Source organism: Magnolia sinica, chromosome 13 (genome assembly GCF_029962835.1).
Source record: "Magnolia sinica isolate HGM2019 chromosome 13, MsV1, whole genome shotgun sequence".
NCBI classification, from domain to species: domain Eukaryota; kingdom Viridiplantae; phylum Streptophyta; class Magnoliopsida; order Magnoliales; family Magnoliaceae; genus Magnolia; species Magnolia sinica.
Window position 1 is genome coordinate 24554812 of NC_080585.1, and position 72089 is coordinate 24626900.

General features: G+C 39.5%; 2 protein-coding genes across 7 annotated transcripts; one reads left to right on the forward strand and one right to left on the reverse strand.

The window, feature by feature from the left end:
- The first annotated feature begins 3126 nt into the window (after nucleotides 1–3126).
- Nucleotides 3127–18488, forward strand: LOC131223288 (uncharacterized). 6 transcript variants are annotated; one of them, XM_058218642.1, is made up of 11 exons: nucleotides 3204–3343; nucleotides 4189–4291; nucleotides 4597–4668; nucleotides 4968–5066; nucleotides 5227–5639; nucleotides 14809–14875; nucleotides 14984–15037; nucleotides 16212–16280; nucleotides 16426–16491; nucleotides 16611–16679; nucleotides 18208–18488. In XM_058218642.1, exons 4-11 carry the CDS (start codon nucleotides 5055–5057, stop codon nucleotides 18295–18297), a joined length of 840 nt encoding a protein of 279 aa, XP_058074625.1. In that variant the 5' UTR covers nucleotides 3204–3343; nucleotides 4189–4291; nucleotides 4597–4668; nucleotides 4968–5054; the 3' UTR covers nucleotides 18298–18488. The 6 variants fall into 6 exon arrangements, with proteins under 6 accessions (XP_058074622.1, XP_058074625.1, XP_058074623.1 ...); XM_058218640.1 differs by having other exon boundaries at nucleotides 4607–4668; XM_058218641.1 differs by lacking the exon at nucleotides 4597–4668.
- Nucleotides 18489–27370: 8882 nt separating this feature from the next.
- On the reverse strand, nucleotides 27371–53817 carry LOC131224167 (myb family transcription factor EFM). Its single transcript, XM_058219709.1, has 6 exons — nucleotides 53406–53817; nucleotides 52063–52668; nucleotides 30129–30326; nucleotides 28767–29372; nucleotides 28442–28518; nucleotides 27371–28025 (listed from the first exon to the last, which is right to left on the reverse strand). Exons 1-6 carry the CDS (start codon nucleotides 53593–53595, stop codon nucleotides 27567–27569), a joined length of 2136 nt encoding a protein of 711 aa, XP_058075692.1. The 5' UTR covers nucleotides 53596–53817; the 3' UTR covers nucleotides 27371–27566.
- Between the last annotated feature and the right edge of the window lie 18272 nt (nucleotides 53818–72089).

The following is a 72089-nucleotide window of genomic DNA, read 5'->3' on the forward strand; positions in this document are numbered from 1 at the left end:
TACTCTTGCAATGTGACTCAGGGAATGCATGTTGATAGTATTTCTCACAACCATGATATCAACGAAATAAGAGAGTAACTCAAAACTTTTATTTTATTAAGTACTATTGACGCAGGGATGAACGTGATGAGGATAACTACTCCGAAACCACGGAGCTTCTCTGGACTCCTCACAGAGACTTCTTGAATCAACAAAGAAAGAAAGCAGAAAATAGAAATAAATTCTAAGAAATTCGAAATTGATTAATTGATCCATAAAAACGAGTTCACAACCCTTTAAATAGGGGTACCAAGTAATGGGAAAGAAATTAAAATCAAACTAAAACTCAAACTCCTAGAATCCTCGACTTACTATAAATAGTAAACTTACTATTTATAGACGGTCGTGATGTCTACTAGTGCGCAAGGTTTTCGGCCAAAAATAGTAAGTGTCCTATTTGGCTTCACCAAACCGTTCTCCTAATTATTCTAAGCTCTTTTCACGTTGGGCGCAACTCCTAAAGCCGGACGGATGAAGAGTTATAATCAAACTAAAACTTACTATTTATAGTAAAAACGAAATTAAAATAAGGAAATGACCGTCGATCCAGGGGTTTTTCGCAATTCTGAGTTGCGCAACCCGGCATAGTGGAGTTGGTTGGCTTTAGTAGCTCGTTCTACCCCAAAATCATATATTTTACGTCAGATAACTCATTCCGGATTGCAAGATACGCCCGATTTAAAATTTGATGGTCTAGATCACTTTTGTCGTCGACCGGGCCTTCTCTGATCCATCTTGGCCATGTAACTGTTTATTAAGTACTATTTATACTTATATTTAATACACAAGTTTCAAATATATAAATACATTACAAATCCAAAAATATGAAACATTAAAGTGCATAATATATATATATATATATATATATATATATATATATATATATATATATATATATATATATATATATATATATATATATATATATATATATAATATTGTTGATGGAGTTTCCTATTGCTTATACAGTCCTAAATAAAATGAGAAAAAAATAAAAGGTATGAACTAAAAAACTCAGTGAGTACATCCATCAAATATTAGTTTGAGAACATTAAAGCTATAGCATCACCATATATATGGGCATGGGCTTGGCCTTGAGTTTTTGCCTCATACAACACTTCACAGTAGTTAGAATCTCATCTGCGGTCCAATGGAATTGTGACATTGAATAAGTATTTTCATCCCTTGTAAATAAAACGTGTCAAAAGAAGGGTTGTGATCGATGGGGACCTGGCAGTGGACCATCCGGATTTTAATGGGACCTCCTTTTTTTTACCCGCTATGCAATCAGGTTAGGTCTGAGTCTTGCCTTCTCTGACCTGGTTAAATTCGAGTCTGGGTCAGGTCCAGTAACTTGGAACCAGTTAAAATCAGGGTAGGTCAGGTCGGGTCAGGTCTAGTTAACCCTAATAATAATATTTTTCATAAATATATATTTACCCTTAAGATTGAGAGTTATGTGAGATCCATGCAAGTGATTATTTGAGACCCACCACAAAGATGCTTCAGCCCCACCAAAGTCAACCCACGTAGGGTAGTGGGCCAGGTTTAGTAAATGGCTGAATTTTGACTAGTACAAGGCCTGTGATCCATTACCGACGGCCCGATCGGATGCACTTGAAATTCATTAATGCAAGTCGATGCGCCCATTGATCAACTGGGCCACCTATATGTATTGGATGTAGACCATCCATTTGATTCTCCAAACCATCCATTTTGTCATACATAGGTGGGCCATTAATGATGGACCTGCCTTATCTTAGGCGTAGAATGCTCGGTGGGTCCTACAGGGTGAATGACTTGGATCTCCTGCTCATGGGGAGAGTCATATTGCAGAGCTGAAGAAATTTATGATTGTTGGCCCAAGGACATGGGTTTGACAGTTGGATCTTCATTCCCGTACACGTAGGGCCCATAATTCAGTGATCTACATATTAATGCCTGCCTCTGCGGAAAATCTCTCATATTGGAAGATCTTAGCCACTAATAATATGCATACTTTGCATATTTTGGGGTAAAGGATCATAACTAGAGATGGCGATGGGTTGAGTGGCCCAATTTAAACAAGGTAGTCCAGTGCTGTAGGGATAGGCCCAATTCCGACTGGGCAGCCAAGCCCAGCCCAATTTGCATATACAGTTTGAAAGTAGAATTGTACATGAACGGAGTTAGTTAAGTTTACTTGCTTGACTCGATTTAGAAAAGCTTGACTCAACTTGGCTCAAAACTGGGTTCGAGTCTAGTCAAGCTAATTTTTTGAGCTTGAAAACATTTCGAGTTGAACCTGAGTTAGATCAAACTTGACTCACTTTGAATCGATTCGACTCAGATCGAATTCAATATATATAAATATTTTTATATTATATATTTATAAATAAATTATATATTGTTATTATTAAAAACCTTACAACTTAAACTCAAAGTCAGTTGGTAAGCTCGAACTTGAACTTGGCTCAAAAAATCAAGCTTAAGCTCAGCTCAAACTCGGCTCGACCTAGCTGAGCTCGAGCTGGGTAGCCTACTGGTCGAGCTGGGCTAAGCTCTACTCAGTTTGGGCATTCGGCTCATGTGCAGCTCTATTTAAAAGACACTTGCGAAGTGGTCGTCGCATTCAACGTAAATGTGTAATTCAAAAACACCTATCAAATACGGGATTCTATTTTAATGATCCACGCAATTATTTGACAGGATACGCGGTTGATGTGAATACCCCAAAGCGAATTCTTGGACTGATGTAATTTTAACTTTTGATCATTCAACCTGGCCGGGACCAGCTATATGAGGCCATGGCTTTTTCAGCCTGGACCAGGTGACAGGGCTCGGCCCTAGCTTGTCCCATTACCATCCCTAGAGTTGTCAGTGGGACAAGCTGGCCTCTTGGCACTTTGGGCTTAGATTACTTTAGGCTGGGCTTGGTTTGCAATACTAGACCCGAGGAGGTTCCGGGCATAAGAAATTGAAGCCTGTTTAATAACCGGGCCGGGCTCTGGCTAGTTTTTTAAAAAAGCTTTTTGGGCTTGTTTAGACAGACCACGGTCCGACCCAAGACCAAGCCTGGCCAGTTAACAGCCCTACCGGGATTGCAGATGCATTTGTGCGTTATTGATAGAGAATCCTCGTTCGCTCGCTTTCTTCTTCTCTTCTTTCGTCTCCGTTTCAGTGGTATTGAGGTGTATAAAAGAAGAAGAGGAAAATGACTATAGACGACGACAATTCAATATACGTAGGCGGACTACCATACGATTCCACCGAAGACGACATCCGCAGAGTCTTCGATCTGTATGGCGCTGTCGTCGCCGTTAAGGTCCTTCCTTTTTCCTTCTCCTTCTTCTTATTCTAGGGTTTCTCTTCTACTATTTCAGCTGCCACTTATCAAGCACTCAATCTCCCTACACGTGCCCCTCATCTACGCTATCCGGACCTTCATCTTTCGGACTCTACCATGAATGTTTCGTATGCAAACAATCGTACAGGTCTGATGATCCTAGCCACAGGTTCTTTGCCCTTCGAATTTTGACCCCTTGCTTGGGCTGTCTTCTTCTTCTTCTAATGTTTTCCAATTGTAATCCTCAAATGGTGTCCAATTAAATATTAGGGTAACCTACTGACATGATTTTCAGTGTACGGCCCATCTGCAGTAGGGCTCAACTCATGAATGGTCTGGATCTTGTAATTGCGCACTACATGTTCTGTGATTGAGTGCTTGATTAGCTAGCTTAGATACTTGGATCCTGTGAATTGCATATTATACATACATGCATCAATTACATGTCATGAGAATCACTTCGGTTTTTCATAGAATGAATTGTTGTTTAGGATGTTTACCATGAGATCCTCCCCACCCAATTTGTGGGATTCAAATAAACGGTTGGAAAGAAAATGGTTGGTGGACAATCTTGAATGGGTGAATTTAGATGGTTATGATCATTTGATCAATGGGGTTTTCGGCTATTCTCCAAAATTTCGATGGTCCACACTCTAGAATGACATATATGTATATCACAAAAAAAAAAAAAATAAATAAAAAAATTCAAACATGTACGGCACACACACTGCAAACAGGTTGCTATTGTTTCATAAATGGTAGCAAGCTCACCCACATTGCACCCTTTAGTTCTTATTCAATTCCCCTTACCTCCGAATTTTCAGGAATGGTATTGAACTCCCATAGTGGTGCATCCTCTAACACTGATTCAGTTCCACGACTTCCAAATTACTGGGTTTTACGTTATTTTAGTTCAGGATTTCCCCAGTGAGTGTTTGATTCCCCTATCTTATCTAGATACAATTATGGCCTGTTTGGTAGACCCCTAAAAATGAGTTCATCTCATTTTAGTCAATCATATTTCATAATTATAAATTAAAGATCATGATTGTTGGTTGTCAAGAGTATTTTTAATCCTTGCCAACAAGAAATATGATCTCTACTACATCACTCTGATTACCTAAAATTAGATGGACCTATTTTTAGGCCTCTGCCAAATAGGCACTTAAATGTTATTTATATTGCAAGTCGGAGAGAGATTGCCAAAGTCATCACAACAGTTTGTCTGCAAGGAATTTTCAGGCGACTGTCTTTTTCCCTCGGCTACATTGTCATCCAAGCATACATGGGTATCACACATTCAGGTATATTAGTGGGATGACAAAGAGTTCTGTGAAATAGTTTCCAAGCTTTGATGTCAAGGGTGCTTCAGTAATATACAGTCAGTCAATTCATAGTCAGCCTTTATTCCTATGCATGTCTATGGATGACCGGCCAAAATTGAAGCTACCTCACCTAAGTGAATTACTGCTTGGAATACAATGAATCAAATTGTTTTGGGCACAGAAATTGCAGTATTGGAAAAATCTGGCGGGTTTTATATTTGAAAAGGAAGAACCCATTCAACACTATTTTGATTTTGAACATGTTTTTCTACATGCAGATAATTAATGATCGTGACGTTGGTGGAAAATGCTATGGGTTTGTTACTTTTACAAATCCCAGATCAGCAATCGATGCCATCAATGATATGAATGGAAGGGTATGTCTTTCTTTGTTTCCTTTGATTGGGATAGTCTGTATTGCTTCAGATGGTACTTCTTTGCTGCCGCTGTTTTGATTTATTTATAGTCTGGATGCAAGAGCAGATTTTTTCTTTTATTTCTCTGTTTGGGTTAGTGACATTTGAACTTTTAAATTAGACTATTGGTGGGAGAGTTGTAAGAGTAAATGAAGTGCGGACAAGAGGTGGAAGGATGAACTTCAATCGTGAAAATTTCCATCGGGATATGGATAGGGACATGGACTGGGACAGGGGCAGAGAGAGAGAAAGGGATCATGATCGTGATAGAGACCGCCATCGGGATCGATATAGTGATCGATCTCGAGATCGTGACCGAGAGCGAGAAAGAGAATATGAGAGCGGGCATGATCATGATCGTACAAGGGACCGTATCCTGGATCACGATAGAGAGGACCATGATCAAGAACGTAACCGGAGCCATGACTTAGATTGGGATAGGGACCAGGAGCGAGACAGAGAAATGGATAATGCTAAAGAGCGTGATAGAAGTAGAGATAAGGATAAAGAGCAACAATCAAAGACTCGGATTGGGTAAGTTCTATATTTTTTGCATTGTTGCTTGCCTATTTCTTTGTTTTCGCCTTTCATGTGGTGCTATCTGATATTCATCGATGGTTGATGCAGGATATTGTTTGTGTTCATAGCTATGCATTTAAGACCCTCTAGCAAGTTACTCATATACTAAACTGTTCAGTGGGTTTCTTCTTCCACGAATGCTTGGTATTACAGGCTGACACCCTTAATTTTGTAATATCAGCTATAATCTCACTTGAGGCAGATGTGGTGCCATATACTGCTGCAAACATGATTGCAAGTTTGTCTTATTCTGAACCGCTTCATATTTCTTTTTAAAATGAATATTACAATAAAATGCATGCAACACTATGGTTCCTGATCTGAAAAGCGAACTTGTGTCAACTACAGCGAAGGACATAATGCTGTAAATCATCATAATAATGCCTTGTTTTAAACAAAAAGCTACATGGCCTGCATGAAGAAACTGATGGAGACCCACATAATAAGGATGTTCCCTTCTTCTTCTCTTTTTTTTTTTTTTTTTTTTTTTTTGTGAAAAATTGTGTTATGTCAGCCTGTGCCTGTGCCGTAACTCACCTTGACGTGGCCCCGCCAATGATTAACACAACTAGATATATTTTTTGACAATACAAATTAATTTTGAGGGTTGTTATATTATTTAATTATTTAATGATCTCTTACTTATTAAAAAACATGATATTAGAACATCATCATCATTGTCACGTCACCAGCATAGCCTTGTCCCAGCCAAAGATTAAAGATCAGTTTCAGTGTACTGTATCAGTCACCGCCGAAACAGGTGTGTTAGTCATGTCAGCTGATACGGGTTGATATGCCCATTTTGGCATCCACACAATCCAATTAGATGGTTAGGATTTCTTGATCATTGTGATCTTAGAGATATGCTCCATCTACAATGTGTCCCATAGTTCAAATGGTCTGGATGGTTGTGGGTGCCACATGTGAGGAGGATGAGTCACCGCCACTTTGACAACTTACTGCTGTATCAACCGTCTTAGTTGATAGGCACTGCTCACCTGCTAACAGTACTCGCAGGTGAGTCACCCACTAACAATACTTGCATGTGAGTTATTTGACTCTAGCAGAGGATGATGCTTGATTCACGGTCAATCAGAAATTGTACATGTGGCATACATTAACTCAAATTAACCTGCTAAACTATCTAACCTACCGTCACTAGTTGAACAATCTTAACTTCTGATTTGTGGACACTTTGTTGGAATGGGACCATTGGATATTTTTTTGTTTTAACTGCACAATAAGTGTCCACCAATCCTATAGTCATATAATCAAATGTGTAATTTTTGGTTTGTGATACCTAAAATAGGGTGCATAATTTGGAGAGTTTAATTTAAATCAGTTGTTGCCGCATGCAATTTCTAAGTAGTTTCAAAGTGTCTCCATATCATCCATCATATTGATTGATTATTAAAGTTCTTCTCAAGGCCAAAACATCGTGAAACTGCTGCCCATGTACACACCACCACATGTGCCATCATGGAACATGGGTACAAAATCCAATCTGTCCATCAGGTGGGTCCCACTTTGAAGATGCATTTGCACAAAAATTGGTGTAGTCTACCTGTAAGGTTTGGCATAGTTCATAGGCAGGTAAAAGAAAATATTGCACTGTTTTTCTAACATTTTGGTCCACTAGTAGCCCAAGTTTTGGATATCTTATAGTCACTATTCGTATATCATCTGATCAATGGTCTAGATCACCGGTTAATGTTCTCACATACACCCCCTAACAAAAAAAAGGTGTATTTGGGATGAGTTGTGCAGGGCGACTCCGTATCTATCTGATGCAGGACCGATGCATGAACTGAATAACATGTGAGATCAAATAGCCGAATTAAGATATTTAACAAAAAAACATAAACATCATTATAATTATCACACATATCATGAAAATCAAAAGAACATTATGCATAATCCTAGCCTAAGCTACCAACATCGTAACATAAGATTATTAAATAAAAAGAACCTAGGATCTAATGGATTTAGGGACATCCAATTAGCATAGAATATAGTCTATTTTAAAATAGAAAATCTAATACAACCTAAGGTGAAAATTAAGGTTTTGGTAATTTGGGAAAGTAGGAAAATTAGGAATTTTAGGTCTAGAGTTAGGGTTTTTGGGATGGAAGAAAGGGATTTTCATATAATGAAGACGGGAAATAAAAAATGGGCAAGGTGGGATTCACACGTGTGGCCGAACGGTCACATGTGTGGCGTGGGGTGGATGGGTTTAGGTCGTTAGGGTTTGGATTGTGGATGGGTATGGGAAAGTTGGGTTTGGGAAAAGACGAAAATCTGGGATGGGATAATGAAGAACCTGAAGAAAATACCTGGATGGGGGAGAAAAGAGAAGATGGTGTGGAGATATATGGAGACCTTGCACCTCCGTTGATGAAGATTATCCTCGTACAAATTTTCCTTCTAAATCGCATGAAGATGGAAGAAGATAGCAAGAGCTTTTCTATTTTTTTTCTTTTAATCACAAAATCCAATGGAAGAGAGGTCACATGGCCCCCCTCTTTTCATAGATCCAAGAAGTTTCAAAAATTACAATTATTCTTCTGTCTTGTTAATTTTAACGAAAATAACCCTAGTCTAAATAAAATCAACTAAAATACTCATAATGTGTCCAAATATAAAATAATAAAAAACTAGATTCTAAAATATGATAAAGTCTAAAACGGATGTGGACGATCAATGATCAACGGCCCAATCATGTGATCTATGCGATCCAATGGCCCGATCGTCGCGTCCCTCCAATCCAACGGTCTGGATTACTCTATAAAGCAGCCCATATGCATCTTCTCAATGTGGGGTCTTACAGATGCTCGCACATGCACATGAGGTCTTTAGCACGATCACGGGTACTCGCCTAGCCACAGTTTAATCGTTGCGGCTTGCCTTCTCTGATACGTACGTAAGGGTATATGTGACGTGATGTCCTTATCACTATCTTCCTGATTTGGCCGATACGTGGGTGATATAGGGTGAGTCACACCTAAATGGGGGTGGGTTGGGGTGGTAATGGATCATCCATAATTGAAACGAGTACATATTTGGGGATACATACGGGTTTTGGCCAATACTTTAAACCTTGGTCCTATCTATTTAGGATCGGCTTTTAGGGTATTGTATCCGCAATAATTAACGCTGTACATCAAGCTGAGTTGAGTTGAGGTGGGCCAAGCTCGGCTTGACTTGTCCATGCTATACTCGAGTTCGAGCTCGCCCTCGAGCTCAACATTGAAGCTTGGCTTGTTTGCCAAAGCTTTCGAGTCGAGTTCGAGTCGAGCTAGTGGTTCGAGTCGAGTTGAATTTACCTCGATAGGTTAAGGGGAAGAAAAAGAGGGAATGGGGACGGGTAGGGTCGGGTAGAATTTTTTAGTAAAAACTTTTAAGTTTTAACTTCTTTTTTAAAACTTAAATATATATATATATATATATATATATATATATATTATATTCAATATTAATATAATATATAATATATTATTAAAATATATTACTCAAGCTGAGTTGAGCTCGAGCTCGAGCTTCGAGTCGAGTCGAGTCGAAATTCACCATGGTCAAACTTGGCTTGAACTCAACTCGAGCTTTAGTAAACAAGCTTGACTCACTTTGAGTCGGCCTTTCAAGCCGAGTCAATTTGAGCTGAGTCGAGCTGAGTCGAGCGAGCTTTTCGAGCTAGCTTGACTCGTGTACAGCCCAAGCAATAATTCATATATAAGGCTTTGATATTTATGTTTGGAATTTGCCTTTAAAAAAATAATAATAATTCATATATAAGGCCATATCCTCAATATGTGAGCAAGCCTTCACATCCTGTCTTACTACCTCAATCCAAGTCCTTTTAGGTCTTTCTTTCATTTTCTTTTTAGGCCTCCAATCATGAATCAATGTTCCCTTCACCAGGTTGTCTTGAATCTTCGTTGGACATGACCCAAACATCTTAATCTACTTTTTACATTTTATCTTTTATTGGGACTGTTATTTGGGTGCTACAGACCTCGTTCTTACTTCTATCCTTCCAAGACTCTGCACATTCATCTCAACGTCCTCATCTATGCAATTCTCAATTTCTTTTCATGATGTCTTCTAACTCCAAGTACTTTCTCCCAAATGGAACATCGCTTTTAGGAATCTCCTTACCATAGTTTAGTGATAGACATCCATGGTTGTAACATTGAGGTTTCAGTTTTAAGCTCAAGTTACCTACAAAAAGAAAAAAAGGAATCCCTTGATCGTCTAGTTTAACAAATGGCTCATTTGGTAACCATTAAAGTTGTATTCAGACATACTTGTTTGTCATCTGTGGACAAATCTGTCCTGGATAGCCCTATCTGGACTAGGACATGCTTTTGATTTTATCCTTGTGCAATTTGTCAAACACTCTGCTAGCAGTTGGTTATGGGCCTATGAACCACTTGTTTCATAGTGTTTTTAGTCTTGAGATATGTTGGACAAAGTTTATTGTATGAGGGGTATTTTTGTCATATTTACTTTTATTACTTAAATATAAGAGAAAGGAAGTGGGAGCGTGTTACCCTAACCCATCCTTATTCCCCTCATCTTTTCTTCTCTCTCTCTCTCTCTACTTTTCCATTCTTTTCTTCTCTTTTTCATCTCTCTGATGATCTACACACTCAACAAGCACATGTTGTTCACATTGGCACATGTTGTGCGTGCATTGTTTTAAATATCGACGATATCGACCGATACATCCCACGATATATCTTGTATCCCACTAGTGCGATATGAAACGCACAAGTAGTGCGATATATCCCACATGTTCGATCTGAGCATTTTCGAATTCCAGTCCTTTTATTTTCTGTAAATCATGCTAAATTAGTGTTAAATTGTTACAAATCGATGATTTTTTTTTAAATGTTTTTTTATGAAAAATCATGGATTGAGAGCTTCAATTTTGAGATTTGGAGGAGATGGGCCGAGTTGCGGAAAATTGAAAAAAAATTAAAATTTCCTAATTTCTTGCAAATCGTTTGCAATCTATGTTCAAATATCAAATCAAACATGTATGTAACTCAATCTAGTGATTCTTCTTTTTCTTTTGAGTATATTGCTTGTGTTTCCACACGTCTTCTTACATTTATAAATTATATGAATACACATTGAATATACTTGCATCAATTCAGTTAGACAATGCATAGATTATGACCCCAATACAAAGAAAACCGATTATGTGTATTTGTTTTTTTATAATGTTTTAATCAGTGTTTTTAGTAGCGCTGTAGCCTACGCTACGTAGCGTAGCATAGTGAAAACGCTACGTAGCATACGCAAGTAGTGTAATTCCCAGGTAGCGTAAGCTACAAGGTATGTAGCGTAGATAGTGTAAGCTACCTAAAATCTCATTTTTTTTAAAGTGTTTTTTTCTATGTTAGTTTAACACCTACTTTAAAATGGTGATGACTTATACCTATGACACATGGCACTACATTAAGTTAATCTGGACCATCCAAATTGTGGTTCCTATCATGGATAGAGCACTAGGATCAATTCGGACCATCCAAATTGTGGTCTATATCATGATTTTGTGATGTTTCAATAAATAAAAAAAAAGATGAAGTCACACTTAAAGATGTCTAATGGAGAGAGAGAGAGAGAGAGAGAGAGAGAGAGAGAGAGAGAGAGAGAGATTTTGCATGGAAATAAGTGGTTTATGATCCAGGTTCGTAATCAAGAACTCATAAAAATTATGTATTTTTTAAAAACTTTTATCATATTTTCTATTATTTTAACTAACAAATATGAAGGATTGTGTAGCTTATGGTACACGCTATAGAGGGCCAAATGCCACGCTACACGCTATTTAAAACACTGGTTTTAATTTATAAATGTGTATTGATGTCTTTTTTAACAATCACTGAGGTTTCATTGAAAAATTCGACCAATTTCCCAGTGTTTTCTCATGTTTCCAACAATAGTGATACATTACACAATACAACCGACATATCCCATGCGATAACCGATATGTATCCGTATCCCAAGAATGTGATACGTAATGCGATACCGATATTTCGAACACTGGGTGCGTGCATGTGACTACTGCAAGGCGCTTGAAGATGGACGGAGGTGCATCTGGCACATGTGCATATTGGCACATTTGCATATGCACATGTGCACAAGACGCACACGTAGGGTGATTGAAGATCACTAATGTCACGTGTGAAGTGCATGAGATGAGTTTAATTGAACTTTTCCCTCCTTTGGGGTTCTAGCATGAATCTTTCTCTGGTCGTGATTATTTATTTTGATGTGTAATAACCCAAGTGGAGTTGTTAAAACACACCAGCATACACAATCTCCCAAAAAAAAAAAGAAGGAACAAAAAATGGATTATTTTTTAGAATTTCTTTTTTATAGAATATAGGTGTCACAGAAGTTGCCTGACATTTTCAAAATATCACAAAACAATATCGTGGATTTATATAACATGACCCTCATTGATATATCATGATATAATGGCCAATACCTACAAATTATTGATGATACTCAGAACTCTTTTGTATTCTAGGATAGTTTTGTGCCATGATCTAATGTTGCTGATATATCGGCCGATATATCAACCAATATTCGCAATACATAGAACACATGTATGGACACATTCGTCTTGGACAGGCCTGTAATTTTATCCATATGTTGTTTGTCAAACGCTTTGGAATACATATGGATTAACAGGCACGTCTTACTGATGCATGTTGTCACATGTGGAGCGTGTGTAGATTTATAGGGACACATGTGGCACATGTGGAGCACTGAAAATTAATGGTGGCATTTGTGGGGTCCTTGAAGACGGATGGAGGAGCATGTGGCACATTTGCTTGTTCACACATTTCCACAAGTGGACACTTGGGGCACTTGAATATAGATGGTGGCTCATACGCCACATGTGCAACATGTGGGATATTAATAGATGTGGGGCATATTAACACTGTTGATTGTAATTTTATGGTGCACCCAAATGGGAACGAGGATGGACATAATCTTTTTTCTTTTTTCTATTTCTGTATAGACACTACTGCGATTCCTCATCAAGGAACTATTTGGATGCATGTAAATGCCATTCCTCATCAAGGGACTATTTGGATGCATGTAAATTTGTCCTGCACGTGTTGTCTTGTGTATGATATGCAAATCATGCAATGTTGGACTACTTGCATCATGCCTTGTTAGTCAAGCACCTGAGATAAGGAGTGGTGGATCCATGTGGGGAGCTTAAGATGGTTGGTTATGCATGTAGCGTTATGTTGCATGTGCTCATTGAATGACACATTTGGCAATGTGATGTGCTTGAAGATTGATGAGGGCACATGTGGCACATATGGGCAAGGTATTCAAAAAAGGTCACGGTGCCGTAATGGCCACCGCTGTTACTGTTACGATATGGGTGGTTATAGAGTTATTATTTTATTTTTTTGGAAAAAATGTCGGCCTTGTAATGGCCGTTACAGGCCATTTTTCCGTAACGGCCGTTATGACCCTGAAAGACATAATGGTTCTCACCATTTTTCCATCTCAACATCCTCGCTTCAACTACGCTCATCATGTGAACACGTTGTTCCTTGACTTCCCAACATTTTGTCCCATTAAGCATGGCTGGTCTTTTAGCTATCCTATAAAATTTCCCCTCCAGTTTCTTTGGTATGCGGCAATCTCATAAAACTCTAGAGGCACATCTCCACATCATCCACCCAGCTCTACTTCTATGGGCAACAGCCTTATCAATATCTCGTACAAAACTCCCACATGCATAATTAAGGGTTAAGATATTATATATTTCTATTTTAATATTTTATGGACCTGTTGGTCAAGTGGCTTTTAAAGCCACTATCTGACATTTTGTACCCTGTCTTGTGCATGTGTTTGTGCCCAAGGTACAAATATGCAGACAGAAGTGGCCTAATTTGTGTACACTAGTACTTTATGTCTAATCTTTCTGATTAGACTTCTAAAGGCTTGGCACGGTGTCAGATTAGGCAAGCACATGACATCATTATGGAGAATGGCTCTTCTGGCCGTTTGGTGGTCTGTTTGGGAAGAAAGAAATGGGAGATGCTACAGGGATGTCTCCAACTCGGTGGAATTCGTAGTGCGTAGAGTTAAGCAGTTAATAATAGAGTGTGCCTCAAACATAGATAATCTAAAGGGCTGTAATTTTCTTTTTCTTGGGGCGTAGGTGGTTCGCTTCCTCAGCGGCCCCACTCCTCCTGTTGTTTCTTTTTTCTATTAATATAAATCTTGTGACTTTTCAAAAAAATAAAAATGTCTAATCTTTGGATTCCAGTGCCAACTTGAATTCATGTGTATTGAATATTGATGTACACATCTTATTAGGCATATGGAGTGTAATCATGTGCCACTAAACATGAACATTCTATGTATGCATATCCCATGTGTATATATGCATGCAAACTCGTGCTCTTGCACTATAGCGCATGCAGCGTGAAGGGAAGCAGCAACAGATTCAGGTGTGGGAATGGGGAAGTGTCTGTTTTTCAAAATGTTTGATAGTAGAAAGGTGGGAGCGGGAGTGTGAAGGAAACACTATCCGAAGCGGAAGTGGCACCTACTTTGGAAGGTTCATGCAGCTAAGTCTTGTGCATGTGGAGGTATATGTACACAGGCACGTTAGGATGATTTAACTGAAGTGTAACATATGGTGTCAATGCTATCTGCAACTATTACATTTGAAGCACCAGTGGATGAATTCCAAATTCATGTGAGGCTGGTAATTTTCCACTAGACTGTCTTAAATATGTTGCGGGCGTTTGCTCATGCCACCCACAGGCCCAAAGGACATCTTAATAGAATATGTGGATTTCATGCTTTCATAAATGGTGAGTTGGGAATATGTTCTATCAGGCATCACGGCATACTTTTTTGTGCTATAGTACTTGCAGTTCAATTGAATGCTGTATTGAGGTTATCTTGCTGCAGAAATTGTGTGGCTAAAGGTTAACTTTATTTATTTATTTATTCTTTCTATTAGTTGAATTCCATCCAAATTGGTATGATTTTGTTAAGATTTTCCTAGAAACATCTCTTCAGGGAATCATATCAGTTTTATAGTTTCTTGATTTTGCTTCTTTCTCCTTCTAAGCAGTCAATTTGGTGATCGGCGAAGTAGAGAGTTATCATCAAATTCCAGCGATGAGTATCATGACCAGGTAATAGGTTTGATTATTCAGTTTGGTTTATAGAGAACTAATCGGTGCCCATTTGATGTTGACCATGGAAGGTGTTTGTTTCCACTTATAAATTTTCATGTGGATCAGGTAAAAGAGCAACTAGAGATATCCACTAAAAGGCATGACGAGCTCCAAAATGAGGTATTTCTACTTATGTTGAATGGATCCGTGGATAATTTTCCAATCTTTTATTTTAAGAACTCATGGTGTTGTTGTTCCTGTATAAACAAATAGTGAATAAACCATTTCTGATGTTTTTTTTATTTATGCCAAGGCATATTGACTTGACTCTATTTAGAATGCCACTAAAACATTTCACCTTAAAGTTCTGGACTTTTTGGGAAAATTAACTAAAACAATACGTTCTTCATCCTTTTATATTCCTTCAACTAGGAATCAAGAACCTACTCACTCCATTTTTGACTTTTTGTAGACCACTTTTCTATCATTCTTTCTTTTGGATAATGTGCCATGCCGTACGTGGTTGTGCTCAGTCTTGAAACTCCCCAACCAGTATTATCCTTTGGTAGAGCTCTCATAACACTCAGAATAGTGATGGGTGAATGCTCAAAGTAACCAATGATCCTTCTATTGCTTCCTCATAGAAGAACCAGTCAGAAATGTGATACACAATATGGAGTTAGGTTTGGTGCTTTCCTCGGAACATTGGTTAGTCTAAATGGTTCCTTGGAATCAGATTTCGGTGTTTATGAATGGCTGACCCATGCTTGTGGGAAGTCGTGGTATCAGATTATGCTGCAAAATAGTTCTAGAGTGTACCATGTCACCTGGTACTGGATTCAGTAATTATGGATCAACTCAGGCTCTACAAATACTCAAATGGGCTGATATTCCCAGGTCCATTTGTTATGTCTTGATATGGCCTGCTGATATTTTGAACCGAGCTTGGAAGTCTTCTACATGCTAGTGCCAACCTTCTAGTAATTTTCCACTTCCACTTTCCTATGTTGCCATTTTCCGACCCATTGGGCCATAGCTTCTTTTCTACTGCTGGTCCCACTTCCTGCTGCTTCGTGATGCTATATATGACCTCTAAAAATAGACCTCATCGAGGTGTTCTCAGTGTTTTCTTAGCTTAAAGTCACATGTAGTAAATGAATCCAAGTAGGAAATTGTGCTGCCACTTCGTTGATATTGCACCCACGCAGGGACTACAGCTATTTACTGATAATTGAGTAGTAATGCCTTGCACGTTGCTTTCAAGTTTCCATGGCCATAGAAACCATGTTTCAATCCTTGCTTCATTGAATATGTCCAATGAATAACAGAACATGAATGTCTTATGCATCATCAGATTGCTCAGATTGAAGAGAAGTATGAAGAGAAAGAAAAGCTTGTTTCAGAGTTACAAAAGAAAGCTCAGGTAAGTTTTCAAATTCCATATCATCTGTGTCAGGTTCCTTCCTTTCCTGTCATTCATAGGGAGCCAAAGCTAATATGGACTAAGCTTACTGTCTCACCTGATTTCCTTCATTTTACTCATTCGAGTGGTTTGATCACAATCATAGAAATTGGAGGATGCCTTGGTGGCTGCAAAGAAGCTCACTTCTCAACGGCAGACACAAATGACCAAGGTAATTGTATGTTTACCAGGTTACCTTTATCTATTTATTTATTTATTTTAGTTTGAAAACTCAGCTGTTGATTGACTATAATTGTAGACTGATAAAACCTCTCTACTTGCATCGTGCAGTTGCAGAGAGGTCTTCTGCAAGTAAAAGAATATAGTGAAAGGCTCAAAAGCTCTGAACAGGAACTTCAGGTTAATATCTTTCCACTTTCACTTTCCGGACATTCTGGGCACCTTTGGTGATTGTACTGATCATACGTTGGGCTTTTGAGTTTTTGAGACATGCTGTGATCTCTGGCCCATCATTTGGACGATCCGGAATCTGGATTGACTTGAAAAGACTTACACGTGTGCCCCAAGTACCATGGATGTGTCACCTTCATTTAAGAAATGGTAGCCAGTGCACATAGTAGTAGGGGCTGTTAACTGGTTGGTACTGGGGTTTATTTTGGCCTGGATTTCTAACTGATTGGGCTCGGTATTTAAAAATTTGATATTGGTTGGCCCAGACCCAGCCCATTTACAGCCCTATATGTTTGTCACCATCCATTTTATAGGCTATCAATTGGATGGTTAGAAGTATCCAATGGTTTGGTTGTTGCAGGGTGGCTCATGAAGAGTGGGCTGGACCTATTGGCGCAGTCTGGATCATTTGATAGGACTGTCCATGTGTCCCTGTGCCCCTGTGCAACAAAGAGGCGATAGACTAAAGTGTTCAGAGCACTGGACATATTTGCTTATTAAATAAATCATTTTTTTCTTGGTTGAAAGTTAAATTTGGGTATTAACTCCCATGTATCTTAGTGACGTGATGCCACATCATCAAGGTTGTTTTTGGGCAAATATTGGATCGGGTTAAATCCTGTTTTAACATTTGGCTATCTATCTTGACTACAAACATTTTCTATCACAGAAACATGGCAGCATTTTGTTGATTCCACCACATTATGAGCTGAATGAAACACTCCCAAAAACCATGGTGCTCATATGGGTTTAAGTTTGTGGTTGTTATTGTAGATAGGGTTGAGAACACGTACATGTATCTCCATACCATCTAAAAAGAAACATGTTTGTGCTTCTCCATGCTGTCTACAGTAGTTTTATCATAAGTTTGTCCCTCAAAAATCTCTGGTTGGTATAAATTCTTTGTGAGCTTCAAATTTAATTTCTAATTTGAGTAGTGTGTGCTTCATAGTTTGTTTCCTTCTTTTTTCTTGCCCAACTGTGTTAGAAATGCAAAGGCCAATCCTGCTCTTACCATGTGCAAGCAACATCTGGGCCTTCCATTAGTTGTTTCCCACCTTGTATGAGTTGTAGCCCGAAATTCAAGATGTTTTGGTTCTCAGACCATTCATGTGTGAAAAATATGGACACATGAAAAAAATTGACAAATGGTCCACGTTTGGCGAACCCATGTATCTCACCTGATGACTGGAGCAGCCTGTTTTTCTTGCTGTTGCATGTATGATGGGGTCCACCTGGTGAACAGCCTGGATCTTGCACACACTGGGAGAGTATGATTAACAATTCTGCCCTCACCAGTATCCTTAGTTGGGCTCTTTTTTCTTTTTCTTTCTTTCATTCCCCCTCCCCCCCCCCCCCCCGCCCGGTCAGCGCAGTTGTTGTTCGTCTGCAAATATGATGTTGAACTCACAAGTTGCCACATCTTACATGTATGCATGCCATTCACTCATGGTTGTTTACATCTTGATCCTTGCAGTCACTTGTGGATGTGACAATGGTTGAAGCTGATGAAGGTGAGGAAATTGGAGCAAGGGATGGCACCCTGCATGCAAATGGCAAAGTTTGAGTCCCATATGGGTGGGTCAGTCTGTATCGCTTTTGATGGCCGCTAATGAAGCATCCTGGTGTCAGGTTCATGTTTTACTTCATCGTGATGATGTTTTAAATGAACAAAATGGTTAGTTTCAGTAATCAGCTGTCCCTAAAATGATGCATCTGGACTTCCTCATTTTTCTGAGTTTTAGATTTTTAGATTAACGCGCTGTGCTCTTAAGCTTGTGTAAGCTAGTTTGGGTCCATGATCTCAACTTCGCATTTGTGGGGTTAAAATCACAAGGCAAAAGCTCAAGCCCATTATCTTGTACCCTAAACCCTAAACACTAGGATCTCTGCTTTAATTTCTAAACACTAACGACAGCGTATTGTAACTTGCAAGTGAAGATTATTTGGGCAAAACTTCATATTATAACATGGTTATGGATGGGTGATGGGGACATCACGCACACACGCACACGCACGCTGCTCTCCGCACGTACGTACGCAAGGAAAAGGAGGGCCCCACCGTTGATATGGCTCAATGACGACGTCCAAAGAGGGCCTCCTAACTAAAAGATAAGTTTTGGTTTAAAAAAAATGGGCCCGATAATCAAGAAAAGCTCATCATGGGATCTCATGATCGTGGCCCATTCGTCGGATGGATTTCATATTTTAAGTTTTACTTATTGTTATTATTTAGAACATCGTGAACACTTTAGATTTCTTTGTTTGGTATTTATTCTAGTTTACTTCTTCGCTAAGTAATAGGTAGCGCACATGGTGCGAGTTTTTGGGGTATAGGGTTTTCCCTATAAATAGGCACCCCTTGTAGTTCTTTTTATTCATTCAAGTTTAATAAAAATTTCTGCTTTATTTTTCTACTCTCTTCGTGAGTCGTGGAAGAATTCAAAAGTGGGTGCGAAGTTCTCCCTTTTTCGAATGGCTAATTACCGTGGTGCGAAACCACATCTATCCTCATCCGCCTCTGCCCTCTTCCATCCATTTCTCTCATCTTCTATCATCATTATTACTTTGAATTTTTTAGCTTTTGCATCTATTCATCCCCCTACAGCTAGTTTCCAAAATCTGAACCTATAGGAGGGCTGAAACTTCAGCGGAGCACTACGCCTCGACCTTACATCGGATCGTCGTCAAACTGAAGGGATTAGAGGTCTCCTCTGGCCAACCAAGGCCTAAGTATCACTTTGGGGAGGCGGACTTCCATCACAAGTGTGGTCAGCCCACCCGCGCACGTGCGTCAGCCCCGGGTCACCATCTGCATGCAGGAGCTTTCTCCGAGTCAGGTTTTCCTATTGGAGTTCTCCCCTGGCCGACCAAGGCTTAGGTGTCACTTTGAGGAGGCGGGTTTCTATCACACGTGCATCAGCCCCGGGTCACCATCTGTATGCAGGAGCTTTCTCCGAGTTAGGTTTTCCTCCGGTTTTTCTCTTTTCATTTATATTTTCTAAACCATTGCCTTAGTTTGCATTAGCTTGAATTTATTTGCCTTTTTTAAAAAAAAAAAAAAAAAAAACCGTAGGGTTCCTTAAATTGAAATTGGGGAATCCCTTGGATTAGGGACTGACTTTTATGCATGTGTGGTTGATTTCTATTTCCCTTTAATATCGTTTAGTTTATAATTTTTATTGGTCCAGTCTTAGCATATGTCAGCCTGGACCCATATAGATTCCTCTTTTTAATTGAATGATTTGAATTGTCATGTGGGATGTGGAATTTGTGTAACTGTTTCTGAATTGTATGATCTAAGCCTGAATTCTTGCATCTCATACTTAAATTTCATGCCCTGCATCAAATTTGGTATCAAAGTTTAGGGTTCTTATAAAGGAATACATTACATGTTTAGGGTTAGTTTGTTTGAGTCCATCATGCATTTAGTTCATCATATGTAGCTTTTGGGAGTCCATAGTCCTTGATATTAGTTGCTGAAATTTCTGTCAGCAGGAAGTTAGCAATTTACATTGCTGTAACTTTTTGTTATTCCTTTATTTTGACAACTATATTATTGGATTTTAGTAGCACTACGTAGTTTCCCTCATATCGAGTCTCATAGGATCATTAAGTCTCATATAGTCATCGCAGGAAGTCCTTAGGTGGAATTGCAAGTTGTACGCCCACACGTACGAGTCATGGTTTTGGCTAGCACCCTACACTAAACATGGAATAACTGTTAGAGTCACTAAACAAGCTGTCCCAGCAGATCGAGTCTTGGAGTAAGTGCTTGGAACAAGACATAGATCAACGCCTTGACCAAATAAAAGCCTCCCTCAGGACAAACTCCACCATTAGGGAAGATGGCCAATCTCAGGTAGGTGGCCAGGAGGATAGACTAATAAATGGAAGTGGCCAAGGAATCAGTCATGGGCGTGCATTCGTACCCCCACCCCATGAGGGACATCAAGATCATTATTTTGAGGGGTACAACGTGTGCGGTCTCGTGGCTAGAGAGAGTGCACCAGAGGCTAATGTAGAGTTACCTACTAAGGCCATTTCGGTAGTGGATGAGTTTCATGATGTCTTTTCTGATGATCTACCAGATGAGTCTCCCCCTAGGAGGGATATAGAGCACACTAGAACATGGGATACCGTTATACCTACAGCCGAGTTTGCGTTTAATAGTTCTGTCAATAGGTCCATAGGTCTCCAGTCCGTATGAAGCCGTTACTGGTTATAAACCTGAAAAATCTATTGATCTTGTCCCTATGTCACCGTCCCATAGGCCGTCAGAGCCTGCAGAGTCTTTTGCACATCACATTCATTCATAGCATCAAGAAATCAGGCAGAAGATCACTACTAATAATGAACATTACAAATTTTCTGCAGATCAGCATGAACGTTTCAAAGAATTCAATATTGGAGATTCTGTGATGGTTCGCATCAGGCCCGAGCGGTATCCTCTGGAGGCCGTTCGTAAGTTACACGCGCGTAACGCTGGACTCTTCAAAATTATAAAACGAAACGGTCTCAATGTGTATGAGTTAGATCTTCCACTTTTCATGGGAATTAATTTCACATTCAATGTGGAGGATCTAGTTACTTTTCAAGAGACCATTGATACTTTGTCCGGCCCTTCGCCCACTTATCCTGATTCTCCAGATTTATTCCTTGATCCATGCCCCCTCCCATACCTACCATTCCCGACCCATTTTTCCAGCCTCTACGTCCCATACCTACCCATCCCGGCCCATTTTTCCAACCTCTACCTCCCATACCTACCATTCTCGACTCATTTTTTCAGCCTCTACGTCCTATACCTACCCGTCCCAGCCCATTTTCTCAGCCTCTACCTCTCATACCTACCATTCCCGATTCATTTTTCCAGCCTCTACCTCCTATACTTACTCTTCCCGACCTTTCTTCCCAGCCTCTACCTCCCATACCTAGCGTTCATACACCCAAAGAGAAAATATAGGATATCCTGGACCATCAGATAGTTTCAATGTCGGATGGCGAGTTTCAGAAGTACCTGATTATATGGAAGTCACTCTCAGCTTCAGACATCACGTGGTTCACTAAGGAGGAGCTTCGGAGACTTGATCCTAATATCTTGGAGTGGTTCAGGAGTTTTATTTCGCTAGTGGCAGAATCTTCGCAGACGGGGAGAATTGATGGGGACATCACGCACACACGCGCACGCACGCCGCTCCCCCTACGCACGTACGCAAGGAAAAAGAGGACCCCACTGTTGATCTAGCTTGATGACGATGTCCAGGGAAGGCCTCCTAACTAGAAGATAAGTTTTGGTTTAAAAAAAGTGGACCCGATAGTCAAAAAAGCCTATCATGGGGATCTCATGATCGTGGCTCACTCGTCAGATGGATTTCATATTTTAGGTTTTGTTTTAAGTTATTATTTAGAACATCGTGAACGCTTTAAATTTTTTTGTTTGGTTTTTATTTTAGTTTACTTTATCGCCAAGTAATAGGTTGTGCACATAGTGCGAGTTTTTGGGGTATAGAGTTTTCCTTATAAATAGGCACCCATTGTAGCTCTTTTCATTTATTTAAGTTTAATAAAAATTCTTGCTTTATTTTTCTGTTCTTTTCATGGGTTGTGGAAGAATTCAAAAGTGGGTGTGAAGCCCTCCCTTCTTCGAAGAGCTAACTACCGTAGTAGGAAGCCACATCTATTCTTATCTGACCCTGCCATCTTCCACCCATATCTCTCATCTTCTATCATCATTATTGCTTTGAATTTCTCAGCTTTTGCAGCTATTCATTCCACTATATCCAGTTTCTAAAATCTGGACTTGTAGGAGGGCTAAAACTTCGGCGGAGCACTACGCCTCGACTTTACTTCGGATCGTCATCAAACTTGGAGGGATTGGAGGTCTCCACTGGCCGATCAAGGCTTAGGTGTCACTTTGGGGAGGCGGACTTCCATCACACGTGCGGTCAGCCCACCCGCGCACGTGCGTCAGCCCCGGGTCACCATCTGCATGCAAGATCTTTCTCCTAGTCAGGTTTTCCTATTGGAGGTCTTTTCTGGCCGATCAAGGCCTAGGTGTCACTTTGGGGAAGCAGGCTTCCATCACACGTGCGTCAGCCTCGGGTCACCATCTGCATGCAGGAGTTTTCCCGAGTCAGGTTTTCCTCAGGTTTTTCTCTTTTTATTCATGTTTCCTAAACCATAACCTTAGTTTGCATTAGGCCTAATTTATTTGTCCTTTTTTTATTTTTTATTTTTTTACCTTAGGGTTCATTGAATTGAAATTGGAGAATCCCCTTGGATTAGGGGCTGATTTTTATGCATGTGTGGTTGATTTCTGTTTCCCTTTGACATCGTTTAGTTTATAATTTTTATTGGTCCAGTTCTAGCCTGTGTCAGCCTGGACGTGCATAGATTTTCCATTTTAATCGAATGATTTGGATTGTCATGTGAGATGTGGAATTTGTGTAACTGTTTCTGAATTGGTATGATCTAAGCTTAAATTCTTACATCTCATACTTAAATTTCATATCCTGCATCAATGGGCAAATCTCATTACAAAATATTCACACCAACGACAATATGGTGGATATCTTGACAAAGCTTATTTTAATGGAGAAGTTTATTTGGTGCATGACTTTCTTGGGGCTTGTTATTAATTACTGATGTTTGGGTAGCTGTTGTTGGTATTGTTTTTCGTATTATTAGAGAAGCTTGTCTTCAAGTGGGTGAATGTTGAGCTGATGGCTTATTCGTGTGTAAAATGCATGTGTTTGCTATTTCTTAGGTTTGTTGCACATATGAAGTTTAATTTCTTAGGCTTTTAACTACTTCTCTTTCTTGAGCCTTTTATCAATAAAAAAAGAATGTGTAGAGAGAGGGTTTCACAATGAGAGATTCCTTGCATGTGGGAAGAGTGAGAGCAGGTAAGCCTTCTGTTCTCTTGATTTTTATTATTTTAACGGAGAAAAAAAGTTCTGTAGGGGCATATGGCCGAACCATGCAAAGATATGTGCCTTATTATTATTATTATTATTATTTAATTGTGGTTTTACATCGCCTACATCAGTTGCATGCGGGCGTTTTCCCCATCAAATTATTGAGTTTTTGTAGATCCACAGTAGTACCCCAAAGGCGAACAGTTCTCATGAACGAACGTCTCTCCATCTTTACAAGTGTCTTCATGAAGTATAAGGTGGCCCCATCAACGTTTATGACCACATGGACAGTTAATAATTGACGGTTTAGATTCAACTTTTTTGTGGACTGCCTGATAAGTAGACTGTTGTTACTCTTAGAATGAATTTCGGGCAATGGACGATCCAAGGATTGTCTTACTTGTGGATGGTTCAGATCAATGATCTGATCATCCACAAGTTCAATATGTAATATGATGCAAGTTGCCCTGTGCATTCGTCATTAAATATTTAGGCCATCTGTGGAATGTCCCTACCTGTGAAGGTGCCAATGAGCCCAGTAGCCATTCCGGCTGGACGAACCTAACCCGGCATTGGGTTGGCTTGGACCTACAAGCTAGGCCTTGCATGCATGGTCCAATCAAATCAGTCCCAAAATAGTCATCAGGTGGTGCACAATATTGAAATGAATTGACGGCCCTATGATTCAACGTACGGTCCACCTCACTCAATGAGTAGGCCCCAGCTGACGAGAACTACTACCCTAATTCTTATGCTTGGGTTTGCTTTCGGTGGGACCCACTTGACTAAAGGATCAGATGTTGCACACGTGTGGCCGCATCACGTGTATTGTAAGCTCTTAGATCTCTTTCACCACAAACCACCTTAAAAATTTCTCTTAACTTCGTTGGGTAATCAGGTGTGCTCACAATACCTTGTGAAAAACGATGGTTTAATATTGGCTAAAACAAAAGGAAAATCCAACCATTGATATGGACAATTCATCAGATGGGCCCCACGTATCTCTCTAGCCAAGCGGTGGGAGTAGACGAACGGGAAGAAGGGTGGAGTGGCCATGAAAAGTGTGCTTGATCAAATGGACGGTGCATAATGATGATAAAACCGTACATAAGTTTGACACACTTAAGATGCACCATATCATGGTCCAAATCAGTTGCACTATGGGATTATTACTGCACTAATTCAAGGGGGACGATGGGCCAGGATGGGCCTAGTCTGACACTCCCAGGCCTGTGCCAAGTCCAAACCCATATGGGCCTTTCCCAGAAGGCCCAAGCCTACCCAGAAAACAATTGCTTGGGTAGGGCCCGTCCGAACTGGCCCAGCTTAAAAAGTGGTTATTATTATTATTATTATTATTATTTTAAAATTTCCCACGTGAATATTTGTAATCCATCTATTTATCAAGTGGACCATACATGCAGAGAAAATAGACATGCTGGAGGAATGATCCGAGCCATTTGATTTATCTCGTTGATTTAGAGCCCTACAAATTTATCTTTTACTATCCATTTGATAGGCACTAAGGGCCCGTGTGGCCAATGGTATTAAGTTGTATTAAATGAGATTGCATTGCTAATCCCACCTCGAGATTAGGAATGGCATATTTGGAAGGAGTGTGGGATGGGATTAAAATTAATTTTATAGGCTTTGAAAAATGAGCCTTGTGTTGAAAGTGTGAGATGGGATTTCCAAATCCCATGGAGGATGAATTTTTCCTTTACCTAAGTGTAATTTGAAAGGAAATTTCGAGATTTACTTTTAATTGTATACATTCCAAATATGGTATTGAAAAATATGAGTTACACCCAATCCAGGGACAATAACTTACCCATACATTTATTGTTACTTTTACAATTCAATCCACCTTAATCCCACCTAATGCAGTTGGCAAAACGAGCCCTAAGTGGATGGTTAGGATCATTCCATCAGTGTGACTCTTAGCATATGCTCCATCACAAGGCACCGTCTACCTCGGAGATCAACTTTTTGGAATGAACTTTGAACCATCGGCCATTCGTGGTGGGCTTCGCAAGGTGTAGGGTCCCAATCCACTGTTGACGGTGGTGGCTCTATCCTATCATTTCCGTACTTTCTGTACCGTCCGTAAGAGGCGTAAAAGACAAGAAAACCCTCCATTTTCAAAGACCGATTTCGTCCCTATCGCGCTAAAAGCGAGTCCGAGACGATGGTAGACCCTCGTCCGGACTGGAATCTTGTGGAGCACTTCTATGCGGAGTCTACAATACCTGAGCTGTACGGGCCCGTCGTTTTCTTTTTGTTTAATCTACTCCGTCCATCAAGTGTCCCCATCATGTTCACCACACATTTCAAACATAATTCCGAAACAAAACTCAGGTGGGACACACCACGGGGAACAATATAAAATCACACCTAAAACTGCTCTAAGTCAACTATGCACGTCGATCAGGCTGATTTTTGGATACTCCTCTCCATTGTTCCTAGTGGTGTGGCCATCCTAAGTTGTGGATATGTTTAATTTCTTACACTGTCACCAAACATCGAGAGAGGCATCTGATGAACGGTGTAGATTTGATACAAACAACGTAATGGATCCACAGAGCTTGGGTGTTGTACCGGCTGCATACAACAGGCATTATAGTAACGAAAACTCTTACTTGACTTCGGTAGGTACGCGGGGAGCGTGCCTACCACTTCTAGGAGTGGTCACACGTGCGTGAGATCCACCCCGTCCATCATGTACAACACCCCTGATTGGGCTTGATCCCAAACATGATGCTGATTCAACACAGGTGGGCCATCCTACAGACAATTTGCAGGAGCGAATTAGCTGTTACCCGGGTAACACCCCTTAACCGTATGTGGCTCACCTTGATTTATTTTTTGTATATCCACACCGTCCATCTATTTTTTCATCTCATTTTAGGACACGAACCCAAGTATCATGAAGATATAGCTCTCAGATGGACCGTACTAATAGAAACAGTGATAAATAACTATTAACAACTTTTTATGAGCCACAAAAGTTTTGGATCAATCTGATATTTCTAATTTAGCTTCATCCATATCTTCTTGACATTATAAACAGTTTGGATTGCATTACCAAAATCTTGCCATGGGCTCTTTGGAAATTTTACTGGTGAAGCACTCAATTACCACTGTTTCCTATGTTGTAGTCCACCTGAAATTTGTATCTGCTTAGTTTTTGGTAACACATCCTAAAATTTTCTGTAGAAAGGGATGGACGGCGTGGATATACAATAAATCATTAAGGTGGGCCCCACAGTAGGTGTAACACCCACTAAGCTGTTAGACGGGTAACGCCTAATCCACTCTCCAATTATACCTAAACCGTATAAATTCACGTCTTATGGTCCACCTCAGTTTTAGCATGGGCGTATTTTTGGGGAATGCTTTTATCCTATCAGTCAAATTACAAGAATGGATTGGACGAAAAATGTCATCACGGTGGGCCCTACACAAAATTACTTGTGGGCAGTCCATCCCAACTCTTTCCTATGGAGTGGCCAAACTGAGTCTTGTATCGTCATCATTACAAAACCCCACGACAAAAGAGAGGCAACGTATCTGATGAACGGTTTGGATCTCATGGAAATTCCCCCCATGTGGCCATAGGTCCACTCCTTTTGTACCTACCTGGTTAAAGTCCAAAAAGATAGGGGCAAATCCGTCTTCCATGAAAAAAAAAAACACAAAAACCACAAACGCCAAAAACCATATAAATCCAAACTTCAATTTTTCTCAAGCGGAGTCAGTATAAAAAGAGCAAACAAAAAGGAAAAAAAGAAAAAGAAAAAAAAAGAACAAAGAAAAGAAAACTACCAAACACTCACTTTCTCTTTTTCTTGCTTTCCCTTTTTACCCTTTCAATCCAACACAAAATAGAGAAAAAGACTAAAAAATCCCTAAAACCTTAGAATTTGAGAGTGATGTCACTGCCATTGCTATCTTCATCACCTCCTTCATCTCTCAGAGATAGCAATCCTTTCTCACTCTCTCCACCACCTACTCCCTTCCAGCTGCTGCTCTCCGACTTCCCCTCCTCTTCTATGCTCTCTGACCGTTCTCCAGCGCCCCTGCCGTCAGTTTCCGGCGAGCTGTGAGTCTGTGAGGAGCCTCTGTTGTAGGCTGTGTAGTGGTGGTGCATTGCATGGTGGGGCGGTGCAGGGTAGAATTCCTGCGGCACGGGTGGCGTGCAGTAATGGGTGGAAGCATGGGTTGCTGGGTGCGCACCGTAGATGGCGGGAGGTGCGCCATGCGCTGCAGCGTATTCAGGTTGGACCCAAATGCCGCCGAGTACCACAAGCTGTGGTGTGGGTGGGGCGGGAGCTGATGGAGTGGGACCCGGCCTTCGGGTGTGGAGTCGATATTTCTGTAGATAAAAAAGAGTCTGAATTCAGTAATTTCTAAAGGGGTGGCTCCTCCGTTTAAAACGTGAGCGGGAACTGAATCTTCATGCATTGGATACAATGGCAGAGTATGACAATCCATGCACATGCTCTAAGCCATTGCATGGGTAGCATACATGGATATATCCAAGCCACCTAAATGGTGGGGCCCACAGTTGATCTGTAGATTGGTTGGACTATAACAATCCTAGCCGCGTTTATGATTTGGATGGTTTAGATTGACACACATGTATGCCATGCGTACCAAGCATGGTTATGTTCCTTCTCAGATTAATTGCACAAACTACTACTGCTATTCAAAACCCTATTCTTCTATGAATGAATTTATGCATGAGAGAGAGAGAGAGAGAGAGAGAGAGAGAGAGAGAGAGAGAGTCACCTGCAAATGGCTCTTCACTTCATCATTGGTTAGTCCATCAACCTTCATCAACTCCCTTATTTGTTTTGGAGTGGCCACTGTTTCCAAATGTTTGGAACCGTAAATCGCTAGTAAGAATAAACATATAGGAATGATATGGTCAGATGATTATGATAAGATAATCTGATCAATCGACGGTTATGATTGGCGTCCTACATGAAACTAAAACATGTTCCTGCAATACGATGCCAATCACTCTATTTTGTTTTCCAGCTTAGGAGCATCTGACCATAATTTTCCTTATGGAAACAAGACTAGTAGATATAGTAAGACCTGCATCTATTACCTTGAGAGCCTCCCAACATCTGAAGAGCATTAACAAATCTACGGTGCAGATCTGGTGACCAACACCTCCTTGCTTTCCTTTGAGTCTGTGATGTGGCTGCCTGACCCTCGGCGGTATTCGTCGTTCCCCTTCCATGCTCTATCGTCGCACCGCCAGCAGCCTTGTTGCAGTTTTCTCTCCTTGGGCATGACATTCCATTCCCAGATTCTAAGCATTTCTTCTCTTCATTATCTTTGTCGATAGAAGCGAGTGCTAAATCGGGAAGAGCTGGTATGGTGGAACTAGCACACATGTTCCTTTCTTTTGAGAATGGAAGAAAAGCTCCTCCATTTCTTTGTTTGCTGTCCAAAGCAAGCTTTGGACCATCACTGAAACCATGCTCCATCCCTTTCGGTGATGTGCTCATTGCAGGTTGGTGCTTGCTCCCATCGTTTGCTTGGCTCCAAAGCTGCATAGATGTCAGCCAGTTCGCCTTCTCAGACATGTTCGACGCCTTGTCCAACTCTTCAGAGCTTGGATGTTTAAGAGGCATGAATTCTTCAAGGACGGGTCTCGATCCTTGGTTTGTTTGGTAACTCTCTAGTTGCTGTCTATATGCCTCCATGGCTGCAAAAAATAAAAATTCAGAAAAAATAATTAAAATTATAAACCTACACACCCACACACACAAACTGCTGCCTATACATGATCTGGTGCAAACGTTCTCAGTATAATTTTACAGTAAACTAGTGCGGGCCCCACCGTGATGTGTTCATAAACAAGTGTTGCGAAAAATATCTGTGGTTCCTCACCATGACGTGTTTATGACATCCATTTCGATCATCATGCTATCTCTCCCATGTTTGGCCATGGGCTGAAAAATTACACTAATCTATGACTTAGGTGTTTTGCTAACATCGTTAGGCGTTTTAAATGGCACGAGGGGAGACCTACTATCAATTTAAACTATTCATTCATATATATATATATATATATATATATATATAAAACTAGGAGCAAGCCATGGTGAATCACGCCGATGGGATGATCCGAAACCTTTGAATGGGGCCGATTTGTTACAATTGTCCATTGCTTACCAGCCAGCAATAAAATGATTGGACCTATTTTGTTTCTCTGATCAATCTTGACTGTCCATTTTCATGCTATTGATTGGAAGCTTAAGATCACATGGTTAGTATGATTTTTGTACTTTGTGTTGCTCTAGTTGTATGAATGAATTAACACTTCAGACAGAAAATAGGTCACCCATGTGCCATTTAAACTGTATGGGGATGTTAGGAAAACCTGTTTGTATGCATGCATGGATGTATTCATAAGGCCTTGAATTCAGAATGATATGTTAGAAACATAAGAGTGAGTTACCATCATTGAGGAGTTTCATGCAAAGCGGTAGCTCGCGTTTGAACGCGTCGATCTTGTGCCGTTCTGCTTCGAGGCAGGCCAGGACGTCTTCCATCTTCTGGGTCTGGTCCGGTTGATCCCCGAACGACTTTAGAAGCAAGGAGAAGCTGTTTGGCTTGAAATCTAGGCTTAGTTCGGATGGCGAACCCATGTCGGATACTACGGTTTATGTCCAACTTGTTCAGTTGGTGATATTCATGGAGAGAGAGAGAGAGAGAGAGAGAGAGAGAGAGAGAGAGAGAGAGAGAGAGAGAGAGAGAGAGGTTGTGAACACAAAGAGGATCGGGTGGGGGATCGTCTTCCTTTTAGAGGTGAATTCGAGGGAAGGAGAGAATAAAGTAGGGTTTTGAGAGAGATAAAGGAAAAGCAAGAGATAAAGCAAAGGGATGGTAACTTCTTGCAAAGAAGCTAAGGTAGAAAAAAAGCTATTTAAGGGTTTCAGAGAAGGAATCAAGGTGGCCTTTGGTGTCATGTGCTTAATGTCTGTTTTTCACACCCTTCGGTGTCTTTGTACGAATTTCAAATCGCAAATTGAAAAAGATTCTTCTCCTCTGGGGAGTGGGGACACACCATCTTGTGTTCCAAAAGTTCCTCCAACCCTCCATCCGTTGCCTTGTCTGTACACGATTGTACTGATGCACATGTGTAGGGGCATTTTTCTCTCTTCTTATTCTTTATACTCACATATAAACATATGTCCTAATGAAGATTTACTCCTTTTTCCAACTAATAGATGTGCTACATTATCAATAGGCTTGGCAATGGGCTGAGTCAGTCCAAGACTCAACTAGCCGGCCTGCTTATGATGCAAGGCCGGGCTCAGGCTCCCATTTAAGTAAATGGGTTGGGTTCATCTTCAACCCTACCTGACCCAAACCGCCTATACCAGTTATCAATGTGACCCGACCCAACCCAACCCAAAAACCCTAGACAAGTATAGACACAAAGGTATGTATGTATGTATGTTCTCCACTAATTAGGGCAGGTAAGATGTAGCTTTAGCCCCATATATCATTTTAAAACCTGAGTGGCTATTACAACAGAGTTGTAACAGATCACGTCGATCGAATTCGTCCCTATCATAATTAAATGAATTAGGTCCGGGCGGGTTAGATCAGGCTTTGGGGTTGATGAATTTTACATGGCTAGTTTCAGCCAAATAAGTGGGTCACAGGTTGGGTTTTGGGCTTGATTCTACTTAGTAAATGAGATGGGCTGGGGCTGAACCGGTGCCTAGTTGACTCGTTGTTGGCGGGAAACACAATGCACATCCGAAATGTGATTCCTACCCACTTTGGAGATATTCCCATTTTGAATGTGCGCCGAGATTCCAAGCCACTAACAATGGACGGTAGTTGTTTTTTTTTTTTATTTTTTTTAAACACAATTTATTGTATTCCCATCATGCATACAAACTAAAAAAGAAAAAGGTGTGTGAGTTATCCTCACTGTCCATTGATGTACATGCGAATCAATGTCTAATCCACAACCGCCCACTTGCGCCAGCTATAAACTAAAATACTCACTGATCGGATGTTTCTAACCGTTTGATGAGAATCTTGCTTTTGAGTAATCAGAAGAGCTATAGATGACATGATTGGATGGTTAAGATTTGCAGTATCGGTATGATTTTGAGGCTATTTCCCATCTGTAAGCAAGCCTATGAAATATATGGTCTATATCATACGCAATTTAAATTATTGGATGGTAAAAATGGTTTATGCCATGATTGTAAATGAGTCACACCACGTCCAATTGAATAAAAACCGGTGGCTCTAAAACTGCTATTTAAAACCATGATTTATAAAATCAACATATAATCTCTATGCATGATCAACGGTCTAGATTACACCAACTTTCTTAGTTGATAAAAACTCCACCGTTATACCGCTATAAAAACAAATGAACCAATCAACATTTAAATTCTAATCAAAATTTTATTATTGTGGGTATGATTCTACCACAATTAATTAATGAAAGAAATGAAAAGCTTCAAAGGGCATATACCCCATGTTTTATCAATGAAAAGAAGAAGAAGAAGAAGAGAAAAACCATAGAAACCCTTTTTTATAGAGAAAGGTGTACATATACCACATCTACATGAAGAATATCTAAGCAAGAAAATAGAATATTTTAAATAAATAAAGGTCTCAAAGGGAGGAATATCTAAGTCCAAATTCTACGGCTATTAGTCTATGAACAGCACACAACACAAAGCTTAAAGAGAAAACCAACCCAAAAGAATGCAAAAGGAGAGGAGTTGGAATCTTCTTCTGCTTCTCACTTTAGTGAAGTGGCTGGGAAGGTAAGAAGATTCTCTTAAATACATCTTCACTGTTGTGTGAGTCCTGTTCCTTTTCTTTAAATGGTGGTGACTTTGTTATGAGAGGCCCTCCTTATGCTGGTATACAAGGCAGCTTATGTGAATATTGCCATATGTGACAGCATGACACTTAGCGAAGAGATCCAGTCCATTCATCAAGGGTGGGTACGTGTGTTATAAAGATGTTGTAGCTTGAGAATTAGGTGGGCCGTAGTTAATAAAAACAAATGTACGATTGTAGAAATTGGCCTGTTTTATGGTCGAGGCTTACATGATGAGTGTGTAAATCCAAATTTTAAGAGAGAACCTATTTAGGGTGGGACCCGCGTGATGGGTGACTTGGATATTGCACCTAGTTTCCACATTGGTACTTATGGTGGTGGCTGCATGCTACATTCATTTGGATTAGCAAGAAGTAAATCAAGACTGTTTAAATCATGGTTGATGGAGCCCTTATTAGCGACTGCACTATCTTAACCATCTAGTATCCACTTTTGGATTTGGACTATAACCATCATTTTGATAGCCACACATCAATCTAGATGGTTCAAATCATGATTTATGTTGATGGTATATATTTAAAATAAGTTTAATTTTATGATTTTTTATTTTTATGATTTGGTTTGTCCAATATTTACTGTATAATAATTTACTGATAATAAAATATAGAAATATAACATATTTAGCTTGTCCAAGTGACCTACCATCTTAACTATCTAATATCTACCATTAAATTTGGACTACAATGTACCTTTGATGGGCATAGGACAATCAAGACGGCTCAAATCATGGTTTATTTAAAATAAATTTAGCTTTGTGATTATTTTCTCTTTTTATGGTTTGTCCAACTATATTATATGAGTATTTATTTTTTAATAACAATTCATTTATTATAAAGCCAAAAAATATTATATATTTGTTGTCACGGGCCGAAGTTTATTCAAATTTTCCATTTGATGCCACCAATGAGTTGGTCAAGATAATCCGATTGGTGGTGAATAGGGTCAGTGATTTGGATGGTTAGGATGAGTTACCACCGTATAAGAAAAAGCATGGAATGCAAATGCAAATGCAAATGAGGATGGAATGGAATCGGGTGTGCAATAATGAAGAGGTTGGTCCCTTTCCTTCAATTCATCGAGTCGCTTCACTTACAAGACTCCAACCCTCGCCTTTTGTGCGGATTCTCTGTCCATCCAACAGAGGATTCTCCTCGTGACACGTGTATGATATTCCCCATATCTGTCCTTCTGAATATCCCTGTTGTCTGTCAATCCAGGGAATATTCCTACTTCCGAATATAAGCGTTTAAAATCGAAGCCGAGTAATTTCTCCTCCCTCTTTTTCTGCCTCTCTGTTTGCACCCGCACGTCTCCCACGCGCCCTACTCCAGGGCCCCACACGTGTGAAAGATCCGGACCCTTCAAAAGACGCAACAGTAATTCGTTGGCCCAAAAGAAGCGAAAAAAAAAAGAAAAAAGAATAACCATTCTTCTAGATTTAGCATGCATGTGGGGCCACCTGATGAGTACTGTGGCACGAATCTCAGCACGTGGCAGGATGATGTGTTAATCGGGACTGCCCATCAAACTGGTCTTATTATTGATGGCCTATATTCATAAATTAAAACTCATTGGATGATCATAACCATCAATTTTTTATTTTCTCTCTGAGAATTAATGTAGGCCGTTTAAGACAGTTGATAATGGGGCTTTCTAAATGGACCGTCTTAATCGTCATGTCGCTTTACCACGTGTGTTGTAGAAAATGGTTTGACGAGCTTCTGATTCTTCCTGTTCATCAATGGTCCAATTAATGAACGTTAATCAATTGTGCCACGTCAGAACTTTTATGGCGCTTGGGTTTTGGGCGAATGTCATGGGTGACTGCGAATAGCGACCTACTTTTTTGGTGCTTTGATATGGAATAAAATAGTGTGGGAGATCAGATTGCTGAGTGGAGTCGCACATGCAATTGTGAAGAAGCATCCCAAGCGCACGATGATTGGCCCATTCAAGAACCGGGTCATTTTGTACGATCGTACTGAGAGTCGTTCTCACTAAGTTTCCATGAAACTACCATATGCTTCACATGTGCCAGTGTGGATGATAAATTAGGACCGTTCATCAAATGAGCCTTCTTGTGGAAGTTTGAAATTGTAATGATGAGGAGATCCTTCCCATCCAAATCAGTGGCTTTGTTCATCTATTACATCCTATCGTGGGAGTTTGAAATTGCAATGATGAAAAGATCCTCCTCATCCAAATCATTGGAATTATTAGACTTTGCATATTGAATTTTTATTGGTTGATATATAATTTTATTCATTGTATCATATTGAGATTTTTCATCAATTAAATTTATATGCATGGAAGTAATCATTTCATGATGATGTATAAGCATATATATTCATATTAGCTGTCACGATGAGATGTAATCAATATTCGCCGATTAAAGGCTCAGGCAGCTTCTCGCACCATGTAAACTACTATGGGGGTATATATGCACAATAACTATGATGCATATTGAGATGCATGCATATATAAAATGTATATTCGTCCTGATTTATGAGATGTCGGAAAGTGATTCTTTCACAATAATACATGAGCTTGTATATTCATGTTGGCTATCAGGATGAGATGTGGTCAATATTTGATTAAATGCTTCATCAACTTTTCATATGGTATGGATTATTGAGTAGGTATGGACAATAAAAATGATGTATATTGAGATGTATATACATATATAAGATGTACCCTCATCTAGATTTATAAGATCATTAGGATAAAATTTCACAAAGATCGGCATGATTGATTCCATACTTGGTTAGATCATGTAATTAAGCTTATATATTGTTGTAGAGATTAATTACTAATTGATTAGATGAATCTTGCGAGTTGATTGTATAGATGTCGAATGCTTGATCATTCCCGATGTGTGAATTGAGCCACATATATTGCGAGACCAATTACCTATAAAAAATAGATTGATTCCAACTCTTTCATTATTCGAGTATACCAGTCTTGTAGGTGACTCTTATGTCTTATTCCTCTATACTACATGGCAAATTCATGAAGAGATGACATTACTTGGCATGCATTCTCAAAGCCATGCATACAGATTCGATTGGATAAAAAGCACACTAGGAAAGCAACCAAATCAAAAACTAGTAATGAAGATGGATGATATGATGATTATAGATGCTCTAGCGGAGACTTATCTAAGGCGTTAAATCGAATGGAGTTTTGATCAATTAAGCTTGCAAAGATGAAATCTGCTAGATCTTAAAAATTGATAAGTATATGTCATAATCAAAACATTAAATTTATGCGTATGCATAAATGGAATCAAATGTGCTCAATTAAGTGTAATCAAATCAATAATTAAAGATAAATGGTTAGAAATTAGGATAAATCAATTTTTATTCACTATGAAATTGGTGCAATGTCATCTTCTAGATAAGATTATAATCTCAGAGGTCTCATACTAATCCTGCTTGATTGGAAGCGTGAAGATTGAATTTTCTTATTAGGAGGGAGCGTGATAATTTAGTATACCTCACTACCACTATAATATAAGAGATATAAGAGTTAGAGGTTGTTCAACATCTATACTAATAAGAGTTAATTTACTTATTTCTAAAAAATAAACTCTTATTTTGAAAATAAGTTGCTTTGGTAAAGCTCTAATTTTTTATCTTAACTTTTTAAAAACTAGCAAATAAGCTCTTAAATAATAAGTAATGATATATTACTTTTTCTTCGAGAGCTTAATTAGCTTAAGCAAGGAGAGGTTTAGGCTTTTAATATTTTAAAAATTCTAAATTTCTCTCTCTCTCTCTCTCTCTCTCTCTCTCTGGTTCTCTTCTCTCCCCCTCTCTCCCAAGTGGTGCACGTGATGAGTGACCCATATTGAAGGTGGGGCCTCACATGATGAATGGTCCACATCAAGGTGGGCCCCGCATGATGGATGACCCACATTAAAGTGTGGCCCCGCATGATGGAGACCCACATCAAGGCGGGACCCACATAATGGACAATTCACATAAAAGGTTGGTGCTAATGATGAATACCCCACATCCAAGGCAGGCCTCGTATGATGGATGATCCACTTCAAAGACGGGGCCCACACAATGGACACATCAAATGTGGGCTCTACTTGATGATCAATGGACATTAAAGGGCCCTACATGAAGGATAATTAACATTGATGGTGGGCCCCACATGATGGATGATCTGCATCAAGGTGGGTCCCCACATAATGTACTGTGCACATTAAAGGTCAGCCACTAATGATGAATGGTTTACATCCAAAGTGAGCCTTACATGATGGATGGTCCACATCAAAGGTGGGCTCCACATGGTGGACAATTAACATCCACTGTTGAACATGGTGGATGACCAACGTCTAAGGTGAGAGGCATGAAGGTTTATTTGTTCCTGATAGAGTTGTTGCAATTTTTAAAAATAACAACTACCTTAGAAAAAACTCTTGCTTAATATTTTACCAAATGCTTATTTCAAATAAGAAAACTTTCTTGTTCCGAGAAATTTATTTTATCAAACGAGCTTATTGTAGAATAAGTGCCAGAATCAAAAGTCTTAATTTTCTGGCTTTTATCAAAGTAGCTCTTATTAGATTAGATAAGAGATGTTAAATAGGCCTTAAGTAGCTTTGATCACCTCTCTCTCTCTCTCTCTCTCTCTCTCTCTCTCTCTCTCTCTCTCTCTCTCTCAACCCTAGGTTGAATAAATCTCCTCTCCTAATCCTAAGTTGAACAAATTTCCTCTCCTAAAAACTTTAATTTATCAAATCTAGAGATCTCATTATGTGCACAATACTTTCTTCCTTTGTGGTTAAGAATTAACATCCCTAGTGGGCTTTTTTTCATCTTCATGTGTATTTCGATGCAATGAAGAAGATGACCATAATTACATATTCGAGATAGCTTATTCTAGGACTATATTTTCCAGCCCACCATGATGTAAGGACCTCATCCATTTGGGTAAGGTGTGCCCTTTAATTGCATTAGTTTTTCATAAATCAAATTGATCCAAAACAAAAGTGGATCAAACCAAATAGAACAATTGGGACAGGGGCCAGAAGCATACCATTAGAACTTCCTAGAGTGTCGTGGCCAAACCGTATTTTGTATATTCCATCCAATCCACTCATAAGATACACCAATCATGATGAATGGACACAAAAAATCAGGTTATTTTAAAATTCATATTAGGCACACCACTTGATTCTAGTGGATTTAGGCATGATTTTATATGGTGTGTCCCACCTGAGTTTCGTGTGGGCCTGGTTTTTGGCTTTAAAGGAGAGCATGAGGGAGCTAGCACGATGAATGGAGTGGATTCATACACACACCATAATAGGCCCACAAATTAGTGGCAAAATAAGCTTATTTTACAAACGGAACATAAAATTGGCCTTATTGTCTATGGGCAGAAGCATATAAAGTGATGGCTTTGGTCATCCAATCAGTAAAATTTTTAATCACGAGCGTCCACGATAGGATCCCAATATACCACATGTATAATTGAAGTAAATTGCACGGGAGCTCAACAGAGAGGCCCCACTATGTTATTCCCAAAATGTTTAACTGAAAGATGCAAATTAGATGTTGATGAGCTCATAATCCACCTGGACATGGTGAGATTTGATTGGTAGGGCCATACACGGCAAGAGTTGGGTCAAGTACGTACTTAGCCCAAAAACCTTAAAAAAGACCCAGGCCACTTGGTTGGGACCCTAGAACCAGCGATGTGGGGTACCCTAATATAGAGTGGGGCAACAGACTAATTCTTAACACAGATGGACCGAAAGAAGCCCAAACGAAAGCAGGCATAGTCCATTAGATCGGGCCCAATCCTACACGGGGCATGATGTAACTGGCCCCTAGCGCATTCGTATCGAAGAAATTCATTCCGGATCAAGAGAAATTATCCTTCGAAGTATGAACCGTAAATCGACCATAAATTTATTCCGGGTATCGTCATAGGATGCATGACCTATGAATTTTGATTAGAATAGGCCACACGGGGCCAACTGACCTCTGTAAGCGGGTTGTGTCACTTCATTTTAAGAGAAAACAATTCACTCCTATTCAAAATCATAGTTTTATGAAAAACTTACTATTTTTAGTAAGTTTTAGGTTGGAAGTATCTCTTTCAACTTAGAGTTTTAGTATGCAATATGTTCTTAAGATTTTCTTCTTATCATGTCAAGAATCATCTGAAAAAATTAAATTAGAACTTTCTATTTTCAATATTTTTTACTATTTTGGGTAAGTTTTTATTTAGTCAAATTAGGACTCTTAATTAGGTTCGTGTTTTATTATTTAAAGTATTGTAATTTTTTTAAAAAAACATCAATAAAATTATTTCAAAATTTGCTTTATTTTTTGTGGATTCAAGATTTATTACACTCTCTGTGAATTCAAGGCTTGCACACTTGAGATAGATGGTGATCTTTCTCATTATCCCTTCACGCTCTTCCCCCACATCAAACCTTGACTATAGGGCCCACCTCAATGTGTTATTGAATAGCAACACCGTCCGTCTATTTTTAGACCTTATTTAGCATTCAGTCTAAAAAATGGAGCAAATACAAATTTCATAATGCTCACCATTAAAAACTTCCAATGTCCACCATAATTAATATTTATTGAACATATTCCAACCTGTTAACAAGGTCACACAGACCTAGATGAAAGGAAAAAAAACAAATATCAGCTTGATTTAAAACTTATTTGGTCTATAATATATTTTTTTTAATGGTCAATAACCATTGTTTCCCATAGAGTGGTCCACTTGAAATTTGAATCTAGTTTAGTTTTGGAACAACGGGCTAAAATAAGCTATAAAAACATATAAATGGCATGGATATACAATGTATACATCGAAGTGGGCCGCTATGGTTAGGGTCTCACCTACATCGCTGGTTTCGGGTCATGGCCAAGTTGTGCTCAGCCCATCCCTAACAGTGTACAGCCCCACCAATCAAATCTCACCACCTCATCTTACCACTGAGGTGGGTCAATCTAAGTCCTCAAACTGCCGGCGCGCCTTAGGTGAACAGATATAGTGCCAACATCTGTTAATTTTCCCGGCAGTGCAATGGAGCTTGAAATTTGTCGATCAATGCAGCAAATGTAATGGTTCCCACCGTTATCCCATATAATATAACGCGTAACTGTTTTTACTATCTCAAGTCTGTGTGGTTGCTGTAGGATTTTTTTTTTTTTTTGTTTTGCTTGGGTCACATGGGTTTGTTGGTCCAACCGACTATTTGAATGGGAATTGTTAGCTTTTATATTTTCTGAATTTTAAGTAATTTTGATTAATTTCATTATATCATCATGGTTCTGCCATCTGAGTTTTAAAACATTTTGATGTGTATATATACATGCATTTAAAACGTTGAAAGGAAAATTTTCAACAGCATTCAAATCAAAAAATCAAAGGTAAACATAACGCGAATACTGGACCGTCGTAAATATACGGTGGTCTTGAGATTTCCAAATGTCCAAATCAGTTGACCATGTGAGCATGTGGGGCCCATTAAGGTGAGTAGATCTTAGAAACCAATTGGGGTACGACAGAACAGAATAAAAACAGTATAAGGTGAGATAAGGTTTAGATACTTGGTTTAAAGTGGAACACGAGATAGGATTATATTCTATATTATCCAATATAATTACCAAAACAATCCTCACTGATAAACAAAATTGGCTAGAATTTCATTCAAGTCTCAAAAGAAATTTTCAAAATGAGCCTCATTTAAAGTAAATTTAAATAGAAAAAGCCTTGTTGTAGCTCTTCCTTTGCATGGTTGGAAGATTCTTAACCTTTATGGAAAGCTACTGATTTTATATTTCCAGTATGGGTTGGATGTCATCTTCCAAAGCGAGAATCATGAGTTTCAGTAGGAATCGATTGTTTTTAAAGTTGTAATTTATGCATGTACGATTTCGAACCTGTGGTGGAGCTTCGGTGAGCCCACATACACGTCTCTAGACATGAATCTCTTGTCTGCGAGTCATGCTTAAGAGGCACACCAGGACCTAGCTAGAGCCGGACGGTCATGTCTGGGGTTCTGTGGTGCCACTGTGATCTATATGTTTTATCCAGGCCGTCTATTTATTTTGACTGATCATTTTAGGTGCAAATCCAAGGCTCAAGTGGACTACACCATATGAAACAGTGGGGATTGAAATCTTACCGATGAAAACTTCCTAGGGCCCATCTTGATGTTTATTTGCCATCCAACCTGTTCATAAGGTCACAAAGAATACATAAATATCAGTTTGATCCAAGACTTCTGTGGCCCTGAGAAGTTTTCAACGGTAGGCCTTAAATCCCCACTGCTTCATGTGGTGTGGTCCACTTAAGACTTCTATCTGCCTCCTTTTTAGGTTCATGCTCTAAAATGATCTTTCAAAATAGATGGACGACATGGATAAAACATATAGATCACAGTGGGCCACACATCCTCTAAAAAGACCGTCCGTCGCTAGTCAGGTCCTGGTAGGGTAGTACTCAATCGGCACCCTGCATTAAGTGGGTCTTACTATCTAGACCCAAATCAGGCTGATTGGCTCATCACGTTGGCTACAAATGATCCAAAAGAATGGTTGGTTAAAAAGAGTAGCCAACGGCCCATATTAGATGTACACATGTGGCCCATCTGATGAGTGAATCAGATTTATTCTCCGGAGAACTCATCAACAGGGTGAGCCCACCTGAAGGGCTGACTAGGTGTCGTACAAGTGTCAGGCTCGCACGCGCTATCCTAAGTGCATGTGGGCTTACCAAGCTCAACGTGTGTGGAGAGATTAAATTATTATTATTATTATTATTATTTCTTTCTTTTCACATGCATCCACGTAGCAATCGTACAAGAGGCACATATGCACCTCAAATCAAACCACTCAAATACTGGGACCCACAATAGATGGAGGTAACACCCAAAATTGGATTGACTAAAGGATATATACTCATCTCTGACAAAACGACATTCTTTTGTAAAATTCAGATTGTTAATTGTTTTCCTTTACGACCGTCCATTATTACAAGTTCACCAATCATACGTTCAGTAAATTTTTGAGGGTAGAGCTACATCCTACATGCATGCCGCTGATACGAGTTCTGGGACGCATGTGTATAGAGCATCACACTAATCCCGAGTATCAATTACTTTTTCTCTCTAGAAGCATTCCTGATGCAGACACTTAATGCACTGATTTTGCTAAAATAAGTAGTGATTCAATAGTGACCCCTCATGTGAAGGTGTGGGACACGTGTCAGATATTGAAGGGGATGGGACATTTGTCAGAGATCCAGGCTATTCATCACCCAAGGAAATTTGTGAACGTAACATGGACCAAAAATAATGTGAAAACATGTATAAAAGAAGCAGTTAAAAAAATTTCCGCCACTGTATGCAATTTCCCTACCCAATGAATGGCCCGGATCTTTGACACATTTGATGTATGCCCGGATCTCTAACACGTGTTCTTTCCCCTCAGATGAGTGGGCCCTCATTGAATATCGACCCAGGCAAGATTATCAAATATAAATCTATACTAATATCAGGATTAAGGTGGATTACGATGAATGACATGATAATTACTTGCATTTGAAGGGAATTTTATCATTTTGTAAGATCAAGGGCGGAAGAAGTGTCTTTTCTTTGAATAAACATTGATACTCTGGCAGCCAGGGATGGTTGATGTGCTTGCAATATGAAACTGCATGTTTGCATCCAGGGAACTTAAAATAAACCGTCCAAATTGTGGGTCCCACTTTAGATGGTTTGTAAAATGGAAATTACACATTTAATGGACGGTCAAAATGAAAAGATAATCAACAGAGCGAGCTCAACAAAAAATTAACCGTTGATTAAAGATCAGGATGGCTCAATCAATCTGAATCTTAGTTGACGACCTACCTAAAGTAGAACCAGCAATTTGCGCTGACCAATTGGAGTTAGTGTACACCACATGTACAATTTTTAAGCACCTGGGTATCAACCATCACAATCAGCCAGAGTATCAAAATACTTTTTTTTCCCTTTTGCTAAGGTGGTTTGACCGTTTGACCATCACTGATTGGAGCATCTCAAAGACGCAAGCCAGCCATCTTAGAGTGGAGAAAGGAATGGAATCCGTTTGGTGGGCCTTCAAAAGGGAGATTATTACATAAAGATGCATATACATAGAGTGTTGCACAAGAAATGAACATAAATGACTATGGTTAATTGAGGTTTTCCAATTTTCCATGCGTGTGGAGATATGATGCACGTGTGTGTGTCATCTAAGGAGTCCATTATATGGGCCATGACATGAACATCCCTGGTCCTATATATAATCAATCTGGTCTGTCATCATGTGGGGGATAAGTGTGTGTTGAGTATTTGACCGTTGGCTAATTGTTTTGAACCTCTGTTTGTTTCTTTTTTTCTTTATGGCCCACCTGATCAGTGATGCAGATTGCTTCTCGAGACTGGCAAATAGATGGCTTGGATCTAGTAGTATAACAGGACTCGAATAGACTCGCTAAGCAAATTAAATAGAAAGATAAATCGCAATGGTGAGATCTGATCTAGCAACCTCATTCAAGCATGGGGGAATGATTTAACATGTGTGAAATACACACCGTCCATCAGCTAAACTATTCCTTATTTGGCCTAGATCTAGGCAGATTCAACACTTGTATGGGTCATCCGGTTTAAAATTATATATATTCTGAATGAATGCTCATCTGCGCAGATCACCAAACGTGACGTGGTTCCAAAGTCTGAACATTCCAGGTGATGCAGCACCTCATGAAAGTAAAACTTTCACTTTGATCCAAAACTTTAGTGAGCCATGGAAAAAGCAAATAGTTTCCTCTCTCTCTCTATATATATAGCCACCTGAGTTTTCGAACAGTGGGATTTTTGGCTAATCCTTTCATCCTAATGAAGCACATCAGATGAATGGATTGGATGGCATATAAGCACCACAGGGACCGTACAAAAATCTAATGATGGACGTCCCATCTCAACTGTTTCCTCCAGTGTGGCTTACTTGAGTTTTGGATAATCAGGTAGGGATCCCAACGCTTGATTGGCTTTTAGGTTGTAATCCACCACTAACAGTCGTTGATCATTGATTGGCGATAGAACGGCCGTAAAAGTGTCCTGCATTATAATCAATTTTAGATCATTTAGTTGAGGCCCACCAAACTTTTTGTTAGGTCATTGTCCCCACGCTTGACTGTCTATGAAAGTGTCTTGCGGTACAACTCACAGCATATCCAAATCTCAAGTGGACCACACTATAGTAGACATTGTGAGTTAAACACTCCTATTTTTGAAATCTTATTAATGGCTATTAAGGTTTCAGTTCAAGCTGATATTTTTGTTTTCCTTGCATCCATGTCTTTGTGACCTTATTAATAAGTTAGATGATAAATAGAAATCACCATAGCCCTAAGAAGGTTTTGAAGGCGGACGTCGTTATTGTGTGGTCACTTCAGATTTGGATATGCTTCAATTTTGGGCTCAACCTCTAAAATAAGCTGAAAATATAGATGGATGGTTGAACAGTTTACTTAGTATGGTCAAGTATACTGAGTTTCTCAATGGGTAATCTGCTTCTGCAATTCGGGTGGGGCCCGATCGACCTTGAACTGACTTAGGTCGGACTGGTTAGGGCAACCCAGCCTAACCTGAATCCAAGCCTACATGAGTGCACAAGTACAAGAACACATGGTAATGTACCATCTTTCCCGCCAAGGTGCCACTTTTGTAAAACAACCGTACAGAAAAAAGCGGTTGCACCATTAGGAAGATAACCTCTCACAAAAGGTATACCAGTTTGGCCATAAGTAGGCAATCTACATACTTTGTGTGGCTTGGATTAACCTGATTTTCCATAAAGGCGATCTTATTACAGGGCCTAGGGTTGTCACGCTACAAACAAGAATAGTCCTGGCAGGAAAGATGGTAGATAATTTTCTTTCATTATTCTTTTATTTTATCTATATATCATTATTTAAAATATTTATAAATTGTATTAATTTAATTATTAAATATTTATCTTTAATTAACCTGACGGGGCCGGCCTAAGTTGCACCCCTGGGTATTGCGTGCTTCCTAGTGGTTTAACGGACAACACCTTTTCTCCACCAGGCCGTAATATGGCTAGAAAATCTGAGCCGTGCAAAAGGTTGGGCCCATCTTGAAGATCACCCGGAGTGATGATCAGACTGATTTAGTCATTAGTTGGGCTAAACATAAAATCAAATTGTTGTCATCCATTGATCTTGATGGTGCGGCTGTTCCAACGAACTGGATCAGCTGATTTTGATACCAAGTGATCTTGATGGTGTGGACCATCTAAAATCTGATCCTTTTCACACTGGGATCTTTATTTTTCTGGTGAATATGCTCCACGGGCCTAAAAATTAGGCCTGGGTCTGGGCCCGTTTCACCACATTCTCTATTCAGGCCCGCCCAAGCTAATCCAGGTTCGTTTGTGGCTGTCATTCACTGGTCTTTGGTCTAATTCTCAGGGCCACGTGATGGTAGTGGGCCGTATGATCAGACCAAGAAATAAATCACAGTAGTTAGATGGCCTGGGTCATTCACTACGCTACCTAAGGCCTTAAAGACTCGGCACACGTGCCAATCTAGCAGGCACGTAGGACGCTTTAGTGAATGAGAGGTGGGCCTCAGAATGGTGTGCCGGATGATTGGACGCATCTGATTTCGTGCCAGGTAATCTTAAGGTAAGGCCCACCTCATGCATATGTCAGATATCCTACACAGGTTCCAAGTTGGCGCTAGGTATGCTTGTAAAGTGCCTCCAGTTTGTTTATGCTACGTGAATGAGAGGCCCATGGTCTGGAGATCCAGACCGTTGGTCTGATGTCCACCATGGATGGAGATGTCCCCAAAGTCTGGGGCGCGGATTAGGTGTTAGCCTAACCGTAGGGCCCACCTTGATCATATGCTGTATATCTACTCTGTCCATCAGTTTTTACAGTCCATGCTAAGACACGGCACCAAAAATTAACCATATGAAAATCTCAGGTGGACCACACCACAAGAAACTTTGATGATTGATTGCTTACAATTAAAAACTCCCTAAGGCCCACTGTAAGCAGATTTGTAATGTTTATTTTCCATCCAATTCATTGATAAGGTCAACCAAAACTGAATGAAGGGAAAATACAAAGATTCAAAACTTTTATAGCATTTGAAAATCTTTTATTAACCACTTTTTTCAATGGCGTGGTCCAAAAGAGGATTGGATCTGCTTAAATTTTGACATTACATCATTAAATGAGATGAAAAAACGGATGGATGGCGAGGATATGAAACATACTCATTGAGTTGGGCCCCACACAGTAAAGGTAACATCTACTAAGTTATTACCCGGGTAACAGATAACTCCCCCAAGCATGACGGTGGGAGACAGGAAGCGGACTGCTTACTGAGTAACTCAGTACCCTTAGCGTACAGAGTAAACTCTGTGGGGTCCACCCTTATTTATTTATTTTATCCACTCATTTAATTCATTTTAACAGATAATTTTAGGGATTGAAACCAAAATAGAAGCACACCTAAAACTCAAGTGGACCACACCACAGGAAACACTGTGATTGAACCTCTGCCATTGATAATTTCCTGGAGGCCATAAAAGTTTTGGATCAAGCTGATGTTTGTGTTTTCTTGTCATTCATGTCTTTATGATCTTATGAATGGTATGAATGGTAAATAAACATCTCTGTGGACCCAGGGAATGTTTCAACCATGGAAATCATTATTCCACACTGTATCCTGTTGGTATGGTCCACTTAAGCTTTGGATATGCTTCCATTTTGGCCTTAATCCCTAAAATTAGTGGTTAAAATATAAGAACAGCGCGTATAAAACACATACATTCACAGTGGGCCCAACTGAGTTTACTCAGTACCATAAAAGTGTACTGAGTAACTCAGTACGCAGTCCAATTTCTGGGAGACAAACTATCCAGTTTCGTAACCAAATCAGCTGAGCTGCGTATTGAGTTACTCAATTCGCTTTTATCGTACTTAGTAAATTCAGTTGGGCACACTATAAATGTACGTAGTTTATTTACACTGTTCATATATTTTCCAAGCTTATTTTAGGCGTTGAAACAAAAATTTAAGCTTATCCAAAGGTCAAGTGGACCATACCACAGAAACAGTGGAAATAATGATTTCCACAGTTGAAACCTTGTTAGGACCCACAGTGATGTTTATTTGTCATCTAAACTTTTCATATGGTCAAATAAACATGGATGAAGGGAAAAAATATATATATAATCTTGATCCAAAACTTCTGTGGCCCCTGAGAATTTTTAAAAGGTAGAAATTCAATTCTCACTGTTTCCTGTAGTGTGGTCGATTTTAACCTTGTATATGCTTCGTTTTTTAGCTAAGGCCATAAAATTATCTGGTAAAGTGGATGGACGGACTGGATAATATAAAAAAATCACAATGGATCCCACAGAGTTTACTCAATACACTTAGGGCCTGTTTGGCCGGCTGGATTAGATGGTCTTAGGTGGGATGGAATTGCATTCGGTCCTGTGCCAATTCCACTCCATGTTTGGGAAGAGTGGAAAAGCTTGGAAGTTGGCTAGATGGAATCGTATCGGTCCCGTGCTATTATCACTCAATGTTAGCAAGTTGTGTAGGTCTCACCATGATGTGTGGGCTATATCCACACTCGTTCACCCATTTTTTGGGATCATTTTAGAGCATGAGCCAAAAATCCAGGTAGATCTAAAGCTCAAGTGGATCCCATCATAGAAAGCAATGGGGATTGAATACTTACCGTCGAAAACTTTTTTAGGGCCACATAAGTTTTGGATCTACCTCATTTTTAGGCCCATGCTATAAAATGAGGTTACAAAACAAATGAATGGTTTAGATATAACATATGTATGTTATTGTCAATAGTTTCAAACGATGGTGGGTATATCCTTCCAATATACCACCATGTTACAAACTAAAAAGGGCATTAAGCTTATCCCACGGTATCAGGGAACAGTCCCTGCCATGGTTAATAATGATATTTTTTGAATCCCATCCCACCTAATACCGTGGGATCGGTCCGGCCAAACAGGGAACTGAGTTATTCAGTACACAATCCGCTTCCTTTCGTAACTAGTAAACCCCATGGGAAATCGGATTGCGTACGCTCTCATCGTACCGAGTAAACTCAGTTAGGACCACCTTGAATGTAAGTGGTATAACCATGTTGTCCCCGTTTTTTATACCAAAATTGAAGCACATCCAAAGATCTAGATCATACACAGGGAAACAGTGGCGGAAACATTTCTAGCCCTACAGTGATGTTTATTTGTCATCAAACCTGTTCATGAGATCATGAGGACATTTTATGAGCAACCCAAAATTGAAGCAAATCTGTGGACCATATCATAGGATAATGACGTCCACCGTTGAAATCTTCTAAGGTCCCATAGTAATGTTTATTTGCCATCCTAACTATTCATAAGATTACAAAGACATGGATAAATGGAAACCGAACTTCTTTGGGCCCCAAGAAGTTTTCGATAGTCGGCATTAAATATCCACTGTTTCTGGCAGTGTGGTACACTTGAGCTTTGGATATGTGTCAATTTTGTCATGGTAACTTAAAATGAGCTAGAAAAATTGATGGACGGCGTGGATAAGATACATACATCATGGTGGGCCCCACATATTTTATTCAGTATGCTGCATACTGACTTACTACTTTCCGTACAAATGAGGCCGGCTCACGATGGGAATCTCGCTCTTGCACACATGCGCCACCTTGGCACGTGTTCATGTGTGCAGGTGCGTAGTATTTTGCATTTCTCGTTGTTTACAGGAGGAAATATATTTCCGATGGCTACTTCCTGACTTGATTGCAACATCCGAGTCGTTCATATGATGGCCCAACCATGTAAATGTGATGGCACAAAAATCAGTTTGGTTATCGGCACCGGGCCCCACATTTACGAAGATTGGCCAACGGTCCACATCCTCCACTCTCTTGTGATCTAGTGGATGGACGGATCCCATGATTCTCCAACTGTAGAACATGGTCAAATGCACTGTCGACCAACCTGATGAAAAGCGGGAATCTTGCACCCACGTGTTATGTCTGGGAGGCCCTATTCTACTGGATAGGCGGCGTAGGCTCAAGGAGACCCGAGGACCGCGAACAAGATTCGCGCACTTGACATTTAAAAGGTTCTTCTCGGTACACGTGATAACAAAGAATATGTGTGAGATCTGGGCTATTCCTGGTGTTGAACACACCTTGCAAATGAATGGCCCAAAATCACGCCCGTCGGTCCAACAGGTAACACGTTAAAATTGAACATGGACCCTCAGATGGATCCTCAGTCTAGTTAACTCATACTTCAGGGAGCGGATTGCCTAGGCTCAGACAGATCTCTGGGTTGTGTGGGGTCCACAGATGTCCGTGACAAATCCACTCTGTCCATCTGTTTTGAAAGACCACAATAGGAAAGAATTATAAAAATCAGGCAGATCCAAAACTATGGTGGGCCACATCAATAAAACAATGGGAACAGCAATCTCCACCGTTGAAACCTTGACCGTAATGTTTATATGACATCCAAACTTCTCGTAGAAGTATTACCACTCAGATAAACTGTAGGAATAAATATCATTCTGATACAAAACTACGGTGACCGCCGGGCCTTCAATCCCCACTGTTTCGTGTGGCTTGCACAACATGAGTTTTGTATCCGCCTGATTTTTAGAATCCTGTGCTGTTATGGTCTTCCAAAACAGATAGACGGAGTGGATTTGTTCTGGACATCTCTATGGGCCCCAAACAGCCTCGGCACAAAGATATCTCTGTGCTCGAGGTCACCCGTAGGGTTACAGACTCTCTGCATGGGCCCTGGGAAGCTTCTAGGCAAGCTTTTTCGAAGCTTGGAGGAGATTGGGCCGGTGGTTTCAAACTTAGAAGAGTCTCGGGCATTTTCTCTCGGCGCCATAAGAAATGGAGAAGAGGTGCTTTACAATATGACATTTAGAGTTTCTCTCAACCTCCTTCTGATTCGGACGAGTATGATTGTATTGTATAAATGATCCAGATCGAGTTTGCTCATAGCAGATTCAAAACCGTCAAAAATAGAAAGATTCCTCCCATAACAGTTTCTTCTTGCAAGAAAACTTGTGATCCGAGTGAGATAGAATTGAGGGCTAGGATTTTCTCATTGAAGGGTTGTAATGGCATGGAGAATTCCCACACAAATTGCCAGCTTGGCAACCAGAAACAAATTTCTGTTTTCAGAAAAACACCAAGCACAACTTGATTTTGAATTGAGTTTGTGTGCACATGTGAGGATACTCATTCAAAATTAGTTAAGGTTTTAGTTGGAACCACCGTCTCAATATGATGGATGGTTCAGATCGTCGAGAAGATCAACGATCGTGGGCCATAGATCAATAAAACACGGAGGTATCTATTTAAAATGCCCGCTCAACAGGAAGACAGAAGAAAGAGAGAGAAAACTCTCAAATCGTCGGGTCAAAGGTGGTTTGATCCTATTCTTAGTTCGGTGCAACACAGTTGCACCCATGTTGTGTACACACACCGCCGATGGTGGGTCCACAGTGATGCATGGTGTAATCTACACTGCTCATGTGATTCTACTTGTCCTATTAGGACAAATGTTCATTGGTCAAGCAATTCCATGCTTAGGTGGGCCATGCAAGTGAATAATGTCCTAATTGTGGATTTAAATCAATCTAGCGGTCAGATTGATCCCAATCCAATCATTAACTGTTAGTAACACCCCCATGATAAAAATATAGGGTGTTACAGGTTAAGTAAGGAAATGGTAAAAAAGGAATGGATGGGTAGGGTGATGAAGGAAATGGTAAGCAAGGGACGGACAGGTAGAGTTTAAGTTTTAACTTTTTTTTTTAATCTTATATATATATATATATATATATATATATATATAGAATGGACGGGTAGGGTGATGAAGGAAATGGTAAGAAAGGAACAGACAGGTTAGGTTTAAGTTTTAACTTTTTTTAATCTTATATATATATATATATATATATATATATATATATATATATATATATATATATATATATATATATATATATATATATATATTCGAGTTGAGCCGAGCTTGAGTTTTGATCCGAGTCGAGTCAAGATCCACTATGATTGAACTCAGCTTATTTTCAAAACAAGCTAGGTCACGTAAAGCTTAGCTCGCCTCAGGTCGTAATTCAAGCCGAGTCAAGTTGAGTTAGATTGAGCCAAGCCGAGTGAGTTTTTCGAGGTAGCTTTGCTCAGCCCTACTTGCAGTTCGCTCATCTCATCGTATTTCAGGTAGGGGTGTACATCGAGCCGAATCGAGTCGAGTCAACCTCAGCTCGGCTCGGCTCTGTCACCATGCACACCTAGCTCGAACTCGGCTCGACTCGGTGACCGAGCCATCATCTCCAGCTCGGCTCGACTCGGTCAACAATCGGACCAGTTCGAGCTGAGTTCGAGCCAGTTTCGAGCTTTCAAGCCGAGTTCGAGTTTGAGCTTTCGACCTGTGTTCGAGTTCATTTTTCGAGCCGAGTTCAAGCCGAGTTTCGAGCCGTTTAGTTTTCGAATTTTCGAGTTTAGTTTTCGCGATTATACAATATCGAAACTTGGAACTAGGAAGTCGAAAATATCGAGTTAAAATTATAATTTTACTACATCTACATACATTTAATGACACAACAGAGCATAAAATAAAATATCAAATACAAACTAAAAACACTATTGTAGAGGAGATTCGTCTACTGAGCTTGAGCTGCTATCCAAATCTTCAAATACGTACTCGTTCACTTCTCTCTAATCAGAAGGTGGAGATAGCTTTTTATCGCCCTCTTATACAGTTTGAATTAGATTTTTCAAACTTTCTTTGTCAGAAGATTTATACGTAGTTCCCAACATCCTGTAAAATACACCAAGACTGAAGAGAAACTTAGATGAATTCTTACTCTTCTTCTTTTTAGTTGTGTAGCTTGAACTTACTTCGACATCATGTTATCTTGGAGGACATCACTGATGTATAGAGGCCTCTTTCATACTGCGCTTTAAGGCGAGTTAGATTTGTTCTTTTTTGAATGCTAATAATTTAGTTTCCTCTTCTGCCTTAGAAAGTTTGGATGTGGGAATGAAAGCTTTTTTTTTTTAATTAATAAGTGCTTGGAAAGGAACTTGGACTTGCTTTGGGGCTTTAGGACACGGATTTGTATCTTCACCCCGACAGGATAAGTATAATTTGAGTCGATTAATTTTGTTAACAAACTTGGCTCCATACAAATTACACAAAATCTTCAACTTTCCAGACTTTGGAGAATATGGTTCACTTGAAGACATATCTACATATTATGTTGGAAAAGTGTATTAGCAATAATAAAATACCAACATAAAACAAAAGCAACTTATGGAGCATTTGACCATAATTTTCCTTATAGAAACAAGACTAGTAGATATGGTAAGACCTGCATTTATTACCTTGAGAGCCTCCTAACATCTGAAGAGCAATAACAAATCTACGGTGCAGATCTGGTGACCAACACCTCCTTGCTTTCCTTTGAGTCTGTGATGTGGCTGCCTGACCGTCGGCGGTATTCGTAGTTCCCCTTCCATGCTCTATCGTCGCACCGCCGGCACCCTTGTTGCAGTTTTCTCTCCTTGGGCATGACATTCCATTCCCAGATTCTAAGCATTTCTTCTCTTCATTATCTTTGCCGATAGAAGCGAGTGCTAAATCGGGAAGAGCTGGTATGGTGGAACTAGCACACATGTTCCTTTCTTTTGAGAATGGAAGAAAAGCTCCTCCATTTCTTTGTTTGCTGTCCAAAGCAAGCTTTGGACCATCACTGAAACCATGCTCCATCCCTTTCGGTGATGTGCTCATTGCAGGTTGGTGCTTGCTCCCATCCTTTGCTTGGCTCCAAAGCTGCATAGATGTCAGCCAGTTCGCCTTCTCAGACATGTTCGACGCCTTGTCCGACTCTTCAGAGCTTGGATGTTTAAGAGGCATGAATTCTTCAAGGACGGGTCTCGATCCTTGGTTTGTTTGGTAACTCTCTAGTTGCTGTCTATATGCCTCCATGGCTGCAAAAAATAAAAATTCAGAAAAAATAATAAAAATTATAAACCTACACACCCACACACACAAACTGCTGCCTATACATGATCTGGTGCAAACGTTCTCAGTATAATTTTACAGTAAACTAGTGCGGGCCCCACCGTGATGTGTTCATAAACAAGTGGTGCGAAAAATATCTGTGGTTCCTCACCATGACGTGTTTATGACATCCATTTCGATCATCATGCTATCTCTCCCATGTTTGGCCATGGGCTGAAAAATTACACTAATCTATGACTTAGGTGTTTTGCTAATATCGTTAGGCGTTTTAATGGCACGAGGGGAGACCTACTATCGATTTAAACTATTCATTCATATATATATATATATATAGGAGCAAGCCATGGTGAATCACGCCGATGGGATGATCCGAAACCTTTGAATGGGGCCGATTTGTTACAATTGTCCATTGCTTACCAGCCAGCAATAAAATGATTGGACCTATTTTGTTTCTCTGATCAATCTTGACTGTCCATTTTCATGCTATTGATTGGAAGCTTAAGATCACATGGTTAGTATGATTTTTGTACTTTGTGTTGCTCTAGTTGTATGAATGAATTAACACTTCAGACAGAAAATAGGTCACCCATGTGCCATTTAAACTGTATGGGGATGTTAGGAAAACCTGTTTGTATGCATGCATGGATGTATTCATAAGGCCTTGAATTCAGAATGATATGTTAGAAACATAAGAGTGAGTTACCATCATTGAGGAGTTTCATGCAAAGCGGTAGCTCGCGTTTGAACGCGTCGATCTTGTGCCGTTCTGCTTCGAGGCAGGCCAGGACCTCTTCCATCTTCTGGGTCTGGTCCGGTTGATCCCCGAACGACTTTAGAAGCAAGGAGAAGCTGTTTGGCTTGAAATCTAGGCTTAGTTCGGATGGCGAACCCATGTCGGATACTACGGTTTATGTCCAACTTGTTCAGTTGGTGATATTCATGAAGAGAGAGAGAGAGAGAGAGAGAGAGAGAGAGAGAGAGAGAGAGAGAGAGAGAGAGGTTGTGAACACAAAGAGGATCGGGTGGGGGATCGTCTTCCTTTTAGAGGTGAATTCGAGGGAAGGAGAGAATAAAGTAGGGTTTTGAGAGAGATAAAGGAAAAGCAAGAGATAAAGCAAAGGGATGGTAACTTCTTGCAAAGAAGCTAAGGTCGAAAAAAGGCTATTTAAGGGTTTCAGAGAAGGAATCAAGGTGGCCTTTGGTGTCATGTGCTTAATGTCTGTTTTTCACCCCCTTCGGTGTCTTTGTACGAATTTCAAATCGCAAATTGAAAAAGATTCTTCTCCTCTGGGGAGTGGGGACACACCATCTTGTGTTCCAAAAGTTCCTCCAACCCTCCATCCGTTGCCTTGTCTGTACACGATTGTACTGATGCACATGTGTAGGGGCATTTTTCTCTCTTCTTATTCTTTATACTCACATATAAACATACGTCCTAATGAAGATTTACTCCTTTTTCCAACTAATAGATGTGCTACATTATCAATAGGCTTGGCAATGGGCTGAGTCAGTCCAAGACTCAACTAGCCGGCCTGCTTATGATGCAAGGTCGGGCTCAGGCTCCCATTTAAGTAAATGGGTTGGGTTCATCTTCAACCCTACCTGACCCAAACCGCCTATACCAGTTATCAATGTGACCCGACCCAACCCAACCCAACCCAACCCAAAAACCCTAGACAAGTATAGACACAAAGGTATGTATGTATGTATGTTCTCCACTAATTAGGGCAGGTAAGATGTAGCTTTAGCCCCATATATCATTTTAAAACCTGAGTGGCTATTACAACAGAGTTGTAACAGATCACGTCGATCGAATTCGTCCCTATCATAATTAAATGAATTAGGTCCGGGCGGGTTAGATCAGGCTTTGGGGTTGATGAATTTTACATGGCTAGTTTCAGCCAAATAAGTGGGTCACAGGTTGGGTTTTGGGCTTGATTCTACTTAGTAAATGAGATGGGCTGGGGCTGAACCAGTGCCGAGTTGACTCGTTGTTGGCGGGAAACACAATGCACATCCGAAATGTGATTCCTACCCACTTTGGAGATATTCCCATTTTGAATGTGCGCCGAGATTCCAAGCCACTAACAATGGACGGTAGTTGTTTTTTTTTATTTTTTTAAAACACAATTTATTGTATTCCCATCATGCATACAAACTAAAAAAGAAAAAGGTGTGTGAGTTATCCTCACTGTCCATTGATGTACATGCGAATCAATGTCTAATCCACAACCGCCCACTTGCGCCAGCTATAAACTAAAATACTCACTGAACGGATGTTTCTAACCGTTTGATGAGAATCTTGCTTTTGAGTAATCAGAAGAGCTATAGATGACATGATTGGATGGTTAAGATTTGCAGTATCGGTATGATTTTGAGGCTATTTCCCATCTGTAAGCAAGCCTATGAAATATATGGTCTATATCATACGCAATTTAAATTATTGGATGGTAAAACTGGTTTATGCCATGATTGTAAATGAGTCACACCACGTCCAATTGAATAAAAACCGGTGGCTCTAAAACCGCTATTTAAAACCATGATTTATAAAATCAACACATAATCTCTATGCATGATCAACGGTCTAGATTACACCAACTTTCTTAGTTGATAAAAACTCCACCGTTATACCGCTATAAAAACAAATGAACCAATCAACATTTAAATTCTAATCAAAATTTTATTATTGTGGGTATGATTCTACCACAATTAATTAATGAAAGAAATGAAAAGCTTCAAAGGGCATATACCCCATGTTTTATCAATGAAAAGAAGAAGAAGAAGAAGAGAAAAACCATAGAAACCCTTTTTTATAGAGAAAGGTGTACATATACCACATCTAGATGAAGAATATCTAAGCAAGAAAATAGAATATTTTAAATAAATAAAGGTCTCAAAGGGAGGAATATCTAAGTCCAAATTCTACGGCTATTAGTCTATGAACAGCACACAACACAAAGCTTAAAGAGAAAACCAACACAAAAGAATGCAAAAGGAGAGGAGTTGGAATCTTCTTCTGCTTCTCACTTTAGTGAAGTGGCTGGGAAGGTAAGAAGATTCTCTTAAATACATCTTCACTGTTGTGTGAGTCCTGTTCCTTTTCTTTAAATGGTGGTGACTTTGTTATGAGAGGCCCTCCTTATGCTGGTGTACAAGGCAGCTTATGTGAATATTGCCATATGTGACAGCATGACACTTAGCGAAGAGATCCAGTCCATTCATCAAGGGTGGGTACGTGTGTTATAAAGATGTTGTAGCTTGAGAATTAGGTGGGCCATAGTTAATAAAACAAATGTACGGTTGTAGAAATTGGCATGTTTTATGGTCGAGGCTTACATGATGAGTGTGTAAATCCAAATTTTAAGAGAGAACCTATTTAGAGTGGGACCCGCGTGATGGGTGACTTGGATATTGCACCTAGTTTCCACATTGGCACTTATGGTGGTGGCTGCATGCTACATTCATTTGGATTAGCTAGAAGAAAATCAAGACTGTTTAAATCATGGTTGATGGAGCCCTTATTAGCGACTGCACTCTCTTAACCATCTAGCATCCACTTTTGGATTTGGACTATAACCATCATTTTGATAGCGATACATCAATCTAGATGGTTCAAATCATGATTTATGTTGATGGTATATATTTAAAATAAGTTTAATTTTGTGATTTTTTATTTTTGTGATTTGGTGTCTCCTATATTTATTGTATAATAATTTATTGATAATAAAATATAGAAATATAACATATTTAGCTTGTCCAAGTGACCTACCATCTTAACTATCTAATATCTACCATTAAATTTGGACTACAACCGTACCATTGATGGGCATAGGACAATCAAGACGGCTCAAATCATGGTTTATTTAAAATAAATTTAGCTTTGTGATTATTTTTTCTTTTTATGGTTTGACTTGTGTACATGTATATTATGTGAGTTTTTAAATTTTTTTTTTTTTAATAACAATTCATTTATTATAAAACCAACAAATATTATATATTTGTTGTCACGGGCCAAAATTTATTCAAATTTTCCATTTGATGCCACCAATGAGTTGGTCAAGATAATCCAACTGGTAGTGAATAGGGTCAGTGATTTGGATGGTTAGGATGAGTTACCACCGTATAAGAAAAAGCATGGAATGCAAATGCAAATGCAAATGAGGATGGAATGGAATCGGGTGTGCAATAATGAAGAAGTTGGTCCCTTTCCTTCGATTCATCGAGTCGCTTCACTTACAAGACTCCAATCCTCGCTTTTGTGCGGATTCTCTGTCCATCCAACAGAGGATTCTCCTCGTAACACGTGTATGATATTCCCCATATCTGTTCTTCTGAATATCCCTGTTGTCTGTCAATCCAGGGAATATTCCTACTTCCGAATATAAGCGTTTAGAATCGAAGCCGAGTAATTTCTCCTCCCTCTTTTTCTGCCTCTCTGTTTGCACCCGCACGTCTCCCACGCGCCGTAGTCCAGGGCCCCACACGTGTGAAAGATCCGGACCCTTCAAAAGATGCGACAGTAATTCGTTGGCCCAAAAGAAGCGAAAAAAAGAAAAAAGAAAAAAGAATAACCATTCTTCAAGATTTAGCATGCATGCATGTGGGGCCACCTGATGAGTACTGTGGCACGAATCTCAGCACGTGGCAGGATGATGTGTTAATCGGGACCGTCCATCAAACTGGTCTTATCATTGATGCCCTGTGTTCATAAATTAAAACTCATTGGATGATCATAACCATCAATTTTTTATTTTCTCTCTGAGAATTAATGTAGGCCGTTTAAGACAGTTGATAATGGGGCTTTCTAAATGGACCGTCTTAATCGTCATGTCGCTTTACCACGTGTGTTGTAGAAAGATGGTTTGACGAGCTTCTGATTCTTCCTGTTCATCAATGGTCCAATTAATGAACGTTAATCAATTGTGCCACGTCAGAACTTTTATGGCGCTTGGTTTTGGGCGAATGTCACGGGTGACTGCGAATAGCGACTTACTTTTTTGGTGCTTTGATATGGAATAAAGTAGTGTGGGAGATCAGATTGCTGAGTGGAGTCGCACATGCAATTGTGAAGAAGCATCCCAAGCGCACGATGATTGGCCCATTCAAGAACCGGGCCATTTTGTACGATCGTACTGAGAGTCGTTCTCACTAAGCTTCCATGAAACTACCATATGCTTCACATGTGCCATTGTGGATGATAAATTAGGACCGTTCATCAAATGAGCCTTCTTGTGGAAGTTTGAAATTGTAATGATGAGGAGATCCTTCCCATCCAAATCAGTGGCTTCGTTCATCCATTACATCCTATCGTGGGAGTTTGAAATTGCAATGATGAAAAGATCCTCCTCATCCAAATCATTGGAATTATTAGACTTTGCATATTGAATTGTTATTGGTTGATATATAATTTTATTCATTGTATCATATTGAGATTTTTGATCAATTAAATTTATATGCATGGAAGTAATCGTTTCATGATGATGTATGAGCATATATATTCATATTAGCCGTCACGATGAGATGTTATCAATATTCGCCGATTAAAGGCTAGGCAGCTTCTCGCACCGTGTAAACTACTACGGGGGTATATATGCACAATAACTATGATGCATATTGAGATGCATGCATATATAAAATGTATATTCGTCCTGATTTATGAGATGTCGGAAAGTGATTCTTTCACAATAATACATGAGCTTGTATATTCATGTTGGCTATCATGATGAGATGTGGTCAATATTTGATTAAATGCTTCATCAACTTTTCATATGGTATGGATTATTGAGTAGGTATGGACAATAAAAATGATGTATATTGAGATGTATATACATATATAAGATGTACCCTCATCTAGATTTATAAGATCATTAGGATAAAATTTCACAAAGATCGGCATGATTGATTCCATACTTGGTTAGATCATGTAATTAAGCTTATATATTGTTGTAGAGATTAATTACTAATTGATTAGATGAATCTTGCGAGACCAATTACCTATAAAAAATAGATTGATTCCAACTCTTTCATTATTCGAGTATACCAGTCTTGTAGGTGACTCTTATGTCTTATTCTTCTATACTACACCGCAAATTCATGAAGAGATGACATTACTTGGCATGCATTCTCAAAGCCATGCATACAGATTCGATCGGATAAAAAGCACACTAGGAAAGCAACCAAATCAAAAACTAGTAATGAAGATGGATGATATGATGATTATAGATGCTCTAGCGGAGACCTATCTAAGGCGTTAAATCGAATGGAGTTTTGATCAATTAAGCTTGCAAAGATGAAATCTGCTAGATCTTAAAAATTAATAAGTATATGTCATAATCAAAACATTAAATTTATGCGTATGCATAAATGGAATCAAATGTGCTCAATTAAGTGTAATCAAATCAACAATTTAAGATAAATGGTTAGAAATTAGGATAAATCAATTTTTATTCACTATGAAATTGGTGCAATGTCATCTTCTAGATAAGATTATAGTCTCAGAGGTCTCATACTAATCCTGCTTGATTGGAAGGGTGAAGATTGAATTTTCTTATTAGGAGGGAGCGTGGTAATTTAGTATACCTCACTACCACTATAATATAAGAGATATAAGAGTTAGAGGTTGTTCAACATCTATACTAATAAGAGTTAATTTACTTATTTCTAAAAAATAGACTCTTATTTTGAAAATAAGTTGCTTTGGTAAAGCTCTAATTTTTTATCTTAACTTTTTAAAAACTAACAAATAAGCTCTTAAATAATAAGTAATGATATATTACTTTTTCTTCGAGAGCTTAATTAGCTTAAGCAAGGAGAGGTTTAGGCTTTTAATATTTTAAAAATTCTAAATTTCTCTCTCTCTCTCTCTCTCTCTCTCTCTCTCTCTCTCTCTCTCTCTGGTTCTCTTCTCTCCCCCTCTCTCCCAAGTGGTGCACGTGATGAGTGACCCATATTGAAGGTGGGGCCTCACATGATGAATGGTCCACATCAAGGTGGGCCCCGCATGATGGATGACCCACATTAAAGTGTGGCCCCGCATGATGGAGAACCACATCAAGGCGGGACCCACATAATGGACAATTCACATAAAAGGTTGGTCCTAATGATGAATACCCCACATCCAAGGCAGGCCTCGCATGGTGGATGATCCACTTCAAAGACGGGGCCCACACAATGGACACATCAAATGTGGGCTCTACTTGATGATCAATGGACATTAAAGGGCCCTACATGAAGGATAATTAACATTGATGGTGGGCCCCACATGATGGATGATCTGCATCAAGGTGGGTCCCCACATAATGTACTATCCACATTAAAGGTCGGCCACTAATGATGAATGGTTTACATCCAAAGTGAGCCTTGCATGATGGATGGTCCACATCAAAGGTGGGCTCCACATGGTGGACAATTAACATCCACTGTTCAACATGGTGGATGACCAACGTCTAAGGTGAGAGGCATGAAGGTTTATTTGTTCCTGATAGAGTTGTTGCAATTTTTAAAAATAACAACTACCTTAGAAAAAACTCTTGCTTAATGTTTTACCAAATGCTTATTTCAAATAAGAAAATTTTGTTGGTCTGAGAAATTTATTTTATCAAACGAGCTTATTGTAAAATAAGTGCCAGAATCAAAAGTCTTAATTTTCTAGCTTTTATCAGAGTAGCTCTTATTAGATTAGATAAGAGATGTTAAATAGGCCTTAAGTAGCTTTGATCACCTCTCTCTCTCTCTCTCTCTCTCTCTCTCTCTCTCTCTCTCAACCCTAGGTTGAATAAATCTCCTCTCCTAATCCTAAGTTGAACAAATTTCCTCTCCTAAAAACTTTAATTTATCAAATCTAGAGATCTCATTATGTGTACAAAACTTTCTTCCTTTGTGGTTAAGAATTAACTTCCCTAGTGGGCTTTTTTTCATCTTCATGTGTATTTTGATGCAATGAAGAAGATGACCATAATTACATATTCGAGATAGCTTATTCTAGGACTATATTTTCCAGCCCACCATGATGTAAGGACCTCATCCACTTGGGTAAGGTGTGCCCTTTAATTTCATTAGTTTTTCATGAATCAAATTGATCCAAAACACAAGTGGATCAAACCAAATAGAACAATTGGGATAGGGGCCGGAAGCATACCATTAGAACTTCCTAGAGTGTCGTGGCCAAACCGTATTTTGTATATTCCATCCAATCCACTCATAAGATACACCAATCATGATGAATGGACACAAAAAATCAGGTTATTTTAAAATTCATATTAGGCACACCACTTGATTCTAGTGGATTTAGGCATGATTTTATATGGTGTGTCCCACCTGAGTTTCGTGTGGGCCTGGTTTTTGGCTTTAAAGGAGAGCATGAGGGAGCTAGCACGATGAATGGAGTGGATTCATATACACACCATAATAGGCCCACAAATTAGTGGCAAAATAAGCTTATTTTACAAACGGAACATAAAATTGGCCTTATTGTCTATGGGCAGAAGCATATAAAGTGATGGCTTTGGTCATCCAATCAATAAAATTTTTAATCACGAGCGTCCACGATAGGATCCCAATATACCACATGTATAATTGAAGTAAATTGCACGGGAGCTCAACAGAGAGGCCCCACTATGTTATTCCCAAAATGTTTAACTGAAAGATGCAAATTAGATGTTGATGAGCTCATAATCCACCTGGACATGGTGAGATTTGATTGGTAGGGCCATACACGGCAAGAGTTGGGTCAAGTACGTACTTAGCCCAAAAACCTTAAAAAAGACCCAGGCCACTTGGTTGGGACCCTAGAACCAGCGATGTGGGGTACCCTAATATAGAGTGGGGCAACAGACTAATTCTTAACACAGATGGACCGAAAGAAGCCCAAACGAAAGCAGGCATAGTCCATTAGATCGGGCCCAATCCTACACGGGGCATGATGTAACTGGCCCCTAGCGCATTCGTATCGAAGAAATTCATTCCGGATCAAGAGAAATTATCCTTCGAAGTATGAACCGTAAATCGACCATAAATTTGTTCCGGGTATCGTCATAGGATGCATGACCTATGAATTTTGATTAGAATAGGCCACACGGGGCCAACTGACCTCTGTAAGCGGGTTGTGTCACTTCATTTTAAGAGAAAACAATTCACTCCTATTCAAAATCATAGTTTTATGAAAAACTTACTATTTTTAGTAAGTTTTAGGTTGGAAGTATCTCTTTCAACTTAGAGTTTTAGTATGCAATATGTTCTTAAGATTTTCTTCTTATCATGTCAAGAATCATCTGAAAAAATTAAATTAGAACTTTCTATTTTCAATATTTTTTACTATTTTGGGTAAGTTTTTATTTAGTCAAATTAGGACTCTTAATTAGGTTCGTGTTTTATTATTTAAAGTATTGTAATTTTTTTAAAAAAACATCAATAAAATTATTTCAAAATTTGCTTTATTTTTTGTGGATTCAAGATTTATTACACTCTCTGTGAATTCAAGGCTTGCCCACTTGAGATAGATGGTGATCTTTCTCATTATCCCTTCACGCTCTTCCCCCACATCAAACCTTGACTACAGGGCCCACCTTAATGTGTTATTGAATAGCAACACCGTCCGTCTATTTTTAGACCTTATTTAGCATTCAGTCTAAAAAATGGAGCAAATACAAATTTCATAATGCTCACCATTAAAAACTTCCAATGTCCACCATAATTAATATTTATTGAACATATTCCAACCTGTTAACAAGGTCACACAGACCTAGATGAAAGGAAAAAAAACAAATATCAGCTTGATTTAAAACTTATTTGGTCTATAATATATTTTTTTTAATGGTCAATAACCATTGTTTCCCATAGAGTGGTCCACTTAAAATTTGAATCTAGTTTAGTTTTGGAACAACGGGCTAAAATAAGCTATAAAAACATATAAATGGCATGGATATACAATGTATACATCGAAGTGGGCTGCTATGGTTAGGGTCTCACCTACATCGCTGGTTTCGGGTCATGGCCAAGTTGTGCTCAGCCCATCCCTAACAGTATACAGCCCCACCAATCAAATCTCACCACCTCATCTTACCACTGAGGTGGGTCAATCTAAGTCCTCAAACTGCCGGCGCGCCTTAGGTGAACAGATATAGTGCCAACATCTGTTAATTTTCCCGGCAGTGCAATGGAGCTTGAAATTTGTCGATCAATGCAGCAAATGTAATGGTTCCCACCGTTATCCCATATAATATAACGCGTAACTCTTTTTAATATCTCAAGTCTGTGTGGTTGCTGTAGGATTTTTTTTTTTTTTTTTGTTTTGCTTGGGTCACATGGGTTTGTTGGCCCAACCGACTATTTGAATGGGAATTGTTAGCTTTTATATTTTCTGAATTTTAAGTAATTTTGATTAATTTCATTATATCATCATGGTTCTGCCATCTGAGTTTTAAAACATTTTGATGTGTATATATACATGCATTTAAAACGTTGAAAGGAAAATTTTCGACAGCATTCAAATCAAAAAATCAAAGGTAAACATAACGCGACCGTCGTAAATATACGGTGGTCTTGAGATTTCCAAATGTCCAAATCAGTTGACCATGTGAGCATGTGGGGCCCATTAAGGTGAGTAGATCTTAGAAACCAATTGGGGTACGACAGAACAGAATAAAAACAGTATAAGGTGAGATAAGGTTTAGATAGTTGGTTTAAAGTGGAACACGAGATAGGATTATATTCTATATTATCCAATATAATTACCAAAACAATCCTCACTGATAAACAAAATTGGCTAGAATTTCATTCAAGTCTCAAAAGAAATTTTCAAAATGAGCCTCATTTAAAGTAAATTTAAATAGAAAAAGCCTTGTTGTAGCTCTTCCTTTGCATGGTTGGAAGATTCTTAACCTTTATGGAAAGCTACTGATTTTATAATTCCGGTATGGGCTGGATGTCATCTTCCAAAGCGAGAATCATGAGTTTCAGTAGGAATCGATTGTTTTTAAAGTTGTAATTTATGCATGCATGATTTCGAACCTGTGGTGGAGCTTCGGTGAGCCCACATACACGTCTCTAGACATGAATCTCTTGTCTGCGAGTCATGCTTAAGAGGCACACCAGGACCTAGCTAGAGCCGGACGGTCATGTCAGGGGTTCTGTGGGGGCCACTGTGATCTATATGTTTTATCCACGCCGTCTATCTATTTTGACTGATCATTTTCGGTGCAAATCCAAGGCTCCAGTGGACTACACCATATGAAACAGTGGGGATTGAAATCTTACCGTTGAAAACTTCCTAGGGCCCATCGTGATGTTTATTTGCCATCCAACCTGTTCATAAGGTCACATAGAATACATAAATATCAGTTTGATCCAAAACTTATGTGGCCCTGAGAATTTTTCAACGGTAGGCCTTAAATCCCCACTACTTCATGTGGTGTGGTCCACTTAAGCCTTCTATCTGCCTCCTTTTTAGGTTCGTGCTCTAAAATGATCTTTCAAAATAGATGTACGGCATGGATAAAACATATAGATCACAGTGGGCCCACACATCCTCTGACAAGACCGTCCGTCGCTAGCCAGGTCCTGGTGGGGGTAGTACTCAATCCGCACCCTGCATTAAGTGGGTCCCACTATCTAGACCCAAATCAGGCTGATTGGCTCATCACGTTGGCTACAAATGATCCAAAAGAATGGTTGGTTTAAAAAGAGTAGCCAACGGCCCATATTAGATGTACACATGTGGCCCATCTGATGAGTGAATCAGATTTATTCTCGGGAGAACTCATCAACAGGGTGAGCCCACCTGAAGGGCTGACTAGGTGTCGTACAAGTGTCAGGCTCGCACGCGCTATCCTAAGTGCATGTGGGCTTACCAAGCTCAACGTGTGTGGAGAGATTAAATTATTATTATTATTATTTTTTTCTTTCTTTTCACGTGCATCCACGTAGCAATCGTACAAGAGGCACATATGCACCTCAAATCAAACCGCACAAATACTGGGACCCACAATAGATAGAGGTAACACCCAAAATTGGATTGACTAAAGGATATATACTCATCTCTGACAAAACGACATTCTTTTGTAAAATTCAGATTGTTAATTGCTTTCCTTTACGACCGTCCATTATTACAAGGAGTGCGGATCCTCTGCCTCCCGGAGGCAGGAACTCCCTGCCTCCCGAGTTTTCATTGGTCAACGTGCGCCATGTAATCAGATATTTTAAATATGTTAAAAAAATACATTTAATAAGAAGTATAACGGAGACGTTAAACAGAAGCGGTTTTTGTGCCGAGTAAATCAGTAGGGTAAGCGTACTGAGTAAAGTCCGTGGAGCCCACAGTCGTCATTCGTGCATTGTATCAACTCCATCCATCTCTTTTATCATCTACTTTTACGGTTTTATAACAAAAATTAATCATATCCAAAGATCAAGTGGACCACACCACCTGAAACTGTTTGAATTGAATTCCACTATTGAAAAGTTGTTGGGGGCCCACAGAAGTTTTATATCAAGATGATATTTGTTTTTTCCATTCATCCATGTCTTTGTGATCTTATGAACAGTTTGGATGAAAAATAAACATCATTGGGAGCTTAGAAACATTTCAATGGTGAAAATCAATACTTCCATTGTTTCCTTTGGTATGGTGTACTTGAGCTTTTGATATACTTCAGTTTTGGGCTCAACTCCTAAAATGATCGGAAAAAATGGATGGACGGCGTGGATAAATGACATGAATTCACAGTGGGCTCAACAGAGTTTACTCAATACGATAAGACTCGTATGCCATCCGATTTCACGTGTATAACGGGGACGCGGATATCTTGCCAAAGCCTTTTGCAGTAAGATCCTGCGCAAGGATTTCGGATGGGCCCACTATGACATTTTTGATAAATCCAACCCGTTCATCCATTTTTAGATATCATTTTAAGACATAATACCAAAACTAAGGTGTATACAAAACTCAAATGGGCCACACGAGAGGAAACAGTGGGGATTTAGTGTCTACCATTAAAATATTTATATGGCCACAAAAGTTTTGCATCGGCCTAATATTTTGGTGTTTTCACTTCATCCTAGTAAAAATGACCTTGTAAACAGTTTGGATGACATATAAACATCAAGACGCCTAGGAAGGCTTCAATCGTAGGAATTTCTTTTTCCACCGTTTCATTTTATATGGCCCAGTTGAGTTTTTGATCATCCTAATTTTTAGTTACATGTCTTAAAATGAGATCTAAAAATGGATGAATGGATTGAAATTCTTATAAACATCATGGTGGACCCCACCATACATCCCAGTGCTGGAACTTCATGCAAAAGGCTTTTCCCGGTGAATCTGCGTCCACGGTTTCTATTGGAAACGGACTTGCTACTCCCCTGCCACTCGGTACTATGTGGGCCCACCATGATGTATGTGTTTCATCCATGCTGTCCATTTATTTTTCTAGATCATTCTATGATCTAAGACCAAATATGAGGTATAACCCAATCTCAAGTGGACCACATTACATGAAATAGTGTTGAATGAACGTTGACCATTAAAAACTTTTTTGGGGCCATAAAAGTTTTAGATCATGCTTTTCCCTTCATCTGGGGTCTTTATGATCAAACCAATAGATTGGATGTCAAATAAATAGTACGGTGGGCCTTAGGAGGACTTTAATGATGGATATCAAATCACCATTGTTTTCCTGTGGTGTGGTCTATATGAGATTTATATCCCTCTCATTTTTGGGGTCAACCCCTAAAATTATATTGTAAAATGTAATATTGCAACCTCGTCATTTTGTCTAGTGAACTTCGTCACTTTGTCACGCTGCAACCGCCACTTTGTCTCGAACTTTGTCAATTTGTAGCAACATCGTCACTTTGTCTATGAACCCCATAACTTTGTGCTGACAACCTCGTCACTTCGCCTACTATACTCGTCACTTTGTGCATGACCTTATCACTTTGTCTCATGAACCCCTTCATTTTGTCTGCAACCCCATCACTTTGTCTCTCAACCCCTTCATTTTGTATTACGACCGTCACTTTGTCTCGAACCCGTCACTTTGTCGCACTCTGCACTTTGCTCACTTGTCATCGAATCTGTCACTTTGTCATCGCAACATCATCACTTTGTCTATCGACTCACGTCACTTTGTCACCCTGTCACTTTGTCTACCGAACCCCGTCACTTTGTATTACAGACCCCGTCACTTTGCATTGCAACCTCGTCACTTTGTGTTCCAACCAGGTTCATTAGACAAAGTAACGAGGTTCGATGGACAAAGTGGCGAGTTGTAGTAAAGTGACGAGTCGATGAGACAAAGTGGCGGTTGTCAGATAAAGTGACGGGGTTTAGTAGACAAAGTTGCAGTACAAAGTGACAGGTTCACTAGATAAAGTGACGAGGTTGAGGCACAAAGTGGGTATAATAGACAAAGTAACGAGGTTATAACTATAAAGTAATGGTCGATGAGAAGCCTTATACGGAAGTTGAGTCCTTCTTTGTAGATGCGATATAAAATGACGGGTTATACAAAGTGACGGGGTTCACGAGACAAAGTGACGAGGTTGCAACATAAAGTGAGGTTCAATAGATAAAGTAACGGGGTTGCAGACAAAGTGACGAGGTTGACGCAAAGTGACGGGGTTCATGAGACAAAGTGACGAGGTTTGGATTGGATTGAATCGTAATAAATGGTGGGCGTGACTCTCTCCACTATTTTCTGTGGTGGGGTCCACTAGAGTTTTGGATCTGATTCATTCTTTGGCTCATGCCCTAAAATGATCTCTCCAAATGGATGGACGGTGTGGATACAAAACATATATCATAGTGGGATGCATATAAATAGGTGACATCACTTCAGTAGCGAGTCTCACTGCTCAATGTGACACTGAATCCTAAATGGAAATGAAAGCGGATTGGCTACTCCCCCCACCACCAGCCCGGTGGTGGTCGTGGTCAGTACTCTGTGGACCCCACCATGATTTATGTATTTCATCCATTCCATTAATCTATTTTTACATAAAATTCAGGGGTTGATCCCAAAAATGAGAGGGATATAATCTCATATGGACCACACCACAGGAAAACAATGTTGATTGGATATCCATCATTAAAGTCCTCCTAAAGCCCCCCATACTGTTTATTTGACATCCAATCTGTTGGTTTGGTCATAAAGACCCGGATGAAGGGAAAAGCTTGATCCAAAACTTTTATGGCCCCCCAAAAGTTTTTAATGGTCAACGTTCAATCAACACTATTTCATGTAATGTGGTCCACTTGAGATTGGGTTATACCTCATTTTTGGTCTCAGACCATAAAATGATCTAAAAAAATAAATGGACGACATGGATGAAACACATACATCATGGTGGGCCCACATAGTACCAAGTGGCAGGGGAGTAGCCAGTATGTTTCCAATGGAAATCGTGGACACGGATTCACCGGGAAAAGCCTTTTGTATGAAGTTCCAGCCTTAGGATGTATGGTGGGGTCCACCATGATGTTTATAGGAATTTCAATGCATTCATCCATTTTTTGAGCTCATTTTAAGACATGTAACCAAAAATTAGGATGATAAAAAACTCAACTGGGCCATACAAGATGAAACAGTGGAGAAAGAAATTCCTATAGTTGAAGCCTTCCTAGGTGTCTTAATGTTTATATGCCATCCAAACTGTTTATAAGGTCATTTTTACTGTTTCCTCTCGTGTGGCCCATTTGAGTTTTGTATACACCTTAGTTTTGGTATTATGTCCTAAAATGATATCTAAAAATGGATGAACGGGTTGAATTTATCACAAACGTCATAGTGGGCCCATCCGAAATCCTTGTGCAGGATCTCACTGCAAAAGGCTTTGATAGGAAATCCGCGTCCCTGTTAGACACGTGAAATCGGATTGCGTACCGAGTCTCATCGTACTGAGTAAACTCTGTTGAGCCCACTGTAAATACATGTGGTTTATCCACGACGTCCATCCATTTTTTCAAATCATTTTAGGGGTTGAGCCCAAAACTAAAGTATATCAAAAGCTCAAGTAGACCATGCCAAATGAAATAGTGGAAGTATTGATTTTCACCATTGAAATGTTTCTAAGCCCCCGATGATGTTTATATTTCATCCAAACTGTTCATAAGATCACAAAGACATGGATGAATGGAAAAAACAAATATCATCTTGATATAAAACTTCTATGGGCCCCCAACAACTTTTCAACGGTAGAATTCAATTCACACTATTTCAGGTGGTGTGGTCTACTTGATCTTTGAATATGATTAATTTTTGTTGTAAAACCCTAAAATTAGATGATAAAAGAGATGGATGGAGTTGATACAATGTACGAATGACGACGGTGGGCTCCACAAACTTTACTCAGTGTGCTTACCGTGCTAAGTTACTCGGCACGCAAACCGCTTCCGTTAACGTCTCCGTTATACTTCTTATTAAATGTACTTTTTTTAATATATTTAAAAAATTTAATGACGTGGCACTTATGGTGACGTTGGCCAATGAAAACGCTGGAGGCAGGGAGTTCCTGCCTCCGGGAGGTAGAGGATCCGCACTCTATTACAAGTTCACCAATCATACGTTCAGTAAATTTTTGGGGGTAGAGCTACATCCTACATGCATGCCGCTGATACGAGCTCTGGGAAGCATGTGTATGGAGCATCACACTAATCCCGAGTATCAATTACTTTTTCTCTCTAGAAGCATTCCTGATGCAGACACTTAATGTACTGATTTTGCTAAAGTAAGTAGTGATTCAATAGTGACCCCCCATGTGAAGGTGTGGGACACGTGTCAGATATTGAAGGGGATGGGACATTTGTCAGAGATCCAGCTATTCATCACCCAAGGAAATTTGTGAACGTAACATGGACCAAAAATAATGTGAAAACATGTATAAAAGCAGCAGTTAAAAAAATTTCCGCCACTGTATGCAATTTCCCTACCCAATGAATGGCCCGGATCTTTGACACATTTGATGTATGCCCGGATCTCTAACACGTGTTCTTTCCCCTCAGATGAGTGGGCCCTCATTGAATATCGACCCAGGCAAGATTATCAAATATAAATCTATACTAATATCAGGATTAAGGTGGATTATGATGTATGACATGATAATTACTTGCATTTGAAGGGAATTTTATCATTTTGTAAGATCAAGGGCGGAAGAAGTGTCTTTTCTTTGAATAAACATTGATACTCTGGCAGACAGGGATGGTTGATGTGCTTGCAATATGAAACCGCATGTTTGCATCCAGGGAACTTAAAATAAACCGTCCAAATTGTGGGTCCCACTAATTAGATGGTTTGTAAAATGGAAATTACACATTTAATGGACGGTCAAAATGAAAAGATAATCAACAGAGCGAGCTTAACAAAAAATTAACCGTTGATTAAAGATCAGGATGGCTCGATCAATCTGAATGTTAGTTGACAATCTACCTAAAGAAGAACCAGCAATTTGGGCTGACCAATTGGAGTTAGTGTACACGACATGTACAATTTTTAAGCACCTGGGTATCAACCATCACACTCAGCCAGAGTATCAAAATACTCCTTTTGTTTTTTATACCCTTTTGCTAAGGTGGTTTGACCGTTTGACCATCACTGATTGGAGCATCTCAAAGACGCAAGCCAGCCATCTTAGAGTGGAGAAAGGAATGGAATCCGTTTGGTGGGCCTTCAAAAGGGAGATTATTACGTAAAGATGCATATACATAGAGTGTTGCACAAGAAATGAACATAAATGACTATGGTTAATTGAGGTTTTCCAATTTTCCATGCGTACGTGGAGATATGATGCACGCGTGCGTCATCTAAGGTATCCATTATATGGGCCATGACATGAACATCCCTGGTCCTATATAAAATCAATCTGGTCTGTCATCATGTGGGGGTAAGTGTGTGTTGAGTATTAGACCGTTGGCTAATTGTTTTGAACCTCTGTTTGTTTCTTTTTTTCTTTATGGCCCACCTGATCAGTGATGAAGACTGATTCTCGAGCTAGGGCACTTTTGAGACTGGCAAATAGATGGCTTGGATCTGGCGGTATAACAGGACTCGAATAGACTCGCTAAGCAAATTAAATAGAAAGATAAATTGCACCGGTGAGATCTGATCTAGCAACCTCATTCTAGCACGGGGGAATGATTTAACACGTGTGAAATACACACCGTCCATCTGCTAAACTATCCCTTATTTGGAATAGGTCTCATAAATCAGGCAGACTGAACACTTGTGTGGGTCATCCAGTTTAGATTTCTTAAAAAAGGAAAAAATGTCACGTGACATGGCCGACCACTTTTGTTTTGGAACAGTAGGATTTTTGGGTAATCCTTTCTTCCTAACGAGGCACATCAGATGAATGAATTGGATGGCATATAAGCACCACAGGGGCCCTACAAAAATCTAATGATGGACGTCTCATCTCAACTGTTTCCTCCTGTATGGCCTACTTGAGTTTTGGATCATCAGGCAGCTTCCATTGGTAGGGATCCCAACACTAACTAGCTTTTAGGTTGTGATCAAATACTAACAGTCGTTGATTATTGATCGGAGATAGAACGGTCGTAAAAGTGTCCCACATTATAATCAATTTTAGATCATTTTGAAGGCCCACTGAACTTTTTGTTAGGTCATTGTCCCGACGCTTGACATGATAGCATTGTAATTCGCAGCATATCTAAGGCTCAAGTGGACCACACTATAGTAGACAATGTGAATTGAACACACCTATTGTTGAAATCTTGTTAAGTGCTAGTAATGTTTTAGGTCAAGCTCATGTTTTTGTTTTTCCTTTGCCCATATCTCTGTGACCTCATGAGCAAGTTAGATGACAAATAAACACCACCATGATCACACCCAGATCCATGGCTCAAGTGTTAGACTGAGTGAAAGATACCTCGTTTTAATACCAAGGTCTTGACATCGATTCACTAGTGGGGGTGGGTAACAGTGAAGTGTGATTTGACGGTGGGTGTACTAACAAGCTAACAAAAAAAAAAAAAAAAAACATCACCATGATCTTCTGAATGTTTTAAGGCATGGCATCATTATCTCTACTATTTCGTGGTCTACTTCAAGTTTGGATATACTTCAATTTTGGGCTCAACCTTTAAAATGAGCTGAAAAGACAGATGGATGGTCTAACAGAGTTTACTTAGTATGAACAGGTGTACTGAGTTTCTTAGTGGGCAATCTGCTTCTGCAACTCGGGTGGGGCCGATGGACTTTGAGCTGACTTAGGTCAGCCTGTTTAGGCAACCCAACCCAACCTGAATCCAAGCCTACATGAGTGCACAATAAAGTACAAGAACACATGGTAATGTACCATCTTTCCCGCCAAGATGCCACTTTTGTAAAACAACCGTACAGAAAAAAGTGGTTGCACCATTAGGAAGATAACCTCT

What these genes read in the sequence shown, in the direction of transcription:
- LOC131223288 (XM_058218637.1), top strand. Translation starts at nt 4,534, where the DNA reads ATGTTATTTATATTGCAAGTCGGAGAGAGATTGCCAAAGTCATCACAA. An exon ending in AGTTACAAAAGAAAGCTCAG is followed by an intron (nt 16,281 to 16,425) that starts GTAAGTTTTCAA and finishes TCACAATCATAG; the next exon opens with AAATTGGAGGATGCCTTGGT. An exon ending in GCTCTGAACAGGAACTTCAG is followed by an intron (nt 16,680 to 18,207) that starts GTTAATATCTTT and finishes TGATCCTTGCAG; the next exon opens with TCACTTGTGGATGTGACAAT.
- LOC131224167 (XM_058219709.1), bottom strand. Translation starts at nt 53,595, where the DNA reads ATGGGTTCGCCATCCGAACTAAGCCTAGATTTCAAGCCAAACAGCTTC. An exon ending in CATGAAACTCCTCAATGATG is followed by an intron (nt 29,373 to 30,128) that starts GTAACTCACTCT and finishes TATTTTTTGCAG; the next exon opens with CCATGGAGGCATATAGACAG. An exon ending in AAGTGAAGAGCCATTTGCAG is followed by an intron (nt 28,026 to 28,441) that starts GTGACTCTCTCT and finishes TTTTATCTACAG; the next exon opens with AAATATCGACTCCACACCCG.